The 71,816-nt window shown below is 41.9% G+C and overlaps 1 protein-coding gene and 1 long non-coding RNA gene across 3 annotated transcripts in view; one reads left to right on the top strand and one right to left on the bottom strand.

The window, feature by feature from the left end:
- LOC311433565 overlaps positions 1 to 6,894 on the bottom strand; it is a 23,022-nt gene extending 16,128 nt beyond the window's left edge. The window contains exon 1 of the long non-coding RNA XR_014690824.1: positions 5,080 to 6,894. This is a non-coding gene — a long non-coding RNA (uncharacterized lncRNA). The remainder of the gene's footprint in view (positions 1 to 5,079) is intronic.
- Positions 6,895 to 11,892: 4,998 nt separating this feature from the next.
- On the top strand, positions 11,893 to 54,456 carry LOC311433562 (uncharacterized protein). 2 transcript variants are annotated; one of them, XM_084512809.1, is made up of 4 exons: positions 11,914 to 12,080; positions 35,168 to 35,237; positions 53,656 to 53,820; positions 54,142 to 54,456. In XM_084512809.1, exons 1-4 carry the CDS (start codon positions 11,998 to 12,000, stop codon positions 54,154 to 54,156), a joined length of 333 nt encoding a protein of 110 aa, XP_084368935.1. In that variant the 5' UTR covers positions 11,914 to 11,997; the 3' UTR covers positions 54,157 to 54,456. The 2 variants fall into 2 exon arrangements, with proteins under 2 accessions (XP_084368934.1, XP_084368935.1); XM_084512808.1 differs by lacking the exons at positions 53,656 to 53,820; positions 54,142 to 54,456 and adding an exon at positions 38,372 to 38,778 and having other exon boundaries at positions 11,893 to 12,080.
- Positions 54,457 to 71,816: the final 17,360 nt, after the last annotated feature.

The raw sequence follows: 71,816 nt of genomic DNA, 5'->3' as shown, positions 1-71,816 counted from the left end.
AAAGAGCTCAAATAAATGTCCTAAGAGTTTTGTTTCTCTCACGCTGTACAGAAGACTAGTCATGTCATGAAAAAGCAGGGAATTTGAGAAGAAAATCCTGCTTACTCCACCTGTGCCAGCAGCCCAACTGATTTTAAACAGACTGCTCCTGAGAGGGAGGTGAGCAGGTTGTTTCTGCAGAACTGAATTATCAAGTATTGTAGCTGCACCACTGAAAATCCACTTGACGTACTATGAGTGCTTGCCAAACTGTCCTGGGAAGCTGGCTTCAAGCTAGAGCTGAAGTCATAGCTAAAAGTATGGAGCCAAATCTTGCTCACGTGAGTGGGGCTGCTGGCATCAGGCAGGACTACTGCACAGTTAAGGTAAGTGGGGTTGGTTCCCAGACCAGGAAAGTAATTCTAGAAACTGTTTGTGCTACATCACAAGCCTGCCTTGCAGTTTGTTGCAAACAACAGTGCCTGATCAGAGAGGATTCGTGGCTGAAATAATAAGAAATGTCCAGGACCGTAACGTATTGGCAAAGATTTATGGGAGGTCTGTACATCACTGGCCCTGGCCAGGTCCAACGATCTCATCCTTTCATAAGTACTAAATTCACTTAATTATTATTATTATTTTTAAAGCTTTTATTAATGGTTCCTTTGGAGCTTTCACAATCTGTTGTCTAATGCAGGCTTTGATGAAGTTTTAAAAAAACACCTCAGCAATAACAGTTCTCCTGTGTAATAACTAATCAATATGTGCTAATCATTTGCAAAATATATCTTACAGGGAAGTGGTTCTGAACTTAGGTAGCTGCCAAAATAGAAAGAATAAAAGAAAATAAAAAAGCTTCTTTAATTCCTTAGCCAGTAGGTATTCGTAAATGTAAAAGATTAACCAGTTTTGTGTTTTTGCCAATTAGTATAGAAATTTTATGAGCTGGCATGAATATTCAACTCAAATGATTTTTTTTTACAGCCAAGTTATAAACCTCCAGAAAACATGGGAGGCTAACTCAACCCTGAACGTAGCGGTGAAGCTGAGTGCTGCTATAATAAAGCAATCTATTAAAAGGTTATCTTTCATGTAAGATTGCTTTCCCTAAGCACCTAAGCATATTAACAACATCTGAAAGGCACTTGTAATTATACACACCTCAGAAAAGATTTAAAATTGCCTTCTTTGTCCACACTTATAAAAACATCTCAGTTGCTCTGTGATCTTACTCTACCTATGCACCTTAAGGCTTGTAAAAGCAAAATGGAAGAAGCAATCATCCATCAGAGAATTGCTCATAGGTGAACTTTGGCTGTCTCGAGTGGCATTAATTTTGCTCTCTGTGAACTGCTCTTGACACTCTTGTAAGGTCTGAAGAATTTTTCCCATCTCTGACTGGCCTACATGGCTATTTGGAACTGATTTGCACTTTGAAGATGATGCTTTGTGAAAAAAAAGAAATTGTTCATTTAGCCTCTGAAGAACAGCTTTATGGCTGCATCCTGCAACTTTTTGGAAAAGACTGCTCTCTGCACATTCAGGCAGTGCTGATGAAATTAGTGGTGCGCTTGCATGACTGAAAATTCCAGGACTGGGAACTCAGCAAAGCGGGAAGCATGCTGTTATAACCACATCTTAATGGTTGAACTCTAGCCTCCTTTTATCTTCCTGCCTACCATACTAATGAACCTAAATGCCCTGCAACACTGTTGCTATCATCTTTCGGAACGCTGCAGAAATATACTGTGTATAACACGGTCGGAAGTGGCTATAGCTTCCTTCTGGCATGGTATTTTGTTTCTGGAGCATGCATCAAGATCAGCAAAACACAGTTTCTGAAGATGCAGTCCCATACAGCTGAAGCAGAGTGGCTTGAACAATACTGAAATTTTTAGACAAAGTGGCTATGCCTCTTTACCTTGTTAGAGATCTGATTTTGCTGCCCTACTCAGACTAACGTGTCTTTAATTTTAAGCCTTCGTAGAAATTCCATTTGAAAAATTTCAGCTGACTCCATTTGGCAACTAGGTTTAGGGAAGAACGTCTTTATCTCTCTCCAGTCTTCTGGGGCTACTGGTTGTTTGGTGGAGAGCATTTGAGCTAATGGAGCTCACTTGAATTCCCCTTAGGAATTAGATTCTTTCCTGAGTATGGGCTGCAGGATCACTTATCAGCTGTTCTGCTGAATAAACTGAATACCCAAGGAGCTTTTTAGACTTTTCTTTGTGAAATCCATGGCTTTTAGAAAGGTCTGCAATGGTGCTGGTGATTTTTATCATGATAATACTCCTAAATGTCCAGGCACAGATGAGAATAATGCATATAATACATACCACATGCTATCTACAGAATTACTACAGCACAAGTGTGGGGTCCATGCCTTGAGCACTTCACGGTGCACAGGTTTTCAAGATGAGTCTTTGCAGAGTTCTACTTGCTGGTTTCTATTTCTAAAATGATCTTGTTTCCAAATTTTAATTTTCACAGTAAAGCATCGGTTATAAATGTATATGCAATTATGGCATTCTACCATCTTTAGGAGGACTTCCCAGCATCTCCTCTGACAATTTTATTAAATAAAAGTATTTGTTTCTTACTTTGGGAAGGGAGAAAGCTGTGCAGCTTGGTTCTTGCTACAGCAAACTTATGGAAAACTATAAAGAACTTAATGGAAAAATCCTACAGATTTAAAAGCAAAATACCATCTCTACCACCCAACTCTGTGGGATGATTCAAAGCCAAATGAGAAGAGACTAATTTTACATCTCGGTATATTAGGAGCAATTTCTTAAAAGCCGAATATTGTTTTTACTGTGAAACTGACATCAGTGTTGAGTCAAAGAAACCCGTTACGGTATTTTTGGATTTAACTCTTCCTGGATGAATTGGAGGTTAAGAGTGATGGGAAGGTAGGAGCAAGTGGGAAATGTGTTGCAGTGCTCTATTCCTCTGTTATATCACACAAGAAGGAGCATCTTGCAGAAAGCTTTTCCAGTGTGGAGTGTGTGGCTCCTGAACTTTCTCCACTCTTGCAGGTTAGGTGTAAGAATTGCCTTTCTAATGTTGAGGGAGGGCAGTGGATGTGGTGGATTCCCAGCCATTAGAAATGTTTAGGTCAAGACTTGCTCTATGTAAGCCACAGCCAATTAAGCAGAAATAGATGCAGGCTGAAATCTGTGGCCTGTACTATATGGCAGGTGAGGCTGGATAAGATGGTTGCAGTGGTCCTTTTTGGTCTTAATGATTCAGAAAATCCTGCAAAGCGTTTGCATAGGAGACTGTCAGCATGCGTGCTTTCATTTCTTAGGGCACTGCATGAATTGTATAAAATCATAGGCTGACTTAAAAATGGTGAAAGTATTAGGCCCACATTCCACTGTTCTGATACAATGAAGGAATTAATTTAAAAAAATAATTCTGGCAAGTATTCTGGTAAGCTGAAAGGCGACTAGGAAGTGCCTGCTCTTTCAGACAGTGCAGGCAAGTCGCTAATTGCTCTAAACTAACTTCACTGAAGTGCAGAGCAAGAGAGCAGATAACACAAAAATGTATTAGTTGCCTTTGTTGCAATATAAAAGACTGTGGCGAGGGATTAGGTTTTTCTGTTCAGCAGAGGAATGGCCTTAGTTTCTCTCCCCCTCCACGTCTCCCTTTCTGCTGCAGTTCAAGAACCTCGAGACACACAAAACAATTTGGCAGCGTCAGCAGCACAGTTTGACAACACTCGGGGTGGCACAGCGCTGCCCCACGGAACAGCTTCCCGACGCCCTTTGAAGATCGCAGCTTACGAGCAGGCTGTACGCTGAGAACATTTTTATGGGAAGGCGCAGGCAAACAAACACAGATGGCTGCACTCGCCCTCCCCCTCCCCTTCCCCGGTGGGTAATCGGCGCTTGTATTCACGCACGTAATTATTGGGGATAATGCCGTATTATCAGGTCGGGCAAGTTTTTGTCGGGAAGGTTCACCTGGTAAGCAACACACGGTGATGGATGGGTTTTGTGTTACTTCACTTTGCTCGGGACCAGTGCCAACCGAATCACCGCCTGGCTGGTGTACCAGGTAATCAGGCACACCCAGCCTATCTTGAGCGGTGCTTGCCCAGGCCAGCCTTGTGTGAAAACAGCTGGGACTGGTGCCATACCGAGTGCGTTCCCGTGAAACGGCTGGAAAAGTTCACCTGCACTTTGAGGACGTGGTGCTACTTTTCTTGTGCTTACAGGAAAAAAAAAATAAAAAAAATAAAAAAAATTAATGCCGCGAGGAAGCTTGGAGACCGAAGTGGAGAGGATGAAAAGCAGTGGTCACAGCGCAGCAGTTGGCTTTCAGCTGAGGCCGGGGAGGAATGTGGGATGGCTCCCACAACATCTCGCAGCCTTGGGAATCTCTTCCGTTCCAGCTCCGCGTGCTCCACGCTGCCTCCGAGGGCATGGTCGGATGTTTGCTTGAGAAACAGCTGCGGTGGTTTAACAAGTTACTGCTTGATCAGCTATTTGTTACTGCTCCCCTCTGCCGGGGTGCAGTAACTGAATACGTGGGCTCTGCCCGGCTGTTGCAGCGCGGGGGAAAACAGGCTGGCTCCAACCCTTCACAGGTAGGGAGGGTTGCCACATCTGAGCTGTGGGGGCAGTGATAAATGGTTAAGGGGCAGCGACTGCTTAAGCAGAGGCAGCTGCCTCCAAAACGAACGTCTGACTGTGCCATAAAAGACACTCGACACCATTAAACATCGGGCTGTCAGCAATAATTACAGAACGTGTTCGCACTGTTTAAAAAAGCAAAAACTACAGAGGGGAAGAGAAGTGACATGAACGCTCAAATGTGAAGAAACTAAATAACTACACTTGGAAAAGTAAAGTGTTGTTTATGCGACTAGAGAGTGCTGTTCCAAAAAAATGCAGTTTAGGAGCAAATTTTGCCAGCGAGCCTTTCATGTAGGAAGTGGGAATGATGAAGAGAAAAACTGCTCGGCCCTTTTGCTGTTTGCCCCCTTCTTTCTCTTTCCATTTGTTGAAAGATAGGCAACCTACATGGCAGTTTTGTAATTCTGGTTGTTTAATGTAAACAAAGTGTTGTATCAGGCATATATAAACTCACCTGTCTGCTTCAGTGTGCATGAGATACTGCAAGGCAGGTCTTCACTAAGGACACTAAACAATGAAGTCCTTCCTTGTGTCCTGTAGTCAATGAACGAACACCTTCAGCAGAAGAGTCACACTTTAGGCAATGTGTGGCTTTTTACCTACGGTCATCACAGATCTTGTGACGTCTCCAAGGGCTCTCAGGCAAATAAATCAATGAAAAAGTGTGGGTTCTCAACTGGTTTATGCTAGGTGTTTGCTTTCATTGCAAAATCAGCTTTGAGTTTCTTCATCCTGGCCATTTTCCCCTGTCTGTGTGACTCTTTACATAGATGGGAAGGCGTGAATGTAAAACCATAGGCACTTGCAGTGGACACAGGAGGAGGTTTAGTGCTGCAAATGTATTCTTTTTAAGTGATTAGATTTAAAACTGCTTCTGGCTCTCCCGAGAGAGCTTCTTTTTTGATCTCTACAGCATTACAGTTCAGATAATAGTAAAAAAAAATAATAATTCCAAAGATGTGTGTAAAATGTTATGGAAGGGCTATTCATATCCCTCAGTTTAGTGGCTTAAGTAGAAGCACTTTCTGAAGCTCGAATTCTCTCAGCCATGTGTGGAGCCATTTGAAGTCCTTACCCTACGCAGGACTCCTGTGACCATGCTTTTTGCCCAGCACCCTGGTTTTGGTACTTCTGTCATGGGCTGACATGTTCTGTTCACACTGCCATAAGCTTCAAACAGGCAACAGGTACTCACTCTGGCCATGCTGTTCCAGAAACCCACTCCTTCCCTGTACCAGGCATACCTGGCACAGGGCACCCATCCAAGACTGACAGTGCAAGCTGTTACATATGCTTCTGCCATTAAGCCCTACGTGGGCACTCACCTATGCCTGCCAGTGCCCTGCAGCCTCCCATCAGCTTTAGATTCTCACAGAAGGACCTCTGACCTCCCCTGGGCACAGAAGCAGGGATTTGTTCCCAATTCCTTGATGCTGTTTGGAGCAGGATGACTCGACTGGGAAAGTCAACTGAAGGCTTCATGCAAATTACCTAGAAAGTGGTAAATCAGTTCATTAACCCACTTACAAAATCAATATATCATGCAGGGAGCTGAACAAAACTTGGCAGCTCTGCCTGTATCCCCTTTGCACCTGAGGGAAGCCTGACTGAAAGAATCAGAGCCTCTTCATTCTGCCTGTGGCAGTAAGCAGCAGCTACAGACCCTCACCAGGATCTGCAGAGCAAGCCTTGCTTGCTAAGCTAGCTCTTGGGAACTTTTGTGCATAGGATGTCCAGCTGCAGGAGGCTTTTTCTTTAGTGGAAGTGGAGGTTTGCATAGAAATAGGTTGATCTTCCTGAGTCCCCAGTGGCACAGGTCCCAGAGCCCTGGGTTACTTAGGGTCAGTCCTCCTGGTGGCTGCAGTCATGACGGAGTGGTAAATCCATTATTGATTCTCAGATATTTCGTCTGCTTTCTTTTGTAGTAATAAGATTAAAAAAAAAATACATCACAGGAGAACATGTGTTTCACAAATACCGTCATTGTTTTCCGAAACAGAAAGGCTGGTCGAAAAGCAGAGCTGGAAAAGCACGACCCCCCATTTTGTGCGTGGTAGGCTCCTCTTGACATTATGCACTGACGTGAAAGGATATGGCTTTCCTGCTGACTTCAGCGAGAGGTAGGGCTGTTTAAACAGTTTTCCCTAGAGTTGCTTTAGCCATATGTGTTTCCACATGCAGTGGGGTTAAAAGACTTGGCGTCCTTCCTGATCCTGTGCTTCACCACCGCGTTTGGGAGCAGTGGTGGTGGGCAGCGAGGGGAAAAGGAAGACATTAGTACACAACGAGAAGCTAAAACCTAAAGCCCAGCCTGTGCTGCGTGTTCCCACTTCTCGGCAACTGTGAGTCACACGCGTAAAACACATTTGCACTCCGGTTGTGCGACTCGTCCCTAGAACGCTTCAAACTTTTTATAGCTGCTCCCACTTGCTGCAGTGTCACCTGCTGGTGAGATCAAAGCACTCAATAGCATGCTCCCCCGCTCTAAGCTAAACAAAGTCACCGAAGCCCTTGAAAACTCCTACAGATGTTTCCTCTCTGAAGACAAAAGGATATTTTTCTCCCCTCCCTTCCTCCTTCACACCAAAGAACAAATCCTATGCCTCGCTGAGTTTGTACCACCTCAGATTAATTGGCACTAATGCAAATGTTCGGGGCTGTGTGGGGGATGTTGCTGAGAGCATAATGGTTGTCGTATTTGCTTGCATGTGGTTACTCCACTTCAGCTGTGTAATTCATTGCTTTATAAAGTGCTTTACAATGCACTACAGTACAGGAAGCTAATCATATGCTGTAGCAGACAATGCAGCAGAGGTTCAGAGAGTTGCTGCAGGTCTCCTAAGGCCCGTGCCCTGAAGTCCCCAGTCCTTTTCCATCAAAAATCCCCCTTGAGCGAGTGTCTATTTTGCCACCTGGAACAAACTGTTAGAACTGCCAGAATGTCTGGAGCTTTTCTGCTGGCTCTCTGTGGGATTCCCTTTCACTCCTTTTCGGTCTAATTCCTGTTCCCTTCACTCCCACCCTGGTTTTCTCTCCCTCTTTTCAAGCATCTTATTGGCAGAGTACTCTAAGCGTAGCAGTAAGAAGGATGTACAAGAGTTTCCATTCTAAGGGGGTTATTTTAAATTGCTTATGTTTCTGGCTGCAATTGTGAGCATTCGATAACAAGCCCAGAAGCAATTTTTTAATTGGAAAGTGTAAGTTGAGATAGGTACATGAACAAAGATTTCTTAAAAAAATGACACCTTTGCCTATGTAGTTTTAACAGTTCTCTTAGACAACTGGTGCATGAGGAGACAGACTGGTGTTTGAGGTATCTTTTTGCTGTTCTGGTACAATTGATTGTTACTAGCTAGTGGTCACAGGGTGTTTTCTATATATGCAAACTCTATGTACCAAACTATGCTAGTACTTTGCTCCCATTTGTAACTCAGGAAATCTCTTTCTTTGACCAGTAAGATAATGGGGAAGAAACATGAGCACCTGCATTAGACAGTTGCATTAGAAAAGTCAGTGTGAAAGGAAGCAGTGAACCTGCCCAGCTGACTGCACAAGTTTTTGTGTTGGTCCAGTGTGCTGGCCTAGCAGAAGCTAATCAGGATAGAAGTTCATCATTCAATTTACTTTCTAAAAATGCAAAAAATTCTATTAAAAACCCTGCATGACAAGACTATCAAATTGCAAATACTGAAAAGCTAAGGAAATAACAAATTTGAGCTTGCCTACCGAGCCTTAATTCTGTTTCGTGGCTTGTAGAGTTACAATAAAGTTTAATTAGGTTGTCGCATAATATTTTGGGGAGGTGTTGGAGCTGGGCTCCCGCCTCATTCATTTTGCATGCTAATGCAGCGCAAGGCGGTTTTTTATGAAACACTGTCTGAGGGCCAGGGTACCTCACTTACTGCAGGGGCTGTGTGCTGTGTCATAAATAAGATTGGTGTTCGCAGCAGGCAGGAGCTGTACGGCATGCTGCAAATGTAGAATGATAATGAAGAGTTCAGATAGGGATGGGGTAACCACTTATTCCTTCACCCTGCAAGCCACCAACTGCTATTCCAGTCCTTCCAGTCCATCGCAGAGGAATACCAAGCTGATATTCCCATACTGGCTACCTCCTGAGTGCACATACATCCCCATGCTCTGATTGCCTGGGAACCCTTCAGCAGAAAATGTCAGGATGTTATGTGTCCCAAGTCAGAGACAAATCCTGAGGGACATGCTGACCCTTTTAAGTGCCCTGTGGCAAATTACTGCTGTGGGAATGACAACGGTTCCACATCTCACTGAGTCCTTTACTTTAATGATTATAATCTTGCTGTGTGGTTCTTCATAGAGGAGTTTCTTCATAGATAAACACGTTAAGCACGCCATCTCTTTTAATTCTCAGGCAGTAGTTAACATGAAATTCAGTTTCATGCAATAGAATTAATTCGTATTCAGGCAGTTGTTACTGTTCCCAGTAGATGAAAGCTTGATGGCCATTTATTTGAGGGGAGACCTGTCAGTATTCCCGATTCACAATTAAGGCTGGCATTTGGTCCTCAGATAAAAATCATGTATTTCCCCCAGAAATATTTTTCTGTTTATTTCTGATTGGTTTTAAATGCTGGAGTGAGTTTTCCTTTTTGCTACAAATACTGCTCTTCAAAATTGGAGTAAATGACAGTAGAACTTAAGCATAATAACAGAAGGCATCTCTGCTCCTGTAATTTCACTTTCTTTCTTCCCATGTTTGCAACAGTGGCAAAACGCTGAATGGCTTCAGTATTTCATCTTCAGGAAGGTAGAAAATATAGCCAAGGACGATGAGCCACACTGCAATGAGAAAGGGCTTCCAGAGCACTGAGGAATGTTCCCATTCTTTTAGGTTCAGCCAGCCCTTTTCCGTTTGTTGCTTCAATTTATGTAAATTACTAGAGTTCAAGTAGACTTAATATTTTATCATCCAAGACAGGAAGGGTCAGCCCTCCTTTCTTATGCATTCCCTCTACTGGAAATTTTAGTTTCAGTAAAATGTCAGCCTTTGTATTTAAATATATTTCAGCAAGAAGATTTGCAAACTGTTATTTCTGCTGTCCCTCCCTGAAAGTGCCTCTCAAATAGCAAGATCTAAGGAATACTGCAAGACAACCACAGTTGGCACATAACAAAGCTTAAAGTCTGTTTCCGTTCTTAAAGCTCTTAAGATTAGTTGAGTCTTTGGATCAAATGCTGAATAAGCTACCTCATATGGTTATCTGGGAATGTCCAGAAGGATTCTTCCACAGGTTCCCCTTTCTAAGCCAAGATCAATAGACGAAGTAGCACTATTCACTATTATTCACTTGCTTACTTGGAGACACCACGGTCTGCCCTGAAAAATGTGCACACCCCTTTGTGTCGCACACTGAGCACCATGAAGTCCTATGATCTCTCCTTATTTCCACAATAAATAAGAACATTAAGTAACTTGTGAAGCTAGACAATAATAAGAGCCATTCTAAAACCACATCCTTGGTTTGTTTCCTAAAGACCAAGTCTAGGACTGGTCTGGGACATTGTGGATACCAGCATTTTCTCTTAGCATCTCCAGTTCCTACAGATACAGGGTTTAATTGAAGAATTATGCCATCCATTTGCAGAGATTATGTTCTTTACAAAACAGGTTCGGCATCACTCCACAAGTCTAAGTGTTTTGAAAAGCAAGTCCTGTGATATTACACTCACTAGTCTGACCTCCTCTCTTCAGGGTCAGCCATCCACTTCACTTTCTTTTGCTCCATGCCTCAGGTTTCAGGATATGTGGGGGGTCCTGGACATCCATGCATCCATCCACAGTTTTTATGGCATCCTTCAACCGCTCTTGCATAGTTTGGTTGTGGGGACTTTGTTCTGCTGTTCATTCCTTCTAGTCCTGGCTTCACAGAGGACCTGAGTACCTTTCCTGGTTCTTGCTCTCTTGCTGGTTAGTTGTTGACTGGCAGGTCCTCGAGGGCTCTGCACTTACACTCCCCCTGGGACAGAGCAGAAGTTCAGGAATACAATTCTCACCCTGTATTAGTATCCATTTCCTTCTGTCATGGGAAATGCTGATGTAACCAAGACATTCTATTATTATTATTATTATTATTATTTTAATTGCAAAATGGCAGTTGTGCTTATCATAAGGCACTATATATATATATTATTTTTTTTTCTGGTCTGGGTACAATTTCACTGTTACTGCAAGCCAGCTAGGAGAAGACCTAGCTGTTGTAATTTCAATGATCGCTGTGAAATTTCATGTGCCAGGTATGACGCATACCACTGACTTTTGTGCTATGTCCCCTTTATCTCCTTTCTACCACGGTGCATAACTTGTAGTCTGCCTCCTGGCACTGGGCCTTGCAGGCAGCTGCCAGCAGATGAAGGAACCTCCAGGTCAGATCTGGCATGGGGCTGGGGTCACAAAATGAGAGGCCTTGACAGTAAGCTGTGAGTGACTGGGGCTGGTCTGGCAGGCCACAGCCTAGATGTTATACCAGGTGTGGCCTAGCACTGTGGCCTTCTCACCCGGTAGGCAACTTGGTGCACAAGAAGGCTTGGGCAGCCTTCTGCTTTGGGAGAGAAGAAAGCTGAGGCCTTGCCCCAGCTGAATTCACTCTGCCTCATCATAACTGTTCCAGAAAGTTGGTGCTTGGAAGGAAAACTTCACATTTCTTCCTCCCACTCTGCTCCTTAAAACAACACGTTAGGGCCTTACAACAAAAACAGTATTTAGAAATCCATCAACTACCCATCTAACATTGCTTTTGTTTTCTTTATCATTCCATATTTTCCTTTTGCTCAAACACTGAAGCTGCCCTCACCCGTTTCACTTTCAGTTTGCAGCCTGTCTGGCTTCCCCCAGTAGGCCAAATGCTGTGTTTGCATTTCCAATGCTGCAGAGGAAACTATTACCTTGCAAAACAAACAAAGCAGATGTTTTCTTCTGATAGGCATCATACTGTAAGAAAACTCTGGAGTGCGCAAAGAAATGAATCTGAATATACGTGTGCGTTTGTCCCTCCCTGATCAGTCACAGCTTGTTGAGGGAATGCTGTGCGTGAGGGAGAACGGATTTAGCGCAGTGCCACAGCTGGGCTGGCAAACCAGTGCCTGCAGGGGCAGCATGAGGGAAAGAATTAAAATCAATTGCAGACAAAACCTTATACTTCCTTCTAACAGGCTGCAGCTGGGGAAGCCAGGGATGAGAGCCAGTAAGTGGAGTGAGGAGATTCACACAAGCAACTGCAGGGTGTAGGAGGGCACAGTGCCTGGGATGGGGAAGTTTTAGAAATTAAGGGCTGAGGAAAACAGCAAAGGGTTGTGTGTTTATTCCTTTTTGGACTCAGAGATTGAAGGCACTGCTCTCATGGTGAATGGAGAAAAGCAAAGTCTTCTGTCTCTTCCTAAGAGCGATCTGGAGGCAATGGAGGACACGCAGAGAGGCAGAAGGTGATGGCTAACATGGGGAGGAGGCACTGGTGTAGGAGAGAGGCTGGGAGAGATGTAATGCTTTGGGGTAGCCAAAGAAGGGGAATTTTTGTAAGCTGGCTGCTTTCATATGGTGAGACAGGAAAGGCTTGTCAACGATTGTGGTCCGTGGTTAGCTCAAGAGCTAGGATGTGCTCTCCTGTGTTACCACTATAAGTGGTCCAAAGTGCTACTTTCCTGAGGTTGCACTATTCTGAGCTGTAAGAAGAGGAAAAATAGAAGGAGTGATCTGATGGCTTTGAATAGCAATAGATCCATCCAATGGCTAAAAATGTACTGCCAATAAAAGAAGAGTGTACAGTGTATGTTCGTGGAGTGGCTGCCTCCCTTTCTCCCCTCTCCTCCACCTTTTCTCTTTAAAAATTGTACATGACCATTATGAATGTCTGTTAAATAAATGCTAGTCTTTTGATTATTACTGTCTAGAGAATACAGTCATTACACCTGAGCAGTCTTTAGGTGCATATTGCTTTTGTGGAAGGAAATGAAAAATTTTACTGTGATTGCAAATTAACTGGGATCAACAAATGCTTAACAAATTCTCATTTTGGACTTCAGTGTCCTCCAGGGCTGGGTGGTTTTTCTCTGAACTGTGTGTAGTGCATGAGAGACAAAAAGCTCCAAACGCCCAAAATACCTCTACTCACGATATGAGTTTAATTCACTGATTGGATGGTGTGAGCACAGATAATAAAGTGCTTTAGGTTGGATCATTATGCATATCTGACCTGAGAAGTTAGCCAAAGTTCAGGATATTGCTGCTCTTTGTGTTAGGATAAGAGATCGATGAGACAATCAGGCGATCTTGATGAAATCTAGTCTTATGACAAAGAATGCACGAGGAACTGCTCCCTTGAACCTGAGGGGAATCAGGCAGGAAATAATCTCTTTACACACAGGGTCAGGTCTCTCTGCCCCAGCCAGCACTCATCCAGATGCTTGTTCTTTCCCGTTTTGTCAGAATTGCTATGTGGTCTTTTTTTGTCTTCCTCCTCAGCTTTTCTGGTCTTGCTGTTTCTGTCACGCACAATCCCTCACAGCATAATTGCCTGTGAAACCTCTCTGTCCACACGTGTCTTTGTTTTGGGAGATGGCATGTAGTTATGTTTGGGGTGGAGATCATTATTGTTTCAAACATCTGGCTTCATAAACCTTAATGTCTTCTCTGAATTTATTCTGAATGAAAGGATGAAGTGTTACACCCACCATCCTCCACTAGCTTTTACCCAGCTCATAGCAATAAAACGACTGGAAGCTGCATAACCTGTCAGGCTACTTATTAAAGAAGATGTCAGGAGAGGACTATTAAACCTTGCTGCTCAGAGAGGGACATGTGATGACTGACCTACACAGCACTTCTGTTGCTGTGCTGGAAGAGCGAAGTCCAGGCAACTCCTTGTCTTACAGAAAGGGGGTAGGCTCTCTAGTCAGTGGAGCAGAGAGATGTTTCCCTTAAGGCAATGACAAGGATGCATGCTGCCCTGAAAGTGTTGCTATGACCTTGACTGCACTTCTCCCTTGCAGCAGACCGTGGGCATGGAGCTCAGAGTAAGCGGCCAGCACCATTCCTGCAGATCCAGGGAGATTTCAGGCAGGATTATAGCTCATGGCAGCTTGATCTCTCCTTGTGTACTGAGGGGTAATGTGTAAATCAAATCCTCTTGCCCTGAGAGGAGATGACTTTGTGTGGTGTGAATCAATATATGTCCTGGAAGAGTTGCTTTGAAATACGTGTCTCTTTAATGTGTGTGCAGATGGGGAATTATATCATGTAAATGCTAATTTACACACATTGGAGACACAAGTGAGTAGTTAGTTCATCCCCCTGACACCAGAGGAGAGTCCTGAATAGAAACTACATGAGATATTAAACAGATATGACACTTAACCTCAGCTGATGATGCATTTCAGGGAGACACCATTACTGCTTTGGTGGTGGTGGTGAAACAAGACATTCAGTGGTGCTCCTGAAGGTTTGTGATACAATGCTGACAGGACATGAGTGTCAAGAACCTTCTACCTCAGCCATGGGAGCCCATTTACTGGATGGAAATGAAAGAATAGGAAATGCAGAAAAGCTGCTGTGAAGATGGCTGACTAAACTGAGATAAAAGACGATAAGTTCACGGGCAGCCGTAGCCCTATTTATTTCCTTGTGGTAAGGAAGCTATGTGCTCCCCTGTGGAGCCTTAATTTCTGGTTGTTTGTATGAAGAGTCTTAGCATTTTCTGGTAAGTTGTTCCTTCCAAAGCAAGACTGAGCTGGTGGAAGAGAGCTGCTCAGCAGCATGCTATAGAAATGCATTATACATGACATTGTACAGCAGGGTGCCTGACGGGAAACAAACAGAAGAAGTGGTGCTCCATTAATAGGAAAAATGGGTAACAATACAGTTTTATAGGCTCTGTCATCCTTGGGTCTTGCAGGATATTGTACATAGAGGCATTAGGTAGTATTAGATAATATGATGTAAGGATTATGGCCATTTTACTAACAAAAGGTGCACCGAAGAGTTAAGGCAGTGTTTTCAAAAGCCTTTCTCTGTGCTCAGTTTAGTGCATTCTTTAATCTTAATGTTTTGGTATTTGGAGAGGACTGGAAAATCACTGTGTGTGTGTGTGTGTGTGAAAGAAAAATATTGTCCAGGCTAACTACCAAACACATTGACAACATGGGGTAATATGGGATTTGGGGCACTGTATGCCCAGCCCTTTTGTCCTGTAAAAGTCAAGCTTTGCTCATGTACAGCTACTGTTGAAGATATGTGAGACTTGACATGGGAGACTTGAATGGACCAAAGCTGAAAAAAACAGTCTGAAGTCACAGTAAATTTAGTCCTCCAATGCAGCAACTGCATTTAAAAAAAAAAAAAAAAAAGAAAGAAAAAGACATGAATGATGACATTTTCACTTCAAGGTGAAAAATGAGTACACTGCAATCAAAGTGAATCCAGTTTTAGCCTCTCCACAATGCTGCCCTAAATGTAAATTGTACTACCTCCCAGACAGATGCCACTTTACCACTTTTGATTTTGTTAAATCACTTGTTATAAACATTGATCTGTCCAAGGCTGAACATCAAATACTCTCCCTAGAACATTTCCCCGTAATGTGGAGATACTTGCTGTATTGCAGTTCTGATGTGTGCTGTGTTTTTACAAATGCACAAGCTCATGTTTGTTTGTGTGTCAAACCCTCTGTACACCGGGTTTATAAGCCTAATCATCTTCTCAGAAGAATCACTTCATTGAATGGAGCAAACTGAAAAAGGACCCTGAGTTTTGGAATATTTCTTATTTCTGTGGACATTGTTTTTTCTTTTTAAATTAATGTTCTATTGTGTTTTATTTTGTCCTTAGTGCAACAAATACAAATTCTGCAATTTAACTGGCATAGTTCATTACAAATGACACTAATAATTCAATGGAGACATTGGAAAATATCTCCCCTCCTATACAGCAGCTGTGCACAATTGTCAGAAGGTTATACTAGATATAAAAAGTCACATTACTGTAAAGGAAGTGCATGGATCCTTAATCTGGATGAAGGGAGAATGTTGCTGGCAGGAACAAAGGCCATTTTAGAGTCCCAAAGTCTAATGAGTAGTGAAAAAGAATAGAAACTGAAAAAGAGGCCTGCTTTTATTATAAAGGTATGAGAGCGCTGTAGGTTTGGCTGAGGTATTAGGCCAAGAGTTATAGGGACATTTAATCTTATGACTCGGGCCAAAAGAGTTGAGGAATATTTATTGTTAACACCATTATATCTAGGTTTCACCTCAGTATTTCTTTCTGATCCCATTCCTGGCAATTAATATGTAAGAGAAGGACCACATTAATTTTCAATCCAGAAATAAGTGGTACCTTTGTTCTAATATGCATAACTTCAGTGCAGCTGGAAAGATATAAGGGAGAAGGAGACTGCCATAGGGAAGGGGGACAAAGTATTTTTGTAGGCAGGCTTTAAAATACCTTTCCACTAAAGACTCACCAATTTGGCCATATTCACATTAAAAAGTAAGGCACATTTTTCTTATGCAATTTAAAGTTATTATTTTTCTTTCTCTCTTGCCTGCTATAAACTCTCAGAAATTACCCACTGGTAGGTCCCAGTAAGAGGAACAGAAAATGAAGGAAAATTAACTTGTAAGTTTTAAGTGAAGTTTGAGGTGCCCACTTAAAAAAAAAAAAAAAAAAAAAAAAAAAGCCACGTACAGATTACATCAGCACACATATGGTTATGGGTAGCATTTTCAGGAGTGCCCAGCTGGAATAGCAGAATCCCAGTAACAGCTCCTCTGCTTTTGAAGGTGCAATGTTTTGCATCAGTCTGTCCTCGAGGTATGCGGATGGCTTCCACTGACGTGAACTGCAGCTGCACACTGCAAATGAAGGCCTACATAATTTATTTCTTATCTACTATTAACAGCTGCAGCCCCAAATTTACCAACAATTACTTTGTTTATTTATTTATTTATTTTTATTTTAAACACAGAGCTTTTTCATGTAGCATTGCACAAATATTTCCTTGGAAATTTTAGGGATTTGGAGGCCATTTCTGCCCTGGCCACTGTTTTGGAAGATATAGGCAAGCTACTTCTCTTTGCTTCGTGCATCCCCCTTTCATGGGTGTTGTAGTTATTTACCTCCCAAAGATGTAATGAGGTGTGAGCTGTGAATACCTGAGAAAGTATCTTGAGAGAAAAAGCTTCATATAGATGCCATTTAAAAATGTTATTATATTGACCTTCAGAACAACTGAAATATGGGGATTTTAATATACACAGGCAAAAATTGGAAGCAATAATTCAACTTTAGGGCTTCCTGCTGGTTCCAGGCTGTAATGGAGACAAGGCTCAGGCATCTTACTATTGCGCACTTAAATTTTAAACAGATTTCAAAAGAAAATCTGGTGGTAAAAATGTCTGCTCCTGCTTTATGCTATACCCATGTGTGTAACTAATTACAGATTTTGGAATTCCTTTTCCTCATGCAGAATTTTGCAATGGCAAATCTCCACATGCTCCTTCCACAAAGTTTGTGCTTCTTGTTCTACAAATAAGGGAATGCCTCTGCTAAGAACACGAAGGGTCACCGGTGATTCAGGGTGACGGCTCCTGAGTCCCAGGGGAGCTCTACTCAGGAGGCTGTTCTGTGTCTCTGAACAGGAATTTGGAAAACTCACCAATTAGCTTTTGCCTGAGCCCTGCTTCTCTCTCTTTTTCTGCTTTCTTACAAGTGTTAATTTTGCTAACATTGTTCAGTGATATCTTAAAACTATCTTTGGCACTGGAGGCATTTTTCACTTCATTGTTTTATTGTCTTTCTCAAGTACTTGCACTGAGTCCTTCTTTTCCTGAGATAACAGCCTTGCAGAGGTCTGATAGTTCAATTCCTAAATATGGTGTCCCTTTTAAAGGACACACCAAAAAGAATACAAAATGCCATGCACAAAACAATATTTTGGAATATAGAGAAGCTTACTTGGATTAGTATTCCATAATAACATGATTATTCCTTTCAAAAATCAGTGCTACTTATGTTTTTTGGTTTTTTTTTTTTTTTTCTGTTTGAAATATTCTGCTTTGCTTTTTTTTTTTTTTTTTAAATTTATGAAATAATTGGTTTTCCACAACAATCTCTAGCAAAAATATTCAGAGACCCCTGTGCATTTCTACCTGATCTACTGCATTTCCTCTTTCCAAAAGAAAAAGACCTTGGATGTTTTAGATACAGCAGTCAGCATCCTTCAAAAGACAAACTCAAGAATTAGCTCTAATGTAATATAACTAAAATGCTGATGGTTCAGTTTTTAGCTAGTCAGGATTGATGATAGTGGAATACACTGGTTAAGCAACTAGAGCATTTTTTCAGGACATATTTAAGCACATGCTTATGTTTGAGCATGTACATAATATTTTCCTAAATTAGAGCTTTATTTTCCTGGGGATATATATGCAAGAGTTTTCCCTCAGCAATATGGGTGCTTTTCTGAGCAATGCCAGGGCAAAGGGGACACGAGGCTAAAGTTTATGGGGGGCGCCTTTCACTTCCAATTTCTTGAGGTTTGCTTTAAGCATAACTTTGCTTCAGAAGGTTGCATGTTCTTGACTGGCTTTCTCTTGTTTGGTTTGGAAGATGTAGCTATGTATTTCCTTAAGTCCTTATTAATGTGGAGAAACATTCTTTTCATGCTCGTAAAAAACAGACACATCCTAGCCAGGCCCAGAACATATGTGACTGGTTCCATCCTCTGTACAACATATTGCTGTGTGAAACAGGGAACATGAGACAATCATCACTTCCCAGTCTCTCTGGACTGCGATGCCAGATAGAAGGCATCCATCCATTTTTTCCTCATCCTTTTTTTAGTCCTTATTCTCCCATACTGATTAAATTTGAATAGCCATTTTATTGCCAGTTCTGCTAGCTGTGATTGTGCCTATTTATGCTGTTAAATTAAGTTAAATGAAAGTAACGGAATCAGGCCCTTTACTTTCTTATTGCTGGCCTAGGGTTTGAAATGCTTACCCCTTCCTTTTCTTCTCTTGTTGTTAATAAGACGTGTAATTCTTTCATTTAGTAGTTCTGATGATGAAGTTTGATGGTGACGACATTCTAAGAATCCAGAAAAAATTAGTCCTTTTGCAGTGCCAAAGCTCATTGTGTGTAGGAGGGTGCTACTAGTGATGTGAAAAAAAACACAACCAGGCAGCAAAATTTTTAGGATTTTGTCTTTATTTAATATATAGTGGTATACTGACTGTAAGTGGTCATATCTCTGGCTGCATGGGAGAATGGACTCAGGTCTTCTCACATGAAAAAAACTCTTGAAAGATTTTGCTGTTTTGTATCAAATTTTTTGTTTCTCTTTCTTCAAAGAGAACCACACATTCAAGCTTTGGACACTTCATTTGCATCTGTAATTTGCCTTTATAAATCACGCTGCTATTTGCACACACAGTTTTCCAATTTGCATATGTACATATATGGCTCCAGTTCTGGACCTTTAACATAAATAGGACTTTTACCATTGAGTGTGGTGTGCACCAGATAAAATCCTGTATGTACATATTAGACATCCGGTTTCTTACACCTTTCATATCTTATGACCTTGAACATGTTTAGATGTAGAACTTAGGGATATGGTTTAATGGAGGACTGTTAGTGTTAGGTCAGAGGTTGGACTCGATGATCTTGAGGTCTCTTCCAACCTAGAAATTCTGTTATTCTGTTGTTATTCTGTTATATACACTCAACTTGGACACACAGGGCAGCTGGATGCATAATCCACCATTGGTTCCTGAGTGAACAGTGGTTATCTTGCACCAGAGGGATATCTCTAGATCTGGCTCAGGGATGGTAAAGAGAGAAAGAAATTTCTACCTTCTGTCCATTGGTTCAAATCAGGAGCAAGTGAATAAATTCAGTGAGGAATATAAAATACACTGATAGTTGAGAGGAATTAGGTTTGCATTATTGGAATAGGGTACAATTTTGAAGAGTCTGTTCTTAATTTCCCCCCCTTTCTTCCTGATTTATTTACTGACTTCTGGGCAAACTTGTTTGCCATGTGGTGCAAATTGAAATGAAACCACTGAATTTCCGTGACTGCTCAGGGTACCTACTGTCATAAAATCTGCAGAACTTTTAGAATTAACAAAGACTCAAAATGTTTATCTCACTTGTTAGCTTGGTAAAAGCCCACTGACTTTCTGAAATCACAGCAGCAAGCTGTAAATGATGTGTGAAATGAAAAGGCTTTGCTCACCCAGCAAACACAGAGAAAACATTGAGGAAGCTGTGCCATTCGGACTAGGCTTGGTGGAAAGGAGGAAAACAGCTGTGATACAAGAAGAATTAAGCCCAGAATATACTGGCAAATGCAGAAAACAAGTCGAATTTGATGCCATTTTTTATTTTTCTGTGCTTTTTTTTTTTTTTTTTTTTTTTTTTTTTTTTCTTGTCGTGCTCTGCTTCTTTTTCTGTTGAGAGCTGCGTCTAGGATTGTGCAAGGCTGATCGGTTCTTGTTTGTGTGGCTTGCATGAAGTGTTACATTTAAAATTTAAATTTTAATTCCAGTATGTTATATGACATCAGGTGTTTTGTTTTATTTGTATACACATCTATGTATTTTAGTAGGAAACAGCTTTAGCAGGGAGCCCATGGTTAGAAAGCTGACTTGAACAGTGAGTGCTGGTTCTAGGGTAGAATCGTCTGTCTTTCCAGGCTTGAAACTTCTGAGGTTCTGGAAGAGAAGAGGAAGCACGCGTGGGTTAGAAGTTTGAATGAGACTGAAATTAAAGGATGAACCATGCTTTAAGGTTAGAAAGAGGCATTCGTTTTAAAGAGTGTACCCTGTGGAGGAACCAGATGCTGAACACATCAAGGCTAATGCCACCCTAATGGGGCAAGGAGGAGAAAGGAATAAGGTCAGAACTGAATGCTCTCCTCACTAGCATGTTCCAGCAGGATTGCATATCTCTGGCCTTCCCACAGTTTACTCTGCTTCCTTACCATCTGCCATCCCTACCCCCCTTACTTGTTGGCTAGTCCCTGTTGAACACGTGGCCCTGCACTTGCAGAATATGTAGACAAAGACCATTACGTGACTACTCCACTTATGTGTCAATACAGCAGAATAGGAATATACACCTAGAATGTTAGCTGGGGCTTGGCACCATGTGAGCAAGGTAGCATGGCTTCTGGATGGGATCTAGCTTACACTGCCCAATTCCAAGTGTGAAGAGTGCAGGCGTGTTGTTGTTTGTACCTGTCCATGGAAATCTACTTTAAATAGCACCTTAAATTTGTATCTGAGAATTAGACTTCAAACCCTCTGGGAAATATACTGAATAGCTATACCTGTCCCAAGATCTGAGCTTCGAACTGGGGCCTTTTCATTTTAATAAATTTTATTTACCAAAAAAGCAAAATGCTCTGTTGAGATGGTTCCTAGCAGTACAGTTTACAATATTTTTTTGCTGTGTTTTGGCTTGTTACTGTAAAATACTGTGACAGATGGAGCATCATCTGTCAACAATTCCTATCTGACACAGAGTAGAAATTATTGCTATGATGAAATTATTGATCCTGTATCTTAACATTCAGGAGCAAGGAGGATCTTCTACTAGACAGAATAAAATCAAAGGCAGTCTAATTTAGGATCCAAAAAGGATTTTACTCTAGGAAGAACCTTAGTGACTGGAGGTGGAAAAGATTTTAGTCTTGGCAGACACAACTATATAAAACCTAATTTCTCTTAGCTGTCTTATTGCTTTCTATGATATGTCAACACTAGTATGGATGTATCTATGAATCTTTCGTGTATGTTTTTCAGCAGATAAGAACTAGGGAAGATTTAGAGGTTTTTTGTGTTCAGTTATTTCACCTTGCTGGGAACCAACACACTTCTCTATGTAAGATCTCTGAGCAAAGGGAGAACCTGACTAGCCAGTCAGGGAAATTATAAGAGACAAAAGCACAATGAAAAATAATTTTGAAAAAAAAAAATTCCAAGAGTTGGCTAGTAAAGATATAGATGTGGATTTAATGTTGTCTAATGTGGCAGTAATTACATTGCTAATGCCCTCTTATTCATGCTCCAGGATGCCTTCTGTTTTTAATGACCAGTGTGTTTTATCACTGATTTGCTACATCATTTAATAATACTCTTGCTATAAGTAATTATTGCTGCAGAAACAAGTAACGGCTAAGTTAAAGTGATAAGAAGGAAGGAAATGTGACAGTGTGGCTCTTACTGTCCTTCGGCCTAAATATACCTCCTTAGATTGACCCTAGTACTAGAGATGACTGCTTGTCTAAGCACAGGCAAATGAAAACATCAGCCAGTAGATAAAGCCTGTTGCTGGTTGTATACCGAAAGAATTAGAAAGGTGAGTGGGAAGAATCAGGCTGTTGTCCATGATTTTTTGTTCCATCTCTGTGATATTTAAGGGTTTGTTTAGGTTATAGCTGAATAATCCCATTCCTTAAAGCTACCCTGCCTAGTACTTGTAAGAAATGACTGTTCTTATCCCTTCAGCAAATAGTGATGTTTTTTGGAGCATCATGTGATTATCCCCAAAGACAATATGCAGCCTGAACATCTTCAGCCTTGAGCTAAAGGACCTGTAAACCTTGATCCAAAAGTCTTGACAACGTGGTTTTCCTGGGGCATTTCTTTTTATGGCCTTTTGCTGGGTCAGAAATACAAAGAAATAATGAATTGTCCTCTGTTTCCTATTTAAACTAGAAGGGCACAGGCTGTTTATTTTTATTTTTATTTTTATTTTATTTTATTTTATTTTATTTTATTTTATTTTATTTTATTTTAATTTTATTTTTATTTTATTCTTTACTGAAAAATGTTCAGCCACATTTGTGGATGGTGATTTGGATTGGTTCTTATTGTTTTCCAAGCCTTCCTGTCCGTTCCTAACAGTGAAAGGGACACTGTTCATTAGGTGATTAAAATAAGTTTAGAGTGGCTTGGAACTGCTCTGAGGTGGATTTTTCTGCCAGAGAGTCTATTAGTAAATGCTTTTATGGGACTCTTCGCTCTTCCAGAGTGCATAAGTTGTGCATCCGCAGTCTTGGAAAGCAATCATCTGTGAATTGTACATGAAGAAATGTAGGGGAGGCATGTGTGGTGTGTGTTCCAATGGGACTATTCCCTAGCCACCACTTGCTTTGGAAATAGTATTAAAAAGTACAATTGTTGGTCATTAGGGTTAGCCTTGCAAAGCAGGCATGACAGCATTAGCAGGAAATGCTTCCTTGATTTCAATTAGAATGCATAAATTATACTCTTCTTCTGTCTTATCCTTGCAACGTTCAGCAACAGCATTTCCACCTTGGCTTGGGGAATAGGATTTTGCACATGGTATAACTTCCATTGCCTTAAATAAGGCCTCCCCAATTTTATCACTGAGCACTCACAATCTTCATTATTACAGTTCAGCCAGCAGAAATTAGTTGCATTTAGATCCCAGTAGGCCATAGGATGCATGCAGCTTTGAGATTTGGCTTCCATTTAGTCTTGGGAAGCGGTCTTAAAGCTTGATGATTGAATTACAAGAACTACTCACACCCCTCTGCCAACATTACAGTAAAAAGCAGAGCTGTCCTGGGGTGTGAGAAGCAGGGAAAGAGAAAGATGGGACTAATCATTCCTTGTTATAAGACTGAAACATCTATGGGAAAATCCGGTTCCTCTGATTTGCTTTCATCTAGCAAAATCCTTGCATGGAAAATGAGGTCGAGATAATTTACATAGTGAAGGTCAGCTTATTATTTACAGTGGTTTACTCATGAAGCACAAGTACTATACAAGCTTGCTAATCTTGTTGTCCAGATACATGAGCCTTTATCTACCTTTATCTGAAACATTTGCAATATTACTCTGGCCAGTTTCGGCAGCAAGAGCTGTGAAGCCTCCTATGAGTATGGGCTTCAACCTTGTGTATAAAATATGTATATAAAGTCCTTGATGTACTTCAACAGTACAACCCTTTGTGTTGTTGGAGAGTCACTTCTTTTAATAGCTAGACTAGTTCTCCCTTTGCTTCAATCCTATGTCCAGTTACGGTGCAAAAATGCCTCACAAGTATTAATGAGCTTGAACTGTTTAGTTCAACTTATTGTGTGAAATCGATAACTCCTTTACCTTTTGTATTGAAGTATTTCTCTGTGTGTAAGCATGCATGTGGTTGTAGTAGAGGGTTATGCTGCCTTGCCTATGTTTAGCACATGTTTGCTCAGTGAATATATTTCGGTTGAAATGTCTGTGTGCATGAAAAGAAAAGTTTATTGATATACTGCCTTTATGGAAGGCTAAAATTACAGCTCCAGAAAAGGACTGTAAAATGTTCAAGGTGGCAAGAAGTACTGATCTGATGCTGAAAAAATACAGGACCATGAGTCTTCTTCCGAAGAAGAAAACCTTTTACCACTTAGAAATCTGTTATTCACATCTTTTAACTGTTAACAATCATTAATTGGAATTGTTCCATATTTATGTCTTAATCAGTTCTTCCCTTATCCTCAGAGGAAGCAACAATTTTCCAAATTTGATTCTGAACTTTTCACAGCCTTCATGTGCATCACAGAAATGGCTAATCCAGAGAAAACTGTTGCCTGTTTTTCTGTTTCCTTGTATTCAGCACTGGAGGAAATGCATTTAGCACTGGTGAAACATTAACACTGAAAGCTTTGCGCACAGGAGCATTGACTTCAAATCATTTTAAGCTCTGTCATGAATAAAAAGTTTTCAAGAATAAGTGCTTGGGAGTTCGCTTTAAGAGTTTTCCTTCTTATTAACTAGGATACAGAATAAATATAGAATACTTATCTTCAATAAAAATAAATATCCCTTGCGATCCTAGAGGAGTAGGAAACACATTATTCTCCTTAAAATTTAGAAATGCAGGAAGTTTAATTATGCCATGCCATCCAACCTTTGCTGACCAATGACCAGGATTGTCATGACTGGAACATTTAAAACTAAAATAACTGAAATTGGCTTTTCATCCCCATTCTTTTTAGGCAGGCAGTCACGCTTGAATTGACTTTTTCTTTCTGAATGTCCTTTTGTGACAGAAAAGAAGGAAGTTTACACTCTGTTCAAGGAGCATGTTATCTGCTATATGATGTTCTATACTTTGTGCAAACTGGGGACAAAAATCAATATTTTACGTTTGTAAAGCATCTTCTGTTTGTCCCAGCTTACTGTGAAAACATGACCTCTGAATTAAGAAGAAGCAGTGCTATTATTATACCCAGCCTACTAATGGATAAACTAAGGCAGTAAACGCCAAGAACTCATGAATTCAGCAAGGAACAAGATCCAGAAACAAGACAAAGACCAGAAATATTTCCCATTGCCCATTCCACTGCATTGTTCAAATATATAAGGATGCAGTGTTTTCCTTCCCTTAACTGTTTCTGATGTGTGAGAAAAATGAATAACATATGTGTAATAAAACAAGTTCATATTTATTTATTTATTTATTTATTTATTTATTTATTTATTTATTTTTAACAAACAAACAAACATAAACTTATTTGAGTAGCAACTCTTGATGGGAAGATTTGAGGACATGAGTGACTGGGTGTGGGGTTCAAACTTTTTATCCCAAGTCTAAACAAAACCCTTCCCCTGCATGCAGAACAGTTAGGGGCTTGTTCTTATCACCACTTTCTTGCAGCTGTTCCATCAAGCTCCCAGCTTTAATGTCTCACTTGAAGGCTACAACTGGTATGACAAAGAGTGAAGTTATTCTATATTATGTGCTACTATTTACAAGTGGCTTGAAATATTATTTTGCTTGAATGTTGTGTGTGCCTTCAGCTAGTAAGCAAATGTTTGACTCGGAGAGGTCTTAACGCCTTTCATAACCAGTCACCATAAATAATGGTCACTGATGCACAGAATCCAACTGTTTGCTCGGCTGTTTCCTTCTGTTATGAACGTTTTATTTTCTGTTCAGACTATGGAAAACATCTTTACAATTTCCAGCATGCCCTGTTAATCTGGGAGCAGACATGCACATTGGAGAACCTGGTGTAGAGATACTCCCTCACCCACAGACCACCTCTTGTGAACACAGAGAGTAAGTCTCACAGTGCTATAGTTGCATGCTGCCTGGAATTGAGTTGACCTGCTGCTGTGCTCTTTCTGAGCTTTTTCTCCTCAAGTATTGGGTTAGATCAAGCCTGTAAACAAGGCACAATATCTTACAGGAAAAGGCTACGGTTATCTTTAAAATAATATAGACAGTGGAAGTGCTGCTCCGTGTCTTTCAGTAATGGGATGGTGATGTTTATTCACTTTATCCACCATCCTGGAGACTCATTCCTAAAACAGCAATACTTCTCTTCCTTATTTCTTAACATTGCAGCATTATTCAAAGTTTTATAATATCTCCCACCACTACTATCATACAGGGTTCATATGCTTTTGCCCACAATACACAGAATGGGAGACCTGAAATGAAAATGTAATTAAATCATATGCAAATAAAGAAATGCTGCAGCTGACTTCATAAGAAGGAGACTGTCATATCAAATACCGTATTGTATTTGATTTCAATATTAACTGATAGGATTAGCAGAGATGAAATTTACCTTCAAAAAGGTGAGCCTGCCTGGAGTTACTGGTGAAAGGCTCTTAGTGTTTTTGTAGTTTTTACACCCAAGAGTTTATTTTTTCCCTTATTTTTGTGCCAAGACAGTCTTTCTTCCAAATGGCCTCCAAATGAAAAAGCCACCTTGAAGTGCCATGACTTGCCTTTTCCTACCTGACTTCTGAGTCTCTTCCCCTCCATTGCCTTCACTTCACTTGCCTCGACACAGGGATGTTGCTTCCAGGTGGCAGCCGGGGCTGCGTTCCTACAGCCTTTCCTGGGAACCTGAAGCTGCAGTGTGTCTTTGTGGCAAAAGAGACCCATATTTTCCTAGAAGACTGCATTAGGAAGAGCATTGCCAGCAAGTTGAGGGAGAAGATCCTTCCCCTTTATTCAGCACTGGTGAGGCACATCTAGAGTACAGGGTCCAGCTTCAGCCTGCCCAGTGCAAGAGAGGCGTGGATGTGCTGGAGTGGGTCCAGTGAAGGACCACACATCTTGAAAGGACTGAAGGAAGGACACATCTTGAAAGGACATGGGAAGGAAGCTGAGAGAGCTGAGACAGCTTAGCCTGGAGGAGAGACAACTCAGGGTGAACTTAATGTGTATAAATACCTGATGGGGGTAGTAACGAGAGTCAGTCTTCTCAGTGGTGCCCACTCCCAGGACAAAAGAACAAGGCCACACATTGAAATATAGAAAATCCCACTTCAGAAAAGACTTTGATGTGGAGGTAGCCAAACACTGCAACAGGTTGCCCAGAGAAGTTATAAGGCATCCTTAACAGGATGCAGTCCTGGGCAACCTGCTGTGCATGACCTGGCTCTGGGCACATGGGTTGGACTGGGCGATCTCCTGAGGGGCCTCCCCACCCCAGCCACTCCATAAAAGCTGTGATTCTCTAACAGAGACTAGGCAATGGCTAGCCATGCTAGAGAGATGTGCAATTTCAGTGCCTTGTTGGAGGATGGCCCATGCTGTCTGCAGCCATGAGCTCTCCTCCGTGTCGGAACAGGTCAGGAGTCCTCATCAGCAGTGGTCCAGCAGTGAGGAGCTATGTGGGGCCCTTTCTTTCTGTTTTTTCTGAGCATGGCCAAAGCCTAGCCCAATTACACAGGAATTGCTCAGCCTGGGCTGCCTCCTGGAGCTGCTGTGTGTCCAGCTTTTGCACCTCAACTCAGGGCACGCTTTTTTGACCTGCTGCATTCATAAACACTTGAGCAGCCTTGCCTTCTGTGAAAAAGTGCCTTGGGAGCCTGGTATGAGAGGTGCTATAGAAATGTAGGTTTTGATTTAATTTGGTTTGATTTACAGTTTGAGAAATGAAAATCTTTCTCCATTCCTAAGACCCCTGCACAATTATTACAGCTTGCTCTTGCTGCTTGCAAAGCTACTTGCATTCCCTCTTGGATCACTGGGGATTTCCTTGACACATTTACACTCCTGTTCTCAATAATTCCATACCCAGCCTCATGCTTACACTTCTCTTTCTTTCCTTCTTTTTCTTTCTTTCTTTCTTTCTTTCTTTCTTCCTTTCTTCCTTTCTTTCTTCCTTTCTTTCTTCCTTTCTTTCTTTCTTTCCTTCCTTCCTTCCTTCCTTCCTTCCTTCCTTCCTTCCTTCCTTCCTTCCTTCCTTCCTTCCTTCCTTCCTTCCTTCCTTCCTTCCTTCCTTCTTTCCTTCTTTCCTTCTTTCCTTCTTTCCTTCTTTCCTTCTTTCCTTCTTTTTCCTTCTTTCCTTCTTTCTTTCCTTCTTTCTTTCCTTCTTTCTTTCCTTCTTTCTTTCTTTCTTTCTTTCTTTCTTTCTTTCTTTCTTTCTTTCTTTCTTTCTTTCTTTCTTTTCTTTCTTTCTTTCTTTCTTTCTTTCTTTCTTTCTTTCTTTCTTTCTTTCTTTCTTTCTTTCTTTCTTTCTTTCTTTCTTTCTTTCTTTCTTTCTTTCTTTCTTTCTCTTTCATCTCTCTCTCTTTCTGTCCTTCTCTCTCTCTTTCTTTCCTCCTCTCTCCTCCTCTCTCTCTCTGTCTTCTTTCTTTTTTTCTCTCTCTCTTTCTTTCTCTCTTTCTCTCTCTTTCTCTCCCTTTCTGCTTTTCACTCTCTCTTTCTCTCTTTCTATCCTTCATTCTTTATTTATTTCCTTCTTTCCTCCTGTCTTTCTGTCTTTCATTCTTTCCCCTCCTTCTGTCAGTCTTTCCATCGGTCTTTCTTTCTTGTCCTTCTGTCTGTCTTTCTGTCTATGTTGGGTCTGTTTCCATCTTTTTGTATTTATTAAAATCACCTGCTCCAAAGGTATTAAATATGACCAAGCCAGGTGGTATACACCAGCCATAAAAAAATAGATGACTACATTTGCCCCCATTATGATCTAGGACAGGCTATTATTCCTTCAAAGAACTGCTGCACCTTCAGAGCTTGGAGACCTGTAGACCCCAATAGCATCAGCAGTTTAAAGAAATTGTACAAAATTCCTGTCAGATCCTTCTACTTCACAATTTTTTACAGTCTTTATGATTTTACTGTGGTGTCACCCTGCTTGGTACTGTGAGGCTATATGAATAGGAACTCTACAAGTGCACAGGAGTTGCCCCAGAAACCACATATTTAAGCAGGCAAAAATATCGACAAGTAAACAGAAGCGCAGAGAGGTGAAATGATTTGTTCAAGGCTGCAGAGCAGCTCACTGGAGGGCTCACTGTGGAACAGGCTTTCTGACACTGCGTCCATCACTGTTACCTGCCTTTAAATATCTGAATTAATCTTTTAATCCTTTGGCATTCACAAAGATTACAAAAAAGACTTTACTGGACTTGAGGAATCCAGATGGTCCCTGAAGTGGAAAATATAAAAGAATACGACTAACACTTGTAAAATTAAGTTGGTTTATGTAATATATTCCTTGTAGCTTGTACTTCTGCAAAGAGATACAGTAACCCTGACTCCCTTGTCAGTATTTCCTAATGTGTGACAGACTTACAGTGAAGGACAGGAGAAAAATGGGAATGTTTTTATTTCTTACCACAAGGAATTGCCAATGTTTGATATGTAATAGCAAACGGTGAAACTACGCTCAGACCTCATCAGGATGGGCTCAAGTTTGGAATTAATACAAGGAAGATCTCTTGTAGGTTTAAACAGCAGAGAAGTGTTTTGGGGCAGAATATCATTTTGTGGTGATACAGCAGCCAGAATAAAAAGCTCAGTAATCAATTCTGCAAACATGGTGTGCAGTTTTGGCACACAGATTTTCAGCATGGTGCTGTACTTGCCATCAGTGCGAACTAACCCATTCCCTGCCTGCTGTTATAAGCTACTGTGGCAGAAAGACACGGCACACAGAGTAGGGGACTGAGCTGGGTCATCCTTAAATGCCATGTGGATGGCACTGGCACTGCTTTGAAAGAGTCACTTCAGGAGGGTTTTGTCTCATCTTGCTTCTAACAGGTATTGAATCCAGGCTTGAGGTCTGAGGCCCCTCTGTAGTAGCAGGGGGACTCTCTATGGGGAGACAGAGGCCCCTTCAGAGGGTGATTCATCCCGTGTGCCTCAGGCATCCATCTTAGGAAGGGATGAATCTCTCTCTGGAGGGATTGCTTTCTCTCCACTGAGTATAAAGGGAGCCTAGATGACTAGCGCTCTCTGTTAGCTGCCTGGACTTCCAGGGAGTTAAAACTAGGGTAGATCAATCCCACCTCTTCATGTCCTTCCTCATTTTTGCCATCAGAAATGGTAAAACCTGCCAGTTACAGGCTGACAGTCAGTGCTTGTGACTGTTGAGCACTCCAGGTTTCAGGAATAGGTCCTATGTCCGTCTCCTCAATGTCTTTGGGATGCTGTTGTCTTCACCTGTTGCATTTGTGGGTGTCTTTACAAGCTTCAAGGCAGGCTACTAGGTGGAGGATTTTTTTCTGTGTCAAATCATTGTTTCTTGGGAAGACATAAAGAGGGCACAGCTGCAACAAAGCAGAGAGACAGGTGGGGATGTCTATTTATATTTTTTAAAACTGCAAATGCATGTATGCACATAATGCATATGTGTGTTTACGTAGATCTGCTCAGGTTAGTCAGAATGCATTAAATGCTTAAAAAGGACCAAGACTAGAGATTTATCAGGGTGCAATTGAAGATGTACTTGATTTGAAGATAAATCTCTTTTTCTGCTTGGTAAATTTAAAATGTGGTATTCTGCCCTGTTTGCAATGAAGGCAGGTGTGTTTTTTTGGGACAGAAAATTTTTCTGGCAGGAAAAAAAAAGAAAAAGAAAAGACTCTCACCGGCTCCAAAACTCATGTAGGTAACTTTATCTTACTGCTCTAGTCTTTATCGTTCCACTCGGAATGCTGTGCATGGTCAGGCCCCATCCTCTTGTGCACGTGTCAGAGGATCCTTGGCTCTAGCTGGGAGCTGCAGATACTGTCCCATTAAAATTGATAACCAGGAACAGTGAAGGTTCCTGCAGAGACTGTGATAAACATTTGACCAAAATTATTCTGCTTTAAAATGTGCCAGCCTACAAAAATCAGTGTCTTTACTATCTGATCCCTCATGCCTTTCTATCATGTCTCTGCCATGTGTGGAAGTTACCTGTTAGCCTCAGCCCACTTTCCTCCCTTGTCGCACTTACAAGGTGGCTGTCACCTTCACTGATGCTCTTCACTGGTTCACAGCTCCAAAACCAGGCCTGGCTTTCTGTTCCTTGCCCCGGGGGATACTTCTCAGAGTATGCGCAGGAATACAGTTGTCTTCTGCTCTGCAAGTGTCAAGTAGTGTCAGGTGGGTGTAGTGGCTCAGAAATAGCTTATTCAAAAAGAAAATGTTCATTGTTCTTATTATTTTATTCAAAAAGGAAAATACACATTTCTTTACCTAGTTTATAAAAGCATGCTATTTGTAAAAGCAGTAGACTTCTGTGTGTGTATGCTTCCTCCCCTTTACCTTTAATCTTCCCTTGCAGGTTTTTGGAAGGTCTCCTCAACCCCACCTCCAGCTAGTGTACTCTCCCTGCTTCCATGTGTTCCCTCACCTGCTGAGGAGCTGTATGTGGCAGTATGCAAGCAATCCTCCCCATGACGTCCAGTCTCCCCTGCTGTAGTCCAGACTTCTCTTTGGTTCTTTTAACAAACTGTGTGGCTATGCTGGATGCACTGAGGCAGGAAAATGTGTGCTTACTGAGTGTATGAGACTTACTAAAAACATTATGCAAAAAGTCCCTAGCTCAAATGTCCACTCCTGGGGTTAATGGCTGGTAAATGGGAAGCCAACTTCATGGCAAAGTGAGTTGTGGTAGATTCATCACTTCAAATGTTTTCCTGCAGTGAACCATAGACCCTCTTTCTTGCCATCTTGCCAGGTAATTATAGGTGTCTTTTTGTAGGTGGTGGCCTTACTGATTCCACCTGTTGGATATCCTATACACAGGAAAAGGGATCCTCCTTGTCCTGTAGCTGCTTTTCTTTATATTTACCCCTTGTCTCCTCCACATCCTCTCCCTTCCACACCAACAGTTTCTGGTGCTGAAATGTTCTGACTTCAGAGAGGCCTGAAGGAAGTGAGTGACAACAGGATATCCATGCTGAGAAACTGCTAAGAGCTTTTATCTACCGCAGTTTTGAAGTCAAGACATCGCTGCCTTTGCTGTGATGGAGAGTTTATATAACATTAGCCACAGTTACAGAGGTTCTCTTTCCATGGGAGGAGAGGGGAAGGGATCGGGTGAAGCATCCTTGGTTTTTCAAGCTGCCTGAAATGCATCTCTGAAGAGGTCACTGGTGAGATAGGTCTGGTGTGAGGGAGAAAAGGAGGAGGTTGAACCAAAATTCCTAAATCATTCACCTCCGAGTGAGGTACAAAATAGACCTGAAGCAGCAGCTGAGACTTTGGAGAAACCAGTCAAATGTATTATCTTTTTTTTTTTTTTTTCTTAGAAAAAGAAAAAGAGGTGAAAAAAAATCAAGGAGAGCAAAACATTTCCTTTGCTTTGCATATTACAAAAGGCACCAAATGTAGAAAAGAAGAGGAGCAAGTAGGCTGATAAGAGATTTCATTTCATCCCCCTCAGGGTGCCGACTTACCAGTGGTAACCTCGTGGTCTGCTGATGTCATTCACACAAAGCAGTTACTTCTGAAGAGACAGGTTTCCTCAGATTTTACCATCTGAGGGAAAAATAGAGGAAGAAATTGTTTGAAAGGGAAAAAAATGTTAAGGTGTCTGTGTTTTACCAAAAGCCTTTGTAGGAGGTTATTAACTTCAAAGGAAAACTAAATTTATCATAACTTCTCTCCCCCCTCCCTGTGTTTCTGAAAAGAGCACTTGCTGTGATTGTCTGAGCTATTAAGGGCTCCTGGAAGGGCAACCAAGTCCTGAGCTCCCATGTCTGTGTGCTTGCTGATTTATAAACCTCTCTGTAGGTAGAAAGAAGAAGGCAAAATTTCCCTTTTGGTGGCAGATGGGCTCCAAAGGCTAAAATACAATTATTATGCAGACTCTCAACGTGTACAAAATGGGAAGTTCAATCTGACTCTAAGACCCATATGAAGCAAAAGTTTTTTTCAAGCTCTCAAGGGACCACAGACTTAATCACCCCAAACTTTTCCTTCTTCTTAAATAATGATCCCTGGAAAGAAAGATGAAGCTTAAAAAGTAGTTTCCAGAGGGGAGCCACAGATGCCACCTGTTCATTTTGAACATTAGCCACAGAAACCTGCAGCACCATCCACATACCTGTATGACATTTTGAGGAAAAACCTTTAAAGTGTTTGTGCTGTGTGAGTGGTGGAGGGGAGATTTGTGTTCTCTCTTGCATTGCACTAATACCCATAATCTGAAGGAGACAGGAAGGTAGTTGCCGGTGCAAGTGAGTTAATCTGGCATGAGGCAGAAGGTGGAAGATTTTATAAAAAGCTCCTGTCATTTGGTAGAGGTTTCTGGTGCCCAAATATGAACCTCCCATCAGTGTGGCATGCTGGCTTTATCTTCAAGGAAATGTTCTCCTCCTGATGCTCTGATCAGGTCTGCTTGCTGCTCTGGTCCATATGAACCTGATTCTTATGTTTCCTGGCAATGCCACAGCTTGGCAAAGCTTGATTCTTCAGGTCCCAGCCCTTCTCTGCTGGCAGCAGCATGCTCATATTCAGCAGACACTAACCATCTGTGGAGGTGCAAGTTTAGGGTTACCTGGTCAGGGCTAACCAGCTCAGATGAAAACAATGCTGAATTCACTGCTGGGGCTGGAGGGAAGCAAGGCCAACAGCAGTGAGAAGGATTGTGAGGTGGATGCAGCGGTAGTTGCCACCCTTGGGCACCATGCAGGGGACTGGAGAACAGGAGGGATAGCATTGGAAACAAAAAATGTGCACTGGTTTGTGCATATCTTTGCTTCAATGTGCACCCAAAGTAATTCCAGGGGTGGTATGGGATGGATGCTGCTGCAAGTGACAGCCCTGCTGAACTCTGTCCTTTCAGTGCCTCTGAAGGAGCAGCAGTGCTCAGGAAATGGGTGGTTAAAAAGCCCACATATCCCTGAAGTAACCTTAGCTGAAAAATAAGTCACTTAATTAGCATACAGTAGATACTTATTGTTAAGTGAGAATGCCATCCCCTCCTGCAGGGATTTGAGTTAAACATGATGATTGATAAATTGTTATATTCACACAGTGTCACTCAGTGATATAATCATGGCTTTTGTAAATATTTAGTCAAGAGAGCAATCCAGCTGTTCCCAGCCAGGTTTCATCCAGTGTCAGCCAATGTTCAGTGCTGCTGATTTATTTCATGTGTTGCTTAAGCCTTGAGTAAGATCACATTTTTATGAGTCTCGAAATACCTATGGTAATAAATAGTGAGAGTGCTGGAGCTAATGACAAGAGCAGAAATAATTATAGGGAAAGATATTGCCCAGGGTCCAGAATATGGCCAAGTACTTAACTATTTGTGGTTTTTCAGGACAACTACTTAGCGGCTTTTGCCTAAATCTCCAGCAATGCAGTCCTTACCAAATGCCATTGAAAAGGGAAGCTGAGAAGGAACCTTTCTTCAGGAAAATGCTAGCAATCCAAAGCTTGCCTTCACTGTTGACAGAGGACTGGGTTTAAAAATGGTGTTGGATGAGGAATGGAAATTCCATTTTGCAAAGGATTTCAAGATTTTGGAAATTTACTTTGGGTTCAATTGCAAATGAAGCTCGCAAATTTTGAGATTCCTTCTGATAGCAAATTCAAGTAAGGATTGCTCTAACTCAACTGTGCTTGTGTTGCTATCAAATACAGTATTAGAATGTAAAATATACAAATGTATGTAAAATGGGAAGTCGTTTTAAGAGGAAACACTGATGCTGCTAGCTCTAAAGGTGTTCGAACCTGACATATTCACAGCACTGGAGGTTTCTTGTGTTCTTTTTCCCAAACACATTTCTGCAAAACTGACAATTTTGTAAGGCATTTCAGTTTTAATGAGTCTACATTTTCTGATATCTCTTTTCTGACCATGTTCTTGTTTGAAGAAACACCCATGCAACTTTTTCTCACTCATCTGTCTCACTTTTATTTTGGGAGCTCTTCAGGAATAGCTTTTGTTCTCACGTCAGTTCTTTGTTGAGGAACTGTCTGTCGTGATGTCCTTCCCCCAAGACGTGGAACTGATTCATAAAAAAAGAAAGTTAAAAAAGAAAATGACACCCAGTTTGGGTTGTATTGCGTATTTGAGATAGCATGCTTCACCCACAGGACAAGATGGTAGTTTCTGAATTTAACTTATTCCCAGTAAAGAACCTCTGCAGTGACCCATATAGACACCTCTTATTCACAGCAGAGGAACAAATTGTCTTTACTGACAAAGTTTTGTTTCGAGAAAATTCAGCTTTTTTGTTCCATGTTTGCAATTGATGTTTGTTCATCTTCAGAAGCATGTCATAACTACAGTGTGTTTCTAATTTTCCAGGGAGCATGGACATTTTGAAAAGAAAGGCAGGCTTAATAGCAGTGGAGTAAGCATCTACATCTACATGGAGGTAAGCTTAGGTCAATACACACAAGGCCTCTTGCTAAGTCGGATCTTAAAGCAGGAGGGGGTGGAACTCCAGGAAGGGAAACAAAGTCTTGGAGGTGCCTGAAAGCAACTGTAGCTCACTGACAGAATGAGGTGAGGTCATCCTACAACACCGCAGATGGAGCAAGCAGAGACTTTTTATTCATTGAGTGCATGGAAACATCTGAGGCAAAGGAAAAGCTGTTTCAAATGGGCATTAGCATGCCTGTTGGCACTCTCAGGCTCATATCAAGGGCGCCCTTGAGCTCAGAGCCAAGTGGAGGTACACCCCTTGAGAACCCAAGGTGACAAAGTGCAGGTGGAAATGCTGTTCAAATGTATATTTAATGGACATGGGGATAAGCTGTGTTTCAGACAGTGAAGGTAAAAAAAAGCACACAAAAAAGCCCTAACAATATCTCATGGTCGATAGCACTAATGGGAAGCAGGGCTTCGAAGCCAATAGAATTGCTCAAAACCCAACAAATTCAACTGCAGAAACGAGTGGATGAGGAACAACTTTTAACTCACTGCCCAGTGTGTCACGTGTGTTATCCTTTGTGCCTGAAATACGGGGGAGGTAAAGCAATTAGAGACTTCAACTGCAGAATCCAGTTCAAGTTGTGTGGATTTTTTTTTCCCTCTAAGTCTTCCTTCTGATTTTTGTGGTGGCTAAATGGGGGTTATACAAATCAGTACCGAAGTAGGAATTACTCTTATGCCATTTTCTGCCTACAATCACTTTTCTTTCAGTAGCTGCAAGCCGTAGGAAAAATACTTCCAACTTTCATTGCTATCAAGAATATTTTAAATGCTACCAGCAGTTGCATTAGCAATATTTATTTGGTTATTATGAAGACCCCTTCACGCAGTTGCAGAAGTTTCTAAGCACGATAAGCTAGTTCTTGCTTCCACATTGAAGCTGAGAATTTTGGGTTTATGGTTTGCTCTTTCTTATTCCCATCCAGCCATGATGTGAAGTCTTCCCACTCACTCGGTTTTTGTGGGCTAATATTCACTATGTTTGGCATTCGTTGTGCCTAACTGTAGTTATTCAAAAATTACATGGTTATCTGAGTAGTCTTGGCTGCCTCTGTAGCCAGTGGTGAGACTCAGGCAGGGTGATTCATTCCATCCTCCCAGGTATCACCCTCTGGAGGTGCCCAAGCTTCCACAGGGAGACAGATGGCTAAGGTTAGGTGAGGTGAACCTCAACCCCAGTGCTCAGCAATAACTGCTTGGCTTGTACCCAGGACACCTGGGTTTCCCTGGGGAAATCACCCATCCAAACTCTAGTTAGAACTTGCACCTTTTAGCATCCAAAATTAAAGGAGTTTATGTGCTTTCTTTCAGTCCAGTGTAGTTGTAGGTTTTGTGCATAATAGAAGAGACTTTGCCCTATGTTTGACCTGCAAACTTACGCACCATTATGGCCTTGAATTACATATTCTATATTTTTATACATCTGCTGTCTGTGTGCACATGCACATATTTTCTGAATAATAATATTCAGATATATGGTTCTCTATGATATTTTATTATTAAAGTGCTGGCAATGTGCTCAAAGCTTTACAAAATACAGATAAAGGCAATTTCTGTTAGAAGGAGGTAGTTACACAGATGAACATTAGTTTCGTAGGGAGTGAGAGACCAAAAGATACTTTTTTTTTTTTTTTTCTTCTTTTTTTTTCTCTTTAGCCTCATTTCCTTAGAAAATGAGGTTTGTATGTTACCCTGTGTGGGGGTGAGGTGTGTAGCTGCCCTCTCAGTAGCTTTTGAACTAGTTGGCCTGCTTCAGCCAAAACCAGCCAAAGGGCAGGTGGTCTCAAGAGAAAGTTCTCATTAAAAATGTCAGTTATTTAAGTAAGAGCATGCCCTCACCAAGGAAGAGGTATAGTGCAAGCCAGCATTAGGTGTTAGAGGATCTACGCAGGACTTCTATGTGGAAATCTAACTGTGAGGAGAGAGAGCATCATTTATCACTGGTATGATGTTAATCCCTGGAGAACTAGGCAAAGACACCCATAGGAAACAAAGCTTTGCCAATTTTGCTGCAGAGGAGAAGGTTTATTTTATGCAAGTTGTGGCCTTTGTCTTTGATTATTCCTTAGGAAGAGAAGATTTTAAGGGTTCTCACTCCTGAGTATCCTAACTGTAGGAACAAAACTCATTAACTGAGGGAAGGAGCAGTGGAAGACAGAAACAAGAGATGAAGCTGAGGATTGTTAGAATGTTTTGTGTAAAAACAAAGAGGAATTTAATATTCCTACAGGCCTCTTCTATTTTCCATGTGCAGACATATCTATTGATTCCATTAAATATTGTGCTACAATTAACATTTTCTTTTCCCTTAGATATTGTGTTCTTGGCTAGTCTTAGCTGGTGAGAGGAACTCTGATTATCTGTGCACTGGATTTCTACCTCCTGTTATAGGCCTCAATGGCCTTGTAGGAAGGAGGAAACCCTCCTCATCTGCTCTGATATTGTTTCTAAGATACAGCTTTATCAGGTTATGAGAAAGACTGCTAGATACGTCTGTCAGGAGTAGCAGAGAAATGGATTTTCAGCCAAATACGTTTGCTCCTGGACTGGGTGTTCCTATGAACATAGCTTTATCAACAGTAGGCAGACCCAGGGTGCCAATAGTTGCCTTTCCTGCCTGGTGGTGATGGTAAGAATTAGGAGCAACTATGTCAGGTATGGAGGATGCACCTGTTGTACATGATGTCTGTTTTGATTCTGATGCTGACACAGGCTTTTGTACTAGCTCTTGGCTATTCTAAGAGTAGGAAGAGAGGAGCCAGTTTTCTAATTTGATTGCTTAGCTGGAGATTTTCTTGTTATATGTTTCCTTCATCTTTCTCAGCACAGGGACAGGTAGACTTGGGTTGTTGAAATGGATGGGAAGAAGTTAGGTGCTGTACTTCTACCCTGTGCATAGCCCTAGCTGTCCCCAAAGGCTCTGGAAGATCCTGTGCAATGCAGGTTTCTCAGGACTATGTGTGCAGGGTGCTTAGCGGATCTCTTTCCAGCCCAGTTTGTGGCTATTTAGGCAAGCTGTTGTATCTGTCTTGCTGCTGTTTTGGACTTCAATCTTCCCAAGGACCCTTTCCACAGGAAGCTGAGGGAGAAATAGAGACACAGTGGGAGACAGCAGTGACGGCAAGTGTTTTTGGTGTGCCTGCCCACCTGTCCCGCAGCAGCCCTTGGAGTGGTGGAAACTTCCTGATCAGTAGAAGAACAGGTTGGATTACAGACTGTAAGGAGCAGAAATGTCTGCCACTTTCTTCTCCATTTCCTCTTCCCTTGAATCATGTCTTGGATGACTACCCAGATCATATCACCAAGACGAGCTGCACGTGCAGTCGGTGAGGTGTGTAGTTAGTTTTCATCTTTCTGTAGAACACGAGGTACTGGCCACTAGACTTGATTTACAATTAAATGGCAAATCCTACAGTGTATTCCCAGGACCCCAGGAGAGATAAGTCATTTGAGTTGTATTTTTAATAGATTGTTATAAATCATTTTTATATTGCTGTAATTGAATAAGGTGCTTTAGAGAAACAGAAGATTGTACATTCCCTGCCCCTAGGAGTTTGCTTGCTAAGTACATCTTGAGGTACAAAAGGTACTTTGTGTAATTTTATGCAGTGCAAGCCCTTGTTACTAATGACAGTGTTGTAAATGTGGCCCATATCCTGCAACAGCTTAATGTGTGCTTAACATTGAGGATTTAGCATGCCTCCGGATGAGTATGGTGATTCATGCCAGAGAATACAAAAGACTGCCTTGTCGGCTTCTCCACCTGCCCTTCTGCCAGAGATTGCTGCCCTGCCTCCGACTCAACACATGCAAGGGTGTGCCAGCCTCAGATCTGCTGCAGCTCAAAGCACGCTAGCTCAGGACTTAGGAACAGCTATGCTGGGTCAGGCCAAAGGTCTGTCTAGCCCAGTGTTGTCATGTTTCTGACAGCGATCAGGGAAAGAGCAGAAGGAACAGGGCAAACACAAAATGATCTGGCATATTATCCCAGCTTCTGAAAAAGAGTGTTTTAGGGACCTTGTGAGCCCAAGTTTGTTTAATGGGCTGATGGGCCTATTTTCCATGAGTTTAAGCTTAAACTGAAATCGATGTAGTCACACGATGGTCATATTCCAGCCTGGTTAATTCCATTTTGCATTTTCACCTTCCCTTGGCTCATCTTCAGATAAAGCATTCATGCCCTAAAGCTGTGGTGTAGTGTTTGCTAGTGCAATTTTGTAGCAGCTGCACTCCACCCCAGAGATAGGTGCATTTTGGCAGTAAGTGATCCTTAGATTTAAATAATCTATAATTCTTTGGAGCACTTTTTGGGCTTGTAAAAGGTGTTATACAAATCAATGAATAATTTTCACTCACCATTGTTTGTAATATATTCTTACTCCTCAGCTGAAAACAAAATTTCTTTTTCTATTGATTTTCTTCCTTTATGTTTGGACAAATTGATTTTTCCTTTTCCTAATGGAGCAGAAACTAACATATCTGGATTTCAGTTACTTTTCCCTTTCTGCTTCAGCATCATTTAGGATATCAAAAGGCATAAAAACAGCTCTAAGGAATAGTATTAATTCATTAACTTCAAGGGACCTGACACTGTTTTAATCCATTTTAAGGGAGCATGTATCTTTATTTCTATTTCTTTTTTTCTTCCTAATTTCATCAGTGGATTTATAGGAGTTCTCTAAACACGTGTTAAAGAGACAAGTATAAATATAATGCTGTGGCTTGGGAGGGTGAGGTGGGAGAATTAAGCACAGTTTAAGGTAGGCCAAATAGTTGGATCACAGAAGAAATGTTTGAATCACTCCTGAAAATGTGTACAGAATTTAGCAGGGTCTTGATGATGTCCTATTTCTGCACACTGCAGCCCTTCTAAGTCGGGCTGCAACATAAGCAATGAGCTAAATATTCTTACAGAGTTTTCAGCTCAGGTTTGGTCAGGAAGAATCACAATTCTCTTGACCTGAGAAGTGATATGGTTAGCCTGAAAAAGTTGTGAAAGACTAGGTTATACCCTTTAATAAGTAGCTTTATCTGAACCCAACTTCTGAATCAACATTCATTGAAAAGTTCAAATATGATTAGAGGCTTAATACAGCCAGTGACTACCTATAATAGTTCAGGCTACAGTAGAGAAAGAGATTAGTGAATATTGGGATAAACTAAATGTATTTTAATTCATTGGGTCTTATGAAATTCAGCTCAGGGTACAGAGAAAACTGGCTGAAACAATTCCAGATAGTTTGGTGTTTATCCCCAGAAGTCACAGAGGACAGGTGAGATTCTGGAGGATGGAAAACAGGCAGAGATACTGTCTACCCATAACAAGGAGAAAAAGCCAAATCCATTGATTTGTAATCAAGTCAGATACCTGTCAATACAGGGAACAAACAATCAAACAATTGATCTGTTAATGCCTCAGAAAGGTACCAAGTTTGTGAGTAGAATAGCCGGTATCAATCTCTTTTCCTTCTATGACAAGGCAACAAACCTTGTGAGTAGGAAAAATGCATTGGAAATAGGCATCCCAATTTTAATAAGGTTTTGATACAGTTTTACGAGACATTGTCATAAACAGCCTGGAGAGACGATGACAGGAAGAAACTGTCATCTTAGGTCAATGCACAACTGGCTGTCAAGCTGTGGTCAGAGAGCAGTGATTACTGATGATTAACTGGGAAACTGAAAGGGGGTTTTGAGTGCTGTCCTTTGAGACCTGTGCCATGCCATGTATGTGTTTGTTCTTAATGGCTGGGATGGTGGATGGCAGAAGGCTCTCATTTGGCTTCTGAGCTAGGATGAGCTGAATGCAGGGAGGAGATTGGGTTCAGAATGAAAAATAATCTGGTCAAATCAGGGGAGTGGCCTGGACAGACTGGGATGGAAGACTGTGAGGACAAAAGCGGAGCTCTCTATTGGGGTAGGAATACTCACCAGCATTAATGCACAAATAGGAAATTCTTGTTAAGCATATGTTGTAGACAGAAGGGTCTGGGTCTTAGGGTGGATCACATTCAAATAGGTTTCACATGAAATAGACTACACATGAAATATGACTCAATAGGGTCACATGATTGTGATCAACTAGAAAAATGATCCATGAGGGAAGATTGAACAAATTGGGCTAACTAAACTAAAGAGGAGGGAAGGAACATGCTAAGTCTTGAAAGACAACTGGAAAGAAGGAAGAAATAATCTGTCATCTTTGTCTACTGGGACAATGGGTAATGGGCTTTAACTGCAGCAAGAGAGACATAGCCTAGATGCCAGCAAAATCCTTTTGCTGGTGATAATGGCAAAATGGAGAAATTGGCTGCTTGGAAGATTACCAAATGTCCACCGCTGGAGGTTAGACGGATATCAGTCCAGAATAACATGGATCTAATTCATCTTGCCTTTTGGAGACAGAGATAGACTAGGTGACCTCCTGAGGTGCCTTTCAGCTTCAATTTCTTGAACTTAAGCATCTTTTAATTTCATTTCCATTTTCTTTTAATTTCTTTTCATTTCAGATAAGCCTTCCTAGTCTGTGAAGAGTTAAGGTTTCTCTGTTCCTCAGTATCTTACTGCATATTGTTAGCATTTAGCATCAATTAAAATGGCAAAGTCTTACGATCCACTCTCCACCTTTGCTCAGCCTTATCCATTACTCTTGAACCAGTTAAATAAATATGGTTTAACTGCAGTCTACTGAATAAATGTTCTCTCTTTCTTTCTCTGTATGTATGTCTGTACATATATAATATCTATATATATATATTTGAAATTATGATTCCATTTATCCTAAGTTTCTGGAATTTATTGATTTTTTTTAACAGTGTTTAAATTACATCCACTTTTATGGAGACAAATCTGTTGAAGAATTAAACAGCAAAGTTTGCTCCAATCTATAAACATGACAGGGGGATGATTTCCTCTCATTTGCTAAATATACAGCTCCTTAGTCGGAGACATAAATAAGAATGTTGCCTAAGTAGGTCAGATTTGAGCTAGGGCTTTTCAAAAGACATGAAAGCACCCACCGTGAATATACACTTCAAAGCCAGAACCCATTTTTTTGTGCACATTTTGTTCCCGAGAAGTTTTCCATCTGTTCTAATGTCATGGCTTTGCCACAGTGGCTTGTCCTCAGACTCTGTATCTCTGGCAACTCATATGCTTTACTTTTTAATGCGGCAGGTAAAGGAGATAATTGGAAGACCTTCAGAGCTGGGGGAGGGGGGTGGGAGGAAAGGGGGAATCTTTCACTTCTAAATGGAGGCGAAGGACAGACATCCTCAGTTCCTTGTTGTTAGATATCCAGTTTGATTGGATGCCAGAAGCTGAAAGGAGGGAGTGTGCATTTTTGAAAGGCTTTTCGAGGAGCGTATCTCAAATTAAAAGAGAAATAATATTTATAGAGGTTAGTGAAGTTCACTTCACCCTGTTCTCTGTAGCAGTGCAGTTCCAAATTCAGGATTCTTGATGGATTTAATCCCTTTTTCATCAGCAATAGTCCAACATGATCTTCCTGTCACTTTTTCAAATGATGTCTTTCTGACTTCTCCATGTAGCTCTGAAAGGGGAGGAAGCTTCCTCACTAATATGTCACTCAACCCACCCACCCAGACACCCACAGCTTGTTTGAAGCCAGCATAAAAAATAAAAATCCACCCTGGATTGTAGCTGAGCTGAAGAGAGCGCTTCTTTAAATATCAATATCAGGGAGCATTGGTCCTAGGGGTGAAGCCAGGTATTATCCAACTACTCATTAATATCTCAAGACAGCCCTCAGTCTTACAAACCAAGCAGAGCTGCACTTTTGCTATTTTACCTGCAAATTAATGACAGCATTGCTGTGTGCTAAGTTTACACAAGACCTTCTATTTATTTGGATTGCGGAGTGCCTGCCACTCACAGAGGAACTGCTGGATCATCGTTGGGTGCTGCGTGACTCAGCCCTGCTTGGTTGTTGCCACCTCTGTAACAGGGAGTAGGAAGTGGTGGGACATCCAGGGCTGGGGGTGCCTCTGCCAGGCACTGACTGCTGTGCCTAACCTGCTGTGTGAAGATGAAACAAAAGGCAAGGAATGGGATGTGAAGGAACCAGAGGCCAGCAGGAGAAGGCACTGCTAACGAAGACAAACCTTGCGCATATGCCTGAGGAAATCTACAGCGAGGGATGGAATGACCAAGGGGGCCTGCAGCTCCCAGGACTGGGCCTGGGAGAAGACTTGCAGGAAGCATAAAAATCCTCTCTCTTGTCTTTGGCAGATTGGCCATGCTTAGTGCTCAGGGAGCAAAACATCTTTCTAAATATCTAAAGAATATCTCTGGGGCTATCTGCATCTTCACACTCTGAGGCTGATAACACCCACTATTATGACCACCCTGTCTGCAAACAACCCTGGGACAAATGAGTACATTTAGTACATCAACACTCACCTATGTAACAAATGTCTGGCAGCACTTGTGTTTGCTGGACTCTAAGGAGAAAGCAAACTGCCTTCCTTCCTGCATCTCAAAGTACCTTCATGACACCAACGGGAGGTGGCCCTGCCCATGGCAGGGGGTTGGAACTAGGTGATCTTTAAGGCCCCTTCCAACCCAGACCATTCTGTGATTCTCTAGCAAACCTGTGAAATGCAGTCAAAATTCAGAGCATGATGGACTGTCACCTGGTTCACAGCAACACCTGGCAGTGGGCATAGCACCATATACAAATAAATTAGTGTTTTGCCCATTGCTGGAAGAAAAAAACAGGGTAAGAATTTGATTCAAAGGACTCAGCAATTAAGAGCAGAATGAATATGAGTCATCTGTCCAGCAAAGGCTGTGCCAGATGCAGACACAAAGTAATTCTGCTTGTTAATACCACTTACGCAACATTGGTCCTATGACAGGGAACATTTGCTGTCAGCTTGTAAGGAGGTACGTGCACATGCACACATATGCAAGAACATTGGTATAATTTGGGGTTGTTCAGTTTGCTGATCTGCCAGCTATTCCTCTCAGGGCATTTTTAGTAAGTCTCAAAGTATTTTGGACGTTTACAGATTTTGCCTCTTGGCCCAGAGAATATCAATATAGACACCGAATATAAAGCTAGCTAAAATTTGGAAATTCAGTTGGAAGGAAGTGCTCTTGTTTCATCATGGGATGTGCATTAAACGAAGCAAACCAAAGAAATACTAAAGAAATTCCCAGCAGCTCCATAGCTCTACTGCTGCTCAGTGGGATGGAGAGCAACGTGAAATATAACTTGTCAGTGAGCTGCTGCCTTGGGCTCCCAGGACCAGTGGCTCCAGGGCAGTACTTCAGGAGAGGAGACCCTATCTTGCCAAGAAGGAACCCTGCAGCATGAAGCTGAGGACATTTATAGCACCACCGCATTCTCTGTTGCAGATGAGATGCTTGTTGGGCATTTAGAGGGAGATGCTGAGGTCCTGAACAACAGGGTCAGGCTTTTTTAGTGAAGGTTAAAGATGAGTGCTGCCTGATGAGCTGCTAAGGATATGAAGGTGGAGGTACTAAATGTGTAAGATGCCTCGGGCTGCTTGACACAAGGATAGTAGTAGTGGCAGACTTTGCGGTGCTTTAATGTGATTTACTAAGCTGTTTCCCATGCTTGCCGTGGTTTCATTTACCCTCAGTTATCTTTATTGTTCAGGTTATCCAGGTCAAGAAATTTGTTTACTTGGGAAGGGGTAGAACTCATGAAACATAGGCCCAGGTTCATGCAGAAAATGCATGATTGTGATCAGTTGTGAAAATGAAAGAAGATGAAGGGTTTTCTTCTTGGTGGCTTGTTGACAGGTGCATGTGTCTCGTCTTCATCATGCTATTGCAATGAAAACACCTGGAAATGAATTGGGGGGGTTGAGGATTCAGGGAGGGAAAATGAATTGCTGGTGCTGAAGGCAGCCAGGTTGAGTAGCAGGAGACAGCAATGTGCTGCTGCTTGCAAGGCACTGCTGGGAGATGGGGAAACGGAGGAGCACGGAGGTCAGGGCTATTAACTCTGTGTGTTGTATATGTGAGTGACAGCAGGGCTATTTCAAACCCAGCTATTAAATTTTTACAGTTTTTTTGCTGATTTTTTTTCATCTTCATTCTTAATAAAGAGGATTCGCCTTTGGTGAGGGATTGCAAGATGCTCTGCTGCCCTAAGAGGAACCAAGTGTTGTCACATCACTGGATCTAGCATGGATCTTGCTGAATTCAAGGGGCTAGTCCTGGGGACAGACACAGGTCCAGATCTACCTGGTCTCTATGCTTTGCTACTCAGCTTGCATGTAAAGCTCATGAGCTGTGAGCACATGGAACACCAAGGTGGGAAATAAATTCAGACACATAGGATGCCCAGCTTTAAAAGTCACTGGCAGCAAAATGTGGTGTAATGATAACTTCCAGGATGGCAGGCTCTTATTTAAACAGACTTTGAGCACCATGGGGGCTTGGTGTGATGGGTTGAAAGGGTTGCAGTGGGGACATGGGCTGGCAGTGGGCCCATGAGGCCGGGGAGCACAGCGGGGTGCTGGAGGTGAGCAGCCTCACCCCCCACTGATGGCTTCCAGGAGGGGATGAATAAAAGGCGGTTTGGGGCTTTCTGTGCTCCCCCTGCACCTCCAGACATTGCAGCTGCTCACAGAGGCTGTCAAGTCAGAAGTCTGCTTCTCCTGAGTGCTTGCTGTAAACACTACGTGCAGCAGTGCTGATTATACATCAGTGCGCCGGGCTAACTATAGCACAGTAATTAAAGGGGTGAGAACATTTTGGAGTACTTTCTGCCACTTGTTGTGTGCGTAATCCCCCTGTGTTTGGCAATAAATAGAACTTTTAAGTTTAATTAATACACACTTGGCTGGCTATCCACTTAAAGCATGCTTCGGCAGCCCAGGCCATTACCCACTTAGGTGCCATAGTAGTGGTGCGATGGTGGGGAGGGCTGCAGGAGAGCCCCCCCGGCAGGGTTGGCACAGCTCTGCATCGGGGAAAAGTGGGTCAGTGGGCAATGCACAGGCAACCGGGCACTGGAGGGGAAGACAAAGTAAACAATCAGCTTTTCTCCTGAATGTGGAGCAGTTCTGGCTATCTTTCTAATTTATTTCTGAACACTGGGTTTCATAAGTGAGTTCCTCCCAGGCTGGGGTGTCAGCAGGTCAAATGAGTCTGAAGAGAGAAATGGGGTCTCATCTCTCTTTCCCTCTCCAACTTTTGTGTAGGGCAGTTCAAGCCATTGATTTTTATTTTTATTTTTAGTTTAGCAGAAACAACAAAAACAAACAAAAAATGGTTTGGATCGGATCAAATATACATTCCTTCCCTCCTCCTCCCCTCCTGGGATGAAACAAACAAACAAATCATGCCGTTTAGCACAATTGTGTCATTTGCCCTGAAACAAGCCATTTCATTTTGTGCACTTTTTGAAAAGCAAAGGCAAGGAACAGTGAGAGTTTCATAAAACAGGCAGAGGAGCTGGGCTCCAGTCCTGTCTATGGCAAGCACTCGTTTATTTATTGGAGGTGGTGGGGTGTCAGCATTTCACTATTTCAGTCCCCCCAGCTACAGAACACACCCCAGGTTGTGATGTTTGGGGAATTTTTCTGGGGGTGGCATTGAGGCTGGGCAGGTGAAGCGGTGAACTGAACTGTAGCCAGTGCATGGGGAGCGAGAGTGAGCCACAGGAGAGCAGAAGCGCGGGTCAGGGAGGACAGGGAAAAGATTTAACTCAGAGTGGGGAGAGAAGGTGTCAGTGGAGAACCAGGTCTCCATTGTTGCACCTTTTTTGCTTTTTTCTTGCTCTCTGATACCATTTTTCCATTGATCTCACTGATTCCACTGCCTCTCCTTATCCTTTACCCCATGCCTTCTCACCTCCTATTCCCAGCCCTTTTTTAGCTTCTCAGCCTTTCCTCCTGACCAGGTGCTTTGATCTGGGAAGCTGAATTGGTGGTCCATGGTGTAAAATGACTGCTTGCTCTTCCTAGGGCTCAGCTTGCATATGGCTGTGTTTTGAAGACCCAGTTATGTGTGGTGAACTCTAATTTTCACAGGGGTTTATTTGTTTTATTTTTTTTTCTTTTTAACTCTTCATGTTGGCAAAATGTTTCCTTTTGGAATTGCCCACTTAGAGAAGATGCACTGGCTTATTCTGCAAGGTGGAGGGCAAGACACAAACTTTCTCCTGACTTCAGATAGAATGAAGTAGGCAGTTGCAGGGTGCAAATCATTTGCCCCCATTTTCCATCGATATAGGAAGACAGGCAGTGTTTCCCTAAGGAAAATGCTTCTCTGCATTAGCTCTGCTGCAAGCATCAGCCACGTGCCCAGGGGAATGCCATGCTCTCCCTGCTTGGCCCAGCCAGTGGCAGCAGGTCCAGAAGCTAGCAGATTTAATAAAAAAGGCTTCATGTCAGGGTGGGTGGTCCTGTGCTTATTTTTGTCCTCTGCACCCCTGTTTCCCACATTAGGAAGGGAAGATCTCATTGTTACCACATCTCTCATACATGTATTTCCTGGCCTGTCACCCTGTCCTACTCCAAGAACTGCAAGCACCAGCTCCTCCTTTACTGAAATGGGGCAGCAATTTGCTGCAAGGAGACTTCTTCCTTTGCTCTTCCCTGTGATACACAGTAATCATCCCCTACACCAGGCATTGGGTGCTTGCTTGAGCTGTACTTCCTTTTCTTCATGGCAGAGAGCTACTCCCTTGCACAACAATGACCAAAGGCGTAGATGTGCTTCTCTTTTACATTGTGAATGTTATTTTGCATTCTGTGCGTGCAGAATGTGGTTTTCTTTTTCTTTTTCTTTTTCTTTTTCTTTTTCTTTTTCTTTTATATTTTTTTTTCTAAGTCTTTCTGTCCCCTCCACTCTCAGAAATATCTTCATTTTTCATCCTGTGGTTTTCAATGACTGTCTGTTTTTTTGTACCTTCTTCATAACAATCCCACTCAAGAGGCAAAAAAGGAGGCTCTGAAGCCCAGTTCCTAGATTACGACCTGCACATTATTTTAATTTAAGCCTGCCTACTGTTACAACAGAGAATTGAGGTGTAAGTATGTAAAGTGCTTTGGGAGCCCTGTGATAAAGGACCCTATAAAAACATAAATGTAAGCAGACGGCAGTCTCAACCTGCATGTTAGAAGCAACACATGAGCTCACAGAAGAGGGTGCAAACTCAACCCCTTCCTGGGGCCATCTCAGGCAACAATTAATGAAGCCCTTGCCAGAGCTTCTTTCTCATGTAGACCTCTCCATTTCTCACCAAGTTGCATCAGCCTCAGAGCCAAATTAAATCATTTGTTTTGTAGTTCCAGGTTCAGTCAGTCTTTTTGTGCCTATTCAGAAAGAGATCCATGACCATGGCATGAAACCCATGACAAAGCACCATCCTGCTGCCTGTGGCATTGCCAGCCACAGCTATGGTTGTATCTAAACTGCTGGGATGCTGATGTCTTCAAGCAGGGAAAAGCCTAAGGCAGATCCATGGATGTACTATCTGTCACCAGTTTGCGGTTGAGATCAATCTGGGGCATGATGTGCAGGAATGGAAAGAAGTGAAAACTAATGAGTGAGACATGCAGAGACACGTGCTTGCTGAGGAAAAGAGAGCTGATCTTTTTCTGCTCTTGCCTGTTCTTCTAAACACCATTTTTTTTCCAAAGGATGAATTTTCTCTTTATCTAACTTGGCTTTTTTCCCTGCTGTGAAATGTTTTGGGTCAGACGATATTTTGCTGGGCTTTAGAAAACTGCTAAGAATTAATTAATCTGTAATTAAATTGATGGGGAAAAGACGTACAGAACTGTTAATAGAATTACATCCTCAAAAGGAGCAAAAATAAGACAGTTTCCTTTCATTTCTCTTTTTTGCAGTTTGCAGTCTGACAGATTTCTGACCAAGTTCGAGTTAAGACAAAGTGCATGTGGCAAAAGTTGGAAGTGTTGTAATGCTGCCTACTGTGATTTGTATAAACATTTAGGATCCCCTGGAGAGGAATGTAATCCAGGGTTCCCTGCTTATACAGAAACACTCAGAACAATATAATATTTGAAAGAAAAGAAACATCTTTAATTGGATTTGTACTGACTATTTTTGAAATACAAAGACGACACTTTATCCAGTAAGCTACAGATTTTGTTTGCAGTTGCAGGGAATAGGCAGGACTCAAATTAGCTACAGGACAGTCTTCAATCTTGTTCCATGAGCCCAACAAAATGCTGAGGTTAGCATGAAAAATGCTAATGATAAGAAAAGAAAGAAAAGGCTATAAAATTCAAGCCATGTGCGTCTCTAAGTTTATGCAAATTAGTCCAAATGGTTCATGTGATTTTCTCATGTATCCCTCAAATAACAACAACAAAAAGAAATAGAAAATGGTCAACAGTTTGTCTTGCTTCTGACTAGAAGTTTGCTCTCAGGTGGTTACAGTTGTTGCCTCACACTGCTTACCTAGGTAGGTGGTTCCAAAGGGCAATGCGCTTGCTCCCTGCAAAAGCTACCACAAGACCACCTCGCTCTGAATCCCTTCTGCCTCATGGGATAACCTTCCCTGGTCTTAGCACCCATCCTCCTGTAGCCAATGGGAGAATAGCAACTCATGGCCCTGCTCATGTTTTCATGCCAGACTGTCTCTCTTTATTGTGTTGAAAGCCAGGAAAGGAAAGTACTTCATTTCAAGGAGAATCAACAGCAACAACAAAAAGAAAATAACACTTCAAAGAGCATATCCAGATTTGCAATGTCCCTCAGCTTTTGTAATGATAGAAGGATGATACTAGAAAATTTCATTAAGGGTATAAAACTAGTTTGATTTTTCTTTTCCTTCCCATTGTTATATTTTTTTTCCTTCTTTACATTGACAGTTGGTGAGGTTCATCAGTAATAGGCCTAATTTTTTTCAGATGTTGCACTCCTCTTACCATCAATAGGTGCTGAAGAATAACCAAACTTGAAGCAAGAATAAGCATGAGAGATATTCTGCCCTGAAGCAACTAAAAATTCTGTGCATCTATAGTTGTCTGTATTTATTATTTCCAAGTACTGAAATATTTTTAAGGTGTATTCATATAGGAGGAAAAGATATAAGCTTAGGTTCACCGTGCCCATCTTCTGGCACATAATGGATATCCCAACATAAGAAATTCTGCCGCTTAGGCCTCCTTTTATGTAACAAGTGAAAGAAATAGGTATCTTCATGAGGCAATTAAAACTGTGCAAGATATGAGAGCCCCTCTGGAGGGGACTGTTGCTTCATTGACTTGAGTGACTACACACCTAATGTAGGTCTCTTGTCTAAGCATTAGGAGGGATGAGTGTAATCCATATTCACTGAGATGATAAGTGAAACTTAGGACAGGACAATTTGTAAATGATAAGATCCTTTAATTTCTTTTTAAGGAAGGTGCACACTTGGATGGTTCCATTAACTGTGTTTGGCAGAGCTGTGAAGACATTAAGTCAAGACTAATGTAGCCAACCAAATAAGAATGACTTTTTGGAGGGACTCTTAGAGAATGGGATTTTACATGTATATGGGACAAAGAGACAAAGTGGAGAAGAGGGGTAGGTCTTGGAAATGGGGACAAGGAATTTAAGTTGAAGACACCTAAACAATATATTAGTAAATGCTAATGGCCACATCACCTCTTTGTTAAAGACTCCAAAGAGAAGTTCTTATAGAAGAAGAAAAATAACTTCTCTTGTCCCCTCTTTAATGGATGAATGACGGTCCCCTCCTTCCCAAGAGACTGACAATGATAACATGGAGAAGCAAAATGGGGAGGAAGGAAAGGGGGGATGAGTCTGTGACACAACTTGGAGGGGTCACTGTCATCTCAGTTAATATTAGACATCTATAGATGTTAATATCATGGATGAGCTAGTTGTCCTGAGCTTGCTTTTGAGTCAAAGGAGAGAAACCACTTCTTTTAGGGAACTGCTCAGCAGTTCAGCTGAGCTATTTTGGATGTTTATTTAAAAGTGAGATGACTCCTACCTTGCCTGTTTCCTTCTGTTGATAAAAAAGGAGATGGGGGTTGTTAACTCAGATGGGGAGTCTACATTTTATCAGATGCTATCAAGCAATCTGTAAACTTGCATTCACCTCAGATAGCTAACAAAACTGCCAAACAATTATTTTCCCAACAAATCTCATTGCTTCTTAATCCAAGTAGGACTTTTAGGGGGTAGAGGAGACTTGCAAGGCTGACATATTTAAGAAAAGGCAAAATAAGATATTTTTGGTAAATTACATTTCCTTATTAGTCATCGCTTCTCTTTTCATTTTGAGAAACTGCCCTCTTCAGATGTGTTCATTTTATTTGGCATAAGTGCAGATAATTCCAGATGTTGCTGATTTTTTTTTTTTCAATTCATTGCCTTAGGAAACTGCAGTTGCACCTGAGAGAAAATATAAGCCAACCTGGAAGAAAAAGAAAAGAGATATATATAATAGCCTTGCTAGAGGGAAAGGAAAATCAGATTAATTTATATGCTCTGGATGATCTCTAATTGTTTCCTTAAAGATGAATTAAAAGCTTTTTTTATTCACAAAGAGCTGAGTTCAGGGCCTTATACATTTCCTATTGAGTTGACAATGTCACTGATAAAGAGTTGCATTTTCTATCTTCCCATAAAGGTCTACTATTGCAATGGAAAACAGATTACTAAATGTAGCAATTGGCAGGTAAGCAGAAGTGATAATATGCTTTGATATTGATAGCAATATCCGTGGCTGATATAAATAGGCGTCATCTTGAGACTTCAGCAGAGCTGTGGTTTTTCACCCCATCTGAAGATGTGGCTCCTAGATTCTTAGCTATGGACTGTTGAAATTTAAATGTAGATACATAAAATGTTATCTACCATCACTTTCAAACTTTTGAAGCTTGATGGAGAAAGAATATTCTTGCTATTGTAATCTACCTAGGATAAAACCTGAGATAACACTGAGTATCAAGTTTTTTTCTTGCTTTAGGATAACTTTTTTTTTTTTTTTGCTTACCTTCTCTGCTATGTCAACAGAAGATGACAAGGTTAATGACATACAGACCCTTTCCCCTCTAGAGTAGCAGTTCATCTCTAGTTGATGTTGCTAGCTACTGAGCGTCATTTCACCTAATAATGATAACAAACAAACAAACAAACAAAAAAACTCATCCAGTTCATGGCAGATAAGCTGTTCACAAGTCTACAACTGCTGTGATGAAACTTTCCCTGTCACTAAGTGGAGTGAGTGGGCACGGCAGCCGAATGACATGGTTAAACGCTCCTCTGTGACACCTCTGGAAAGCTGGGCAGACTTTTCTGTCCAAGGCTGGAAGACACCAAGATTTACAGGCTATTACCTTCCACCAGAATAACATTCAGTCAAAGATAACTTGCACCTGCTGGTGAAAGTACTTCCAAATAAATAAATGAAGGAGCGGTATTCTTTGGAAACCAGTCCAGTATCACTTCTGACAGATAACAGCTATTGTGATGAAGAGTAAACACCTCAGTCGCAGGGTGATGTGAAGCATGCTGATGCACACTGGAAGCAAAGCCGCAGACCTGCAGCTGACGGCTGAATCACTGCTGTATCTAATTAGGCACATCAGTTAAGATATGCAAACTTCCAACTGTCTGAGAAGGGCTGAGATTGCTAATACCAATCTGTTATTGTCCTCTCTGCTTAGAAGAGGTGGTGGTGATAAGATTATAGAAACAGCATTTTGTGCTGGTGGGGTTGGTAGTTTTCTGGTTACTTGCTGGGGGGACAGTGGGGCAAGCAGCTCAGTGTTGTTACATCACAATAGTCCGATTTGGCCCTCTGGATAATGTCAAGGTAAAGAAATAAATTGCTGCTATTTACAGTGTTGGTGAATAACAGCAGCCCCTTGGTTTTCTAATGCGGTGTCATTTGAATTGTATATGCTATTGAATCAGACAAACTATGTATTTATGCATTAGATTTCTTCAAAATTCCTAGTACATTTTTTAACCAGATGCAGGAAAAATAAACTGAAATGCCGATCTTTTATTCCTAGGTTGTTTGTGACAGAGATTCAGCAATGCCCTGTGCTGAACATGATTCACGTAATGCACAGAGAGTGGATACTGAGTTTGAAAGGGGTCTAATCAACAATCATAGGAATAAAGAAGGATCTTAACTTAAAAATGTTGATGCATGAAGAAACATAATTCTCTGTGTGCTCAGTTACTGTTTAGGGGACACGTGTACTATAGCAACCACATTGAATCAGTCCAGTGCCATTCAAAAGCAAATTAAGTTGTAAAATCCCACTGTATGTTTATGAGTGTGTGTAAATATATGTATGGAAATTATTTATATATTTGCTACTTTGCATATATTTTTTCTCTTCCTGTATACTCAGCTCATCCCTGGAATCACCCTACCTAGGGTAACAGTGAGGTATCAAGAGGTATCTTGCTCTTTCTACTACATTTTTGAGAAGAAACTTCCTGTAACATCTGACAAGACCACACACAGCCCCCAGGAAAGCTGTTCTCATCCAGGCAGGGGACTCATGAGTGTGAAGGTACCTCTGCTCCTCTGGCTCAGGCCAAAGCACAAATCTACTCTGCAAAGGATGCAATAGTGGGTACCACTGAGCAAGGCAGCATAAGGAAACACTAAAGAAATGCAGCTTCTTTAACATTTCTTGGCCCCTGGAAATGAGGATTGGGCTTTCGGGGGTCTTTCTGAAGGAGGGTGGTGGGAAATGCCCTTTGATACCCAAGGGATGGCATGCCTGGTGAAAGGGGTTGGGGGAAGTGGGAAGACAGGAATGGTGCTGGAGTGTCAGATCTTGTCTCATCGATGGCTGATTGAGCAAGGAGTCTTTGTAAACCTCTCTTAGGCACTTTGTACTTGAAGATGAGGGATACTGAAGTTACTGAAGAAGGAGGCTGATTAAACTACTCTTACCATGAAGAAGATACTGTGGATCTGTAATCCAGGCAGTGCTGATTATTGCTTGTAGCCTCTTGTGTAAATGAAGACAAAAAATTCAGTGTCCTCTTAAGAATTAGGGTGCAGATCCATTTTAAGGATCCTTCATTAGTGGATCCAAAATACCCTCTCTATACCCTGTCCCTGCTCCCATGCAAGGGGAGCCTCTGCTGCCACGCCTGTTCCTGGTGTGACCACGAGTGGTGAAAAGAGATAAATTATAGCAAGAAGTGCATAGAAAAATATATAGAAAATAGGAAAAAAGTGCTTCTTCAGGACCAGGCCATTCTACAGCTCTGTGTTAACTGAGCTGGTGCAAAGGAGAGGGATAACTGAACTTCCTAGGGGATGGGAGGTGGCAGGGGTGAGTGTGGATGGTGGGGGCAGGGGCAGAAACTTCTAACCAATGCTGCTGCCAAAAGATTGAAAACATCATAATCCACTCTTAATTTATTGGGATGGATTTTGTCTAACTCTACTAAAAAACAGGTGTACATATGGACACTGGGCATGTCTGGAGAGCGAGAGCCCTATCCCATGTAATAAATCAGATCCTTGCTGTTGAGATGCTCTTTCCATCCTCTGTGAGGGAGTCCAGATGCCCAGCTGACCCAAGTGCCTAACTCCTCAATTGCTAAACTGAGCTCAGATGAGTGCTGCTCTTACCCTTTATTTAGATCATATATTGTCTGAGTTTACAAGTAAATCCACTAAGTAGTTTGATTATGAACAGATTCTGTAAGCACCTAACATTGGACCTATGTTAACAATGGAAAAAAAAAGAAAAATCTTTGTAGGTTACACTGTTAAAGAAATATGATCATCCTCCATTTTGTGTCATTATTTGCCAAATGTAGTTTCTTGCCAACACTGAAAAATCATGTTCTGCTGGAGGAAATTCCTTAAAGGCTTGCCATCTCTCAACATCACTTCTCTCTTCTATTGTTTCTAGAAGGAATAAAACTCCAGAGTGCTTTAAGCAAAAACGACCACTGCTTCTCTTTGTTATTTGAACATAGCTTAACCTCTTTTCTAAGGACAGCTTGCTTTCATTCTCCAGAGAGAGATGAACTGAAGGCATGATATTAGAAATCTAGAATACCTTACCCAAAGAGTCATTTTATCTAATCTGGCACCATAATTGCTGCAGTGGCTTTATCATAATTTTATGTTTACTAGGTATAATAACAATATGTAATGAATGTGCTATGTACTGTACTGAACACAGCAAAACCAAGGCAGAATTAAGGTTATTTAGGTACACATTTGAATAGCATTTGAAACTATTTCTTAGGTTTAGAATACTTTGGAGATAATTAAACAACCAAGTAAAAGACACTGTAAAAGATAAATATGTACTGTCATATGGCTATCTTGGTGCAGTTTTTGTCTGGCAATTGTTACAGCACTGTAATACTGTAAGTCAGCATTATGGTATGCAATATATTATTATTACCTGGCCATTGATCAGATGAACTGTTGGCTGCTTCTCCAAGCCAGCTGAAGCTGGCCTTGCTTTCCAAGCAAAATCAGTGCAATAAGTCCCTGACTGACCAGAATAGCTGTGTTTGATTTATTATAATTACAATAAATTTGCCTGTTCATAACTAGAGGATTGCTTCTACATTTCTTTTCTTTTCTTTTCTTTTATTTATGTCCTGTTTATAAACAAGATCCATTTCATTCCTATTTTCTTACCTGGAAAAACTACAGATACCTTTATTAAACACCCAGTTGTTGCCTAACTCTTTTAATTACCCAGCTGCAGAGTTTGTCGTCTTCTGCATGTTGGGAACAGAGGTATATAAAAGTGCACATCATTTGTGTGCCACCATGTGAGAGTTTGGCAGGCTTTGGTGTCCAGCAAGTGCAGTTCACCTGCCTTTTGATGAGCAAGCTTGTGGATGTTTAAATCTCAAAAGAAAATATAGATTAATCTGGTTGAGTCTACCAGCTATAAATTCATTTTTGTGACTCTTTTATAAGTATATATATATATGTATATATAAAATGCACAATAAAAGGGAGAATCTACCTAGTTCACATGTACCATTTTAGTCTGAAACTTCTGGGTTTTGTTCCTTTCCCACCCTAACTTCAGCTTAAGCTGTAGTATACAGGTTTTCCCCCTTCTTTCTTTCCCATTAGTCGCTCTATTAAATATGTTAATTGTAGTGTCCCAGATTACTGGGAGCTCCTTAAATCAAAGCCATGAGACTTGGTAGCAAGGCGCTTAGCTATGAGCTTTGCAGATGATAACTGCATCATATGAGTATTCATACAGAACTGATTGAGCCCCTGAGGCCAGATGCTAGAGCTGTTTCGTACTACCCTGGCACCATAAAGCAAACTTGAACAGAGTTTACAGGTCTGCTTGAAGACTATTTCCAAGTAAGGAAATCCTGCCATCATGCCTTTGATGCTGCCTAGAGGCTGTTCTGTCTCTGGCAAAACCCAGCCCTCACTGGGAGGAGGGAAATGAGGCCAAAAGATTGATCCTTCATGGTCTGGCCCTGGGTTGGATGGGGATGGGGGTGGTTCCCATTCACTGCACACTGAACAGTGAGGGGAGCTGGATGACCACTGATGTTTTTAAAATTACCTTAAGTAATTACTTTTGTTTTTAAAAGAGCTGGAGAGGCCTATGAAATTCTGTCATAATAATAATTTATAACAATAAAATATTATTACTGAACAGAATCATTATATTATGTTGCTTGGTACTGCACAAGCACATCTCATCTGAAGAAACTTCCACTGACAGCTTTAAAATTTCCCTCTCTGTGGACCTCTGATCCTGCTTTCCACTTTTTCCAAGGTATATTAGCTGAGAAGGGCTGGTACATGCTATGTCTTAGAGCAGGTACAAAAGAGCTTTATTTGTACTGCCTATCATTTCAAGCTGGAAGAATTCAGTATCTATGTCAGTGCCTTTGCCATATGCAGTTGGGTTTTCTCCTTCCCCTCTGTAATTCTTCTGGGGACACTGCATAATAAAAGTCTCAACTTAATCAAGAAAAATTCAACATGTGGCACTGCGAGAGAGAGCATCAGGATATAAAAGGAGGAAGCAAACAAACAAGCAGACCCTTGTGATGTCAGACTAATAACACATTTGCTGCTGTGCTCTCCGACTTTCTGGTGTGTGTACTGTTTCTCCTGTACAACGTTGTGCTGTGCTTTGTTTCCTTCGGCTGCTCAGCCCAAGAGGGTTAGCTGCTGCCAGGGGGGCTGCTGGGACACCAGCAGGTGTCTGAATAATTGGAATAAAAATTCTTTTAGAAAGAAGCAGTTCGTGGAAAAGAAAACCCTTTTCTTAGATTAAAAAAAGTAAAAAAAAAAAAAAAAAAAATCATTTTCCTGTGCCATTAGCAGTGTCAAATCTTCCTTCTTTCTTACTTAGAGGTAGAATTAAGATATACCTGAAGGTACGATTGTTCCAGATGGAGGCAGGCTCAGCAAAACGCACGATGTGGAGAGCCTCCTTCTGTGAGCCTGCGGGAGGTGGAGGCACTCTGTAACAGCGTGGGGACCAATATTTGGCTCCTGGGCTGGTGCCACAAAATGAGGCTGAGGTTTGTCACACCAGGCAGCATGGTGCCTGCATCCATTCCATGCAGAATCGTAGCATTATTTAAACCCGCATTTCCCACACCTTTTTCGGCAGCATGGACTGACTGCTGCAGCTGAGACCGGCTGCTCAGGCACAGATGGATGTGGGTGTCTTTTGCTGCTTGGGCACTCGGTAGCGGGGAGCAGTCCAAGAGGACGTCGGTGCCGCAAGCCAACGTAGCAAGTGGGGCCGGGTGCCCTGGCTGGTGGGCCTGTGTCCCTGCGAGGCAGCCAGCCTCTCCCACGCCTTCTCCCTCCAGTCCCTGCTGCAGCTGCTGGGCTCCCTGTGTGGCTGGGTGCCTCAGGCCAAGAGGGTCTGGGGCTCTTTCCACTTGGCGTCAAAAGGATATGGAGCTGGATGTGGTGTGTGAGATGCGGGGGGCCATCTGTGGCCCAGGCTGTCTCACCAGCACCCTCAAAGGGTCTGGGAAGGGAGCCACTGCTTGTAGGGGCTTTCAGTGCCAGGCCTGTGGGAAAGGCCTGGGCCATTTTAAGGCACCCCTGTTAATGGTGTGTCAGGTTATAGGGACTGCCCATACTGGAGGTGGCCTGGTGCTGAGAAAGGGCAGCCTGTACCCTGCAGCAACAAGCAAAGTGAAAAAGTGGTTAGCAGCTCCAGACACAGCCTGGGAGGGTCCTGGGACTAGTGGTGGGAGTGGGCTTTAGTGTCAGCACCCCAGGTACCCGGCACTGTGATAAGGACTGCAGTCAGAGTGTGTGCAAGGGCCCCCACGACATTATTATTTTACTTATTTTTTGTGCTATGTCCCTGCCTGTCAACCCTGAGGGACAAATTCATTCTCTCTTGAATGTGATTTCTCCTTCAAGGCTTTCTTAGAGTCCTGCACATTACGTAAAATGCCAGGAATCCCACCCCTATAAAAAAAGCAAAGTGTCAGGAAGAGCAATGGTTAAAAAAATCCCTGTGGAAGGACAGCAAGAGGGTTGGGTCCTTGCATTTGCAATGGAAAAAGGAGAAAAGGGCTTATTGGTTGAGCGTGTAAGAGCCCCATAGCTTCTCAGATCATTTTGGCATTCAGCATGTTTATGAATAATGAAATAAACTGGTGTGACATGAGGGAATAAGCTGTAAAGTGTCACAAAGCACCAGAAACAAAATCCATCCAAAATGCTTCTTTTCTTCTTGAGGAAAACCTAAAACAACTTTTCTGATTACCTGACAGTCCATTTAATCCCCAGGAAACATTCCTTTGTTACAGTTTCAAGGAGAATTACTTGAAATAATCCTTTGTACAATGTGCTTGGTTCTATTTTAGTTTTAAATCATGTCCCTTTTATTTTTTGATTTTTTTTTTTTTAAAGGGGAAAATAAAAAAGACATATAATCACTGCCTATGGAAGAGCTGAGGGCAGTCTTTCCAGTCCTGGGGTTGTCTTTGTCAGGAGACCCTTGCTAAAGAGACCAAGACTTCAGGGGCTGAACAAGAAATAGCAACAGTAATAATAATCATCATAATGAAAACCACTCCTGATGCCCAAATTTTTCAATTACATGGTGCAGACCTGGCTATGGCTGTGTCCCTAGGATGATGAGTAGTCCTTGGCGGGCCTGTGTCACACATGGGTGCCTGCAGCAGGTCCTTGCGCTGCCAGTGACCCAGATTCAGAAGGGGACCTGGGGTTTCCAGCATAGAGATCTTCAAGACTTCTGAGTGACACATGGTCAAGGAGGAGAACTGGGCTTGTGTGTGGCTGCCGCCATCTGCCTGCCCTCCAGCAAAGGTCACTTTCCAGGAAAGAGCTGCCTCGCCTCTCAGAAAAATGTAGTGGGGTGGTGAAGAGAGGAAAACAAAAAACGAAAATCTCACAAATACAAGCACATATTTAGATCTTTGCATCCTAATGTACACCTAGTTGTGCCAGGTAAAGAATGCCATGAATTGGTAATTTTAACAATAGGAAAATGGTATAATGTGGAGGATATTGGTGTCCATGGCTTTGGCATTTGAACGATGTCATCTTGTTTTCTCTCTCTTATTGACTGTGGGTGTTCATTTTTTCTTCTGTGATATAGATAAATATTATTCACCTCAAAGAAATATGTTAGAAATTACTGTGTCCATATTCCTAGACATCTGAGGGCGTTTTGCATACACAGCCTGAGGGATGCTTTCAGGTGGGGTGTCTTGGCAAAGGCTGCATTTTGGGGAAGGAGGATCTGCCCCTTCCTTCAGGGCAGGCTCAGGAGGTGGTGGCATTTTTCTCTCACCAGATCTCTTCCTTGGGTTGCTGTGCTGTTAGACAAGGAGAGAAACTGTGCCGTGCCGACTGTGGTCAAGGTCTGTCTTTGTTCGCGTTGTCTCTGACTCAGTTCTTTGCTGAGCTGTGGTTCCCAATGCCACAAGGTAGTGTAGAAACCAAGTGTTGAGTAACACTCCAGAAAAAGCCACACCTGTTTCTTGGATGAGACCTTTAGGGTTACAGTGAATGAGACAAAAAAATTCTGCTCCAAATGATGAACATCATTGACTTCTGAGCACCTGCTGAACTGGATCAGGAATTTGAGCTTAGCCTGAAGTGTTTGTGTTTGTGCAGTGATCTGTGGGGCTCCTCATGCCTGCGTCTGCAGCACCGGGTCCCAGGCACATCTGAGAGAAGATGCTGGAGTGCCTATGAAAGGTTGTTGAAGATTGCTGAAAAAAAAATCACTTCTACTCTAGTTCAGTGCAGGTTGCATTAGAGAGAAGAGTTGATAACTACTGCCTAGGCCAAAGGTTATTCCTTTTTTTTTTTTTTTATCTTCAGAAAATTCACTGCTTTTTTATTTTTATTTTTTATTATTTTTTATTTTTTTTCCCTCTTAGAGAAAGAAGCTCCTTTTTATCTATAAATAGTTCCACAAGTCAAAGCGATGGGGCAACCTTAAAAATATATTATGAAGACATCAGTAGTGATTCTGTTGCTAAGGTTGTGCTGAGGTTTGAACTTAAAGCAGGACTAATGTTCCTCCTTTCACACTCCAGTGATTTGATACAGTGGCCAGATTTGGCACAGAAAGTTGTCAGAGAACAATTGCCTTTGCTTTGTGTTACTTTAGGCAAACCTTGAACCTGCACCCCTTTTCTGAGACCTGTTTACACACTGACACATCTGCGTTGGTTATTATTTGCTCATTTTTGGACATGCAAAATGGCCTTTATGAGAGATTCCCTTTCTCCAGAATTGCAGTGCTTTCTGAATTGCAGTTCCCTTCTCCGGTGCCATGGGGACCTTCCCCACCACCAGCAGAGGACAGGGGGAGGGTGGCAGAGGGCTGGGGGACAAGGGAGACTTGGGGTGGGCTGGGAGGCTCAGGGAAAGTCTCTGGAGCAGAGCATCCATAGAAAGAGGTAGGAGAAGGAGGAGGAAGCAAAAGCCTGGTGGGGGGCTGGTTCCTTCCCTGCCAGCTTGTGATGTGGGGGATACAGGACTCGGCAAAAATGTGGAGTGATCTCGTGTGCCGCAAACTCTCTGAAATGCCTTCTTTAGAAAGAAAGGCTCCTGGGAGGGGGAACAGCAGTAAGCACAATGTTATTCTTTAAACAAATATCTTTAGAAATAATATCCTATTTGGTTCAAACAGAGCAGGAAAAGAACAACTGAAAAGGCAGTTAACGTGGAATGTACTAAATGCTCATGTGAAGTTGCCGGCACATTATCGTTGTATCTTTAACCAGGGAGGACTTCACTTGCAGAAATGGCTCTTGACAAAGTTAAGTGGCCCTATATATTGTTTGGGAAATTGCCCTTATTTTGTGCGCTTCTTGTTCCAGTAATGGAACCCATGAGCAGAGGATAATTGCAGCAGTCTCATCTGTCAAATAATATTAGAAGTCAACAGCTATAATCTCAGCCACTTGCTTTACACAGCTTTTCTCTGTATTTTCTGTTCAAATTGTCAGTTGTTACATGTAAGTGTCCCCATTCCCTGTGGCTGATAAAAGTAAAAAGATTTAAGTAAATCAGGAGGAGTGCAGAGAGAGGGCTTGGGCAATGGCTCTCAGTGCAGCACAGTAAATCATATGACAACAGAACACTGGATATGAAAAATTACAGTCTGAGTGTAGTGTTACTTGTTACTATTATTGGCAGAGCAGTGCGGCACTGAATGGTTTGGCTTTGCAGGGATTTGGGGAAGTACTGATTGGTTTTAGCTTGTGTGGGTTTGTGCTTTATGAGCTCAGATTTTAGTTTGGGGAGATGAATGGGTCCCTAAAAAATCAAAGCAGAACTCTGCTGAAATCATCTTCTCATCTGCAGGTCAGATCCAAGCCATTAGAGAATGGATTTGCTGGGATGGCCATTCAGCTGCGACGCTGCAGCTCAGGGCAGTTTCCCAGTGCTAGGGGAAGGAGCAGAGATGCAGTTATGGTGATTTAACTCCCCACACCACCATCTCCTGGTGAGGCACTACCTTTGCTTCTGCCTTGTAGGAAGGAAGAACACTTTTTCCTCTCTGCCTCTCGCTACTCACAAAAGGGCACTGTCACTGCTGTCTGCTGTATTTTTGTGAGCGTTTTACAGCTCTGTTAAGAGCTGGATTGAGACTGCCAATGTATTTTTTACAGCCATTGAATAATTATCAATTGGTCAAAGTCGGGTAGTGAATAGCCGAAGCCAAATCCATCCTCCTGGCTGGAGGGAAGAGACTGTGTTTGTCATTACCAGCCTCTGCACGACAGGCAGGATGATTGCTTCTGCAAATAGCCGGAGCTGTGTTTGGCAGCCTCTCCTGCACTCCAAAGGCAACTCCTCCTGGTTTTGCTCAGTGGCACAGGTTACACGCACTGCTGCCGAAATACTGTAAGAAACATTTTCAAAGGAAAGTTTGAGGGCTGTTGTGATATAGACATTAAACTCTAGCTCTCCATGTAGAAACCACACGCTCAGATGGCCTTGTGTGAGTTTACTCCACCTCAGACTATCGGCTTCCACAACGGCCTGAGCCATTGTACTCCACACTCACACCCTCCTATGTTTCACAATAGCTTCCCCGTGTTGACAAGCCCTCAGTGGCCAGAGCTCTCTCTTATGTTGCTTTCTTATTGATTGCGTCCTGGGGCTATCAGAATCCTTGATGTAGAGTCATACGATAGACCCACATAAAGGTCTGGACACAAAGCCGAGCTGTATCGTTGCCCATGCTGCGTGACTGAGTCATTGTTGCTCAGGTGCTCTGATAGTGTCAGCTGCCTCGTTCTGCTAAATTTCATCCCTCTGAGCTACTGATAGGCTGATCCCATCAACAGCCTCTGCTATTTATTTTAATATGTCTGTAGGAAATTTTGGGGGCTTTCTTCAGTGCTATATTCATATGTTCATGGTAATACGGGTTGTGATTAATGGGCTTCACAGTCTCCTTTTTTTTAATGTCAGAATAATAAAATATCTGGCTCGTCAGGTTGTTTGCTCTGATTGTTCAGCTAAATGCATTTAGCACCAGAGGTAGAGCTAACATATATGTATATGAATACCACTCTGGCAATTATTGTCAGAAGTGACAGCTGATTGCAGGTATTGGAATGATGCAACTTGTTCAAACTTAATGTTATCTATTATGAACTCTACTTCATGATGGTAATAGCTGGAAGGCATTGATTTTGTTTTCTGTTACTTATCTCAAGCCCATACATTTTGCTTGCATTATTGACTTTTCTGATCATTTCATGCATCATCTCTTCAGAAGATGTGTAAATCAATGTTGACTGTGCAATGTATGCTGTTTATTAAGCTGCTGCGTAGGTTTACACCTTGAAGAGAATCATCAAATGCGGTCCACATCACATGTCTTGAATAATTGTTGATCAGGCCTGGCAAGAGAGGGCAGCCTTGGAGCATGCTGGCGCTGGTATGGAAGAGTTCAGTTAATTATTTATCTGGGCCATAGCATTTGCATGCCTATATGAATTTTTTATGAAGTTAATTAGCTTTTCAAGATGTTGAATCGGTTCAGTGTGGCAATGATTGCAGCTCGACACACTGGGCGAGCAGCTCGGAGAGAGATGCCTGAGTCACGGGCAGGAAAGCAGGTGGGAGGCAACACACATGGGTGAGAGCGCGCTTGAACTCTTTCAACAGGTGGCCCTTAAGACCACAAAACCTATTGTGTTTGCGGTCAGCAATTCGAACACGTAACACAGGAAGGGGCTCAGGTTGCACCTCTATCTCAGGCAACAGATTTAGACATTTAGGCTGAAATAAAACTCCACCCACGTAAAACCCAAGGGGCTGGAATGAAGGGACTGGGGAAATTAAAACCCATCCCCTGAGATGGGCCCAGGCTGCACAGCTGCTGTGCAGGCTATTCGCTCAGAGCTGCTTCTTCAGGCTGGGGATGGAAAAAAGCAGTCATCGCCCCTCTGCACCAGCTGGGGCCACTGTGCAGTCCTAAAAACAGGCTGCGTGTGTCAGGATGGGGAAATCAGCTCCACAGCTGTGCTGAGGATTCAATCCCAGCCAAAAGCTGGGAGGCAAACCCAGGGCCAGGAACCACTGAGGACAGAGGCAGAGGAGGCTGGTGCAATTTTGCAGCATCCAATGGCTGCTACAGGCATGGCAGGAATGGCTGGAGGACCTGGGACCTGCCCTGTTTTTGGTAGTGCTGCAGGCCTTTTGCTGCTCCTGGTAGGGTGAGGGGCAGCATCAGGCTGGGTAGAGTGCAATCCTCATGCTGTAGGTCTTCTTGCCTACCACCATGGCAAGGCTTTGTGCCAGCTGTTAAGTGGGAACACAGTCATCTGAAGCAGCCTGATCCTCCTCGTGCCTTGTGAATGAGGCCTGGCTAATAGGAGCTTCCCATGGAGCGCCTCCCTCGGGGAGACAAGCTGCCTCCACAGGGCTTGGGTCTGCTCACTTTTCTCTGCTGTTCCCATGCCCAAGTGTTTGGTGGTGAGCAGACGTTTAGAAATGTTTGTTCTTTTCCTAGAGGTCTCTTTGCATTGAAACATTGCAGTGTCATCCACAGCAGTGAACTGCACACTGTGACAAAAATAATAATATAGCGCAAGACTGATAGCATTGTAAATGAACAGTTACTATATAAAAGATGTACCCATGTCTGATCTTTTCACACATATGCTGATTTATGCAGGGAACAAATATTTTAACATTTGGAAAGAGACCCAGCTTTGAATAATATCTAAATTCCAACTAAAGAGAAAAGAATGTCAAATAGGCCATATAATCCCATTGAAATAATGTTTTCATAATCTATATTGAAAAAATCTAAGAATAGAATGCTTTGTTTGTTTGATTGGTGTTTTTTTATATTATTATTTTTTTTTTAGAGGCTGAGGGTTAGTTATTGAGCTCATTTGGAGAAATGAAATTTTCACAGGTTTATAAATGACAAAATATAATTGATATCCATGAAGATGAAATGAGATTTGGAGCCAAGTATTGTTCATATTTAAAAGTTAAGTAATAATTTGGCCTCCACATCATTAACAATAAGTTTTATCTCCATTTGATTTTATTGTTGGTTACATAGGTCATTCTCTATTGAACAAAATGGGGAAGAAAAAAACTCACTGGAAACTCAGGGAAATGACCAGAAGATGAGCAGATGAATGGGAAACATTATGTTGTTTCGGATATGCTTATGAGCATAATTTCTCTCATGGAAATCCTCATGGAAGGGACTTTAGGCTGAGAACTCAGTTGGGTTGCTATGGTCTAAGCAGCATCTCCACATCTACTTGGTTGCATTCATTACTTGTGGTTTTGAAAATACATTTGTGCTCTTTGTGTTCTCAGTTCCCAGTGTTATTGTTCCTCATTTTTCCCTTTGAGTGACTTGCTTAGAAATCTTAATAAAGCTCTGGTACTGCCAACTGATCAGCAATCCCATGCAGTATCTGCTTCTAATATGTAGCTTCCTTCCTCTCACACTTCCCTATCTTTATTTAGCCACAGGGGGTTCTTAGATAGAAAAGAAGTCTTTGATGATATACTTTATATCCATCAAGGAAAAGTCTTTGATGGATAGTTTTCCTTGCTGACTGTCCATTCTCTCTCATGCAGTAGGTTTAGGGGCATGTGGGACTGTGGTCAGTGGTCAGATGCTGGAATTGCTGCTTAACAAAATATCCTACTCAAAATGCTTGCTGGACCAGGTGTTATTTAAACCAGCATATGAACATATCTATATGCATACACAGTAATTGGACAGTTCTTGGGAGACATGGGACACACAAGGCCCCTGGTTCCATGTAATCTTCTCTCCTCTGCAGAATTTTCTGGGGATCAGTGGGAGGTGGTAGATCCTTTCACTGCAATTTCTTTCCTTAGGTGCTCAGGATCCTTGCTGAAGGACTCAGGAAAGATTATGGAAAAGATCTTTAGCTTTGCTCCTAAAGGGAAAATAGATGAAAGAAATGATTACTAGCCAAATAAATGCCTTGTGCCTGGTAAATGTGATCCTTTAAAGCCTTTTTGGTTCTGTCCAGGAGTCACTGAGAGTTGCCACTGAAATCAGTGCAACTGCAATCACCTCTAATGTAATCCAAATTCCCCTGTCTCTTGGGTTGTGTATTGTACTGCCAGGTGCGTGTGATGTCTCAGACATGCTAGGCTCCAAGCAGCATATAAAGCCTAATGAGTATCTGGATCTCTTCTCTGTCCCACAACAATGGAAAAATCCCTAAGTAAAAAACAAAACAAAACAAAACAAACAACTATTGATTATAATTGGTTACTACAGAAAAGGACGAAGATCTTCTCTTTAAATAAGTAGAACATGAGTCAAGCTAGGTATTTTCTGCAAGTTCACATAGTCATACTTTTAGCTTAATAGATACATATCAAATAAAGGCATGGTTACATGGCTGATTACAAAGTCCAGTCTCTCAAATGGCAGAAGACCTCAAAATTTCTCCCACTTTCTCTATTTCTTCCTCATATGCAATCCCAAATGGGAAAGAAGGTGCTCAGCATACTAGTTCTCATAACTTGCTGATAATTTTCAAAGACAATTTAAAGCAATGGAGCTTTTATTCTTTACTGCTACTGTGGGTACTTTAGTATCTCTCAACAAATGAATTCCAGCTAGCAAGATGGTACTTTTGCTTTTAAGCTGTTTTCCAGAGTAGGCACACAGGCAGGTGTACTGGAGGATACAGGTTAAGAGATAACTACACTCCTCACAGTCTGGAGTTCGAGGTGGCCTGACTGAGAATCTCTGAGCACCTGAGGCCTTTGCAGGGAACAGTCACCACAATACTTCCTACTGGAGCCCTCATACTGCTGGGCATCCCAATTGGCACCAAGTACCTCTCCTTGAGTATCTTGATTGAGCCCCAAATCTCAATATGAATGTAGCAACATTCCTATAAGCACTGAAATGTGGGTGTCTTAATCTTGAGCTCTCAAATAAAAAAGGCAACTAAAGAATGCCACCCAGGACTCTGTAGGGCTGCAGACACTGTGTTCTCCCCCACACTCACGTTCACACTTGCACTCACACTCATGGTCAGGGACCTATGTTTCTTGTTATTTGAAATCCTCTCCCCTTTTCCAGGCAGTTAGTGAGCACAGTCCTCAGGTGGTGTGAATTGGATTAGCTCCAATACTTTAAGCCATCATTAAATTTGCAAATGAATATTTAATTGGCTACTGAGTGCTCAGAGAGATGTGGGAAGCTTCGTACGGATTGAACGTAAGGCTAACTCTGTGAGGGCACACATGTACTCTCCCGGCCTGAGCTATCAGGCTATTTGTCAGTATTTGTTTATTTATATTTACATTTATTTGCCTTTTAGAACCTAGTTATTGTAATTGCTTTACTTAAAATTTGCTCAAGTCTTTGCTTTCTGCAGCTTTGGTGTGGAGGGTGCTGTGCATGCTGCCTGGCTGCTCAGGTCCACTTCTGTGTCCAGCTGTACAAGGCTGAGGGATGGGGAGCAGCCACGTGTTAATGGTGTCACTGCCCTGGGGAATCACTTCAGTTGGACATATACCTCAGCAGCATTTTGTAATGGAAGTTGAAGACATTTTGTGTTTCGCTAGCTTGGATGAGGTCTGCTCTTACAACTACAAAAATGTTGAGCTACCCATACCCGTGTTGAAATGGGCAGGGTAATTGTGAAACACCACGTTTCCATTCCCAGGGGGAAGAAATCTTCTGGTCTGGGAGGCAAAGTCATATTATACACAGATCATTGCAAAGTAATAGAGATTTTAATATCCCTCCCTATCAGGATGCATGCTCACTGCTTTTCAGAAAACAGCAGGTATTTGGTATTTGACAGGTCAGAAAAATGTATGACAATCCACCAGGAAAATAATTTTCCTTGATTATATCTTTTCTGGCTGCTGAGTCCCTGAGATTGTTGTGTTTATCCAGGTACAGAGTTGAGGAATTCTGTATTTTCCTATATAGCTCTTTCTGTCATGTGATCTGTAATGATGTTGTGCAGTGCTGCTCTGGCTCACTCATTAGGTGACCTGTCGTGAGTAGGTTATACTCTTATACTTACCAGCAGTAGGACATTTTGACCTGCTGTACATCTCTCGTGCCACACACACGCACGTGACTGGCATGGCGGGCACGTGAAGGGCACAGGGTGAGCACTCACATCACGGCTACCTCATCTGCTCCAAAGGAGAAGACCTCCTGGACTCTTACTGCCCTGAGCCTGGTGGGAGAAGGATAGAGAATGAGCCAAAGCAGATGGGGCTGAGAAAGGAAAAGGAAACAAAACAGGCAAAGATGCAACACGAGGAGCAAGGGATTTCATTTCCTAGTGTTTTCTTTCTGACCAGTACTAAACCCATGTTGACTTCCTTTCAAAACATCTTCTGATCTGCAGCTAGCTCTTTTCTAGGGGGGAAGACGCTGACATTTCTCTCTGGTGATCATGTTCAATTGAAGTGGAAGCAGCGAGGACACTGAAGCCGTTGTTTTGCCAGGCGGTGGGAGGCGGGGGGAGTTATGTTCCAGTCTCCTTGCCATCTGCCAGGCACAGCTTTCTGCAAGGCAGTGCCACACAGGGATGTTTGTTCCATGGGATGCAGTACGCACCAAATCTTCTGGTGCACGCGTGCCGTTGCATCACATTCTTTTTTAATGTATTTAGTCCCCAGTCCCACAAACACTTCAGCGTGTGCATAGGTCTGCTCATATAAATTGTGTTACTAGAGAAAAAGGTGTTTTTCCTCTCATTCTAAATGTATGTTTGTCTGGAGGATCAAGGTCCCAAACTTTTACGTTACTTTTATAAAAAGTTAAACTCTAGAGAGATCGTGATAGATAAATGACTAGCTGTTTATTCTTTTTTTTTTTTTTTTTAATGATTATTATTTTTTTTATTTTTCTCAAAAAAAAATATTTTTAATATTTTAATGGTTATTTATTATTCCAAGATACCTATTCAAGGCTATTACCACTTAAAAACCTGATGAAAGAGACCCAGCTGCAAGATATCCGAACCATTTATCTGCTGATGGCTGAAGGATGAGGACGAGCATTATGTGTACTTTTCAGCACTCCAAGAGGCCGCATTCCTGTTGCTATCTCATTTCCCGTTGCTGGAGAAGCTCCTTTGCTGAGCAGTGCTCGCTCATTAGCAGGGCTTCGCAGGTGGTGCCACTCGCGGTTCAAGATGGCTCGGGGCCACGTGTGGCCCTGCCTCAGCTCCATGTGCCATGTCACTGCATGGCTTGTTTCACAGGGTACAGGGTTTAATGCACCTAGCCCTGAACATCATCAGCATCAGAAGGGTTTTTGTGATGTGAATGGCCAGGTGTGCCTATGCACACTGCCAGGGACAGGGACAGGCAGGTGGGTGCCCTCTGCTACATGGTTTTCACACAAAATCCTTCACCACGGAGAGCAAGGTGAAGGGCTGAGCTGGGCTGAAGGGCTTGTACCTCCTATTTCCTTCTGTATTTTTGACAGGGAAGATGTTAAGGCAAAATGTAAAAACATGCCTGGTTTGCTACCCTTGTGACTTCTACAGTTGTACACTAGTACCTGTGCTGTACCTAACCATTTTTGAATGAGCTTGCATAGAGCTAGTCCAGTAGCCCTCTGAGGAATGATGGTTCTAGTGAGGCCCTTTGCCCCCTTATTCAGCAACTGTTATTTATTTATTTATTTATCTTCCCCCCACATGCTCAAAATAATAAGGCTTCTACAAATAATAGTTGGCATGGGTGCTGTGGGTAACCCAGGGCTCACAATCTCTTCTTTGTATAATGAAGCCTGGATTTTACTCTGGGGTTTGCCATATGACACTGAATAGCCATGTGACCTTGTGCGTGTTATAGGAAGCTCTTAGTGGCATATAGAAAGGCCAATCAAAATATGCTTCTAGAATTATGAGAATAAGAATGATTTATTTCTGAAACTTCCAAAAATAATTTTAATTTTTGATTGAAAGATGCACTAGTACTCCTTCCCCCTGATACCATCCTGAAGAAGGTCCGCTTTCTTTTCACTCTGTAGCCCATCCCCATGTCTTTCAATGCATACGGCAAACTGAATAACCACAGATGTGTTTGTGCTGATGTTATTGGCAACAGTATATATAACAATGAAGACAGAACTTATCACTGATGTGCTTATTTATTTAAATAGCTCACAGTTCCATTATGAGACTTTCTATAGACTTAGACATCACAACACTGGTTATGCTACATTTACTGTTTGAAATCCTGAGAGATTTTCCTCCTCAAATATGTACGAGATTTGGATTCACAAAGTAGATAATAGTCTTTTTGCCTGCCTCATGTTTGCAGGTTATTGTTTTTAACTTGAGAAGATACATCCCTAAAAGTGAAATTGCTTCCTGAAGAAGTGAAGAAGCTTGTTTCCATGTTCAATCTTGCAGGAGTTTTTGGTCATCTACACATTTCCTAAGAAATTATTCTGATCGGCAGGAAGAGTTACCCAGAGAATTTACCCCTTTTTAGGAGCTATTGGTCAGGAAAATGACCTTTCTTTCCTGTAATCTATAAATTACCTTTTAATGTCATTTGCAATAACCATTAAAGAATAGAAGCAGTTACAGGAGAAATGTATAGGAAGGAAGGTAGCTCAGAAGATGAGCCATCAGTGGACTCTGGCTACAGTGCATTCTAAATCCTTTTTGTGTCAGTGGGAAATGAAATCTCTCTGCATTGGAAATAAAAGGAAAAGTAAGTTATGATGGAAAAATTAAAGATCTGTTTAATTAGCTTTACCCATCTTTAGTGATCAGCGGAAATAGAAAGGTGGTGAGAGCAGGGGAGATGAAAACTGCTAATTCTTCAAATGCAAGTGAGGAGCTGTGATAAAACCCAACTTTGTGGTAAGCATTTAAAGGGCCCTTTAATTAGTTTTTCTGGAAAGTTCACTGATGATATGCTGGAATAATGATCCCATATGTTCGAAAATGTCTAGTCATTAGCCAGCATGGTGGCTGAACATACTAATGCATTTGCCTTTTAGACATTTCAAGAGCGGCTGGTGCTGCTGCTGCTGCTGCTGGGGAGGTCAGCCCTTTGTTTCGCTAAATCACATGGAGGCTTGGCGGCTTTCAGGACTGAATCATTTTCTTAGTCACACTGTGAACATCAGTTCCCAGCAAAGAGAAGAGTGCGATCATGTTTGGAGTGGAAAGGGCAGAGGGTATGAGAGGGACGGGCTTTGGTTTTGTTTTGTTTTTTGTTTTGTTTTGTTTTCTGTCCTGGCCCCGATCCACCAAAATGTGCAAGGATTTGGAGCAAATTAGCAGAACAAGTGTGAGACTGGCAGCCAACTGTCAATAAATTATTGATTGCATGAAAAACGTTTTTATTAACACTCAGGCACTAAAGTGCCTTAGATTTTCAGACAGCTGCTCAGGTGTACTCTAAAATGAAAGTCCTCACCGTGTCTTTTTGTAACAGTGATAAACCAGTATCCTGTCTAATAGTGATGAAGTCTGGGACCCTGAGACCATGATTTACTTAGGACAAGAAATTTCTTAGCAGGCATCTCAGTTGTGAAGT

Source organism: Aythya ferina, assembly GCF_964211825.1.
Source record: "Aythya ferina genome assembly, chromosome: 3".
Taxonomy (NCBI): domain Eukaryota; kingdom Metazoa; phylum Chordata; class Aves; order Anseriformes; family Anatidae; genus Aythya; species Aythya ferina.
Note: the sequence above shows the minus strand (reverse complement) of the source record. Positions and strands in the feature narration are given on the sequence as shown.

Excerpts from the sequence above, each read along its gene's own strand:
- LOC311433562 (XM_084512808.1), top strand. The coding sequence starts at position 11,998 with ATGGTGAATGGAGAAAAGCAAAGTCTTCTGTCTCTTCCTAAGAGCGAT. Across the intron at positions 12,081-35,167 it reads GACACGCAGAGAGGCAGAAG|GGAGCATGGACATTTTGAAA; the intron begins GTGATGGCTAAC and ends CTAATTTTCCAG. Across the intron at positions 35,238-38,371 it reads GCATCTACATCTACATGGAG|GAAGCTGAGGGAGAAATAGA; the intron begins GTAAGCTTAGGT and ends CCCTTTCCACAG.